The 72,089-nt window shown below is 45.6% G+C and overlaps 3 protein-coding genes and 1 long non-coding RNA gene across 5 annotated transcripts; 2 read left to right on the forward strand and 2 right to left on the reverse strand.

Moving 5' to 3' along the window:
- The first annotated feature begins 11,205 nt into the window (after positions 1–11,205).
- Positions 11,206–12,348, forward strand: LOC135829217 (uncharacterized). The gene has a single exon (XM_065341623.1). It carries the CDS (start codon positions 11,206–11,208, stop codon positions 12,346–12,348), a length of 1,143 nt encoding a protein of 380 aa, XP_065197695.1.
- Positions 12,349–14,446: 2,098 nt separating this feature from the next.
- LOC135829218 (uncharacterized) lies at positions 14,447–20,146 on the reverse strand. The gene has a single exon (XM_065341624.1). It carries the CDS (start codon positions 20,144–20,146, stop codon positions 14,447–14,449), a length of 5,700 nt encoding a protein of 1,899 aa, XP_065197696.1.
- An 8,154-nt stretch (positions 20,147–28,300) lies between these two features.
- On the forward strand, positions 28,301–34,792 carry LOC135830133 (uncharacterized). The gene is made up of 3 exons (XR_010555997.1): positions 28,301–28,358; positions 29,122–29,198; positions 34,710–34,792. It is a non-coding gene; the product is annotated as an uncharacterized LOC135830133 (long non-coding RNA).
- Positions 34,793–43,182: 8,390 nt separating this feature from the next.
- On the reverse strand, positions 43,183–66,716 carry LOC135830134 (uncharacterized). Of its 2 annotated transcripts, XR_010555998.1 has the most exons (15): positions 66,351–66,716; positions 64,389–64,557; positions 63,613–63,759; positions 63,015–63,118; positions 61,128–61,223; positions 60,480–60,517; positions 59,883–60,080; positions 51,808–51,869; positions 51,437–51,532; positions 50,330–50,451; positions 49,034–49,200; positions 47,560–47,640; positions 46,942–47,101; positions 46,186–46,355; positions 43,183–43,907 (listed from the first exon to the last, which is right to left on the reverse strand). XR_010555998.1 is itself a non-coding variant. In XM_065342526.1 (14 exons), exons 2-14 carry the CDS (start codon positions 64,513–64,515, stop codon positions 46,329–46,331), a joined length of 1,425 nt encoding a protein of 474 aa, XP_065198598.1. In that variant the 5' UTR covers positions 64,516–64,557; positions 66,351–66,716; the 3' UTR covers positions 45,516–46,328. The 2 variants fall into 2 exon arrangements, 1 of the variants encoding a protein (XP_065198598.1); XM_065342526.1 differs by lacking the exon at positions 43,183–43,907 and having other exon boundaries at positions 45,516–46,355.
- Between the last annotated feature and the right edge of the window lie 5,373 nt (positions 66,717–72,089).

The raw sequence follows: 72,089 nt of genomic DNA on the forward strand, positions 1-72,089 counted from the left end.
TAATATTTTCAAATTGGCCCGAAATTGTTATGGCTTTAAGTGTGAGAACTCTTCTGTGTTTTTCTATATTTTATTAATTTTTTACTAAACACCCTAGTAAAATAAAAGTTAATAATAATAATAATAAATAAGCACACAACCTACTCGTGTACCAGGTAGAGATGAAATGGCCCAAAAAAGGGGAATGGTCACTATCAATATTATTATCTGTTAGAGGTGAAACGAATATTCTATTTCACAAACGAATGAATACTCATCCATAACGAACGAATAACGAATATTCTCTCAAAATGCTGAATTATTTCTAAGGTGTGCAATTTGAAAATCGGATGCTGACCCAATAATAAATGTAGAAAGTAAAAGGAAATATCAACTCGTATCTATATTTCCTTTCACTTTCTATATTTCTAAGGTCGAAACAATTATTTAAATAGGAACTAAATCGAATTTTTTTGTAAATGAATCGAATTTTCTATACCAAAAGAATCTTAGAAAGAGTTTGGCTAGTCCCCAGTTTTTCTAGACCAAGTAGATATCTAGTGGTCATGTCAACTACTCTTGTGAGTCATAGTCCCCTTTCTCAACCCATAACACATGTACATATCACTCCATCCATTCAAGAATTACTACAAATAGATCGACAGGAGCAGAGTGTGCGCACGTGTCAAAACGAACGAATATTCTAAAGGGGAAAATATTCCTTTAATCGGGTTCCTAACGAATATCAATCGAATATTCGAACATTCCTTGCAGCCCAATTATCTTTATTCTCACGGTGGCCGTAGCCAATAAGAGAGAGACAGTACTATGTGTTATCAATCAGAGTGGGTGCAATAAACCGGGAGAAACAGTGGCTAGTGGCAGCCGTGGTTTGGGTGCTTCATTAAAAGCAAAGACGAGGAAGGAAGTATATGCATTGCGAGGGCAGGTAGGCGATGTACCTTGATTAAAATACTATACCTAGGCTGGGCTGCAGCGGGGGTTGGAGCATGTGCAAATAGATGATACTATGATCGGGGCAACTTCTCTTTTGAATGCATTTATTTCTTGGAGGGAGTAACAGTGTGGTGGCAGGTGGTTGTACTGAGTGCATGCTGAGTACAAGGGTGAACGTTGAAGGCGGATGGAGTGGGTGGTGGGGAGAGCAAAGACTCGATGACGCCTCAATTCTCGGCTTGGTGGCTCGGTGATGTAGCCTGAGGTCGCAAGCTGGATGTGTGGCGGGGATCGTTTGACAGCGATAGTGTGTGCAAAGAGTAGCTGCTTGAACTTCCTGCGGGATGAGAAGGTTGGCCAAGTGACGTGGTGGAGTAACGAACTGTGGTGGTAAGGACTGAAGAGGGGGAGTCGGAGGCAGAGTTTTGCTGACCGCCGTTGGAGACGTTCAAGGGCATCTTGTTGCTGAACATTCATAGCTGACATAGCCAGAGAACCAATTATTGCGCAGTATTACATGAGTATCCTAATTTTGGATATTCAGGTCCTCCCTCGTTAGTGGAGAAGAGAAATGATTCCTCGCGAAATATTTTCAGTTGCAAATATGGCATCTGGTGTGTTCTTTGTTGTCGCTTCTTTTCCTGACTTCTTCAGTCAGTTTTGAGTCTCACCAGTGTTCCTGCCCTCCCACCCTTCATTTCTGTGCCTATTATCATTGCTTTTATCACTGTTTGCCGTGATGTGCTTGCCATGCCTACATGATGCCTAATCGTCATTGGGGATATACACCCGTTTTTTTCCCTCCCAAATGCGTCCGTGGGCGCGAGGGTTTTTTCCCGACTGGCTCGGTCAAGGAAAATTAATCTGACGGTCCCAAGTGGTTCTGCATTATGGTCTATTTCTGCTATCCACTGGCACACCTATTCTATTTGAGACACTCCGTTCTCAGTCCTTGCTTCCATACCTCACTCGTTACGCGCTTCACATCTGGCTGCGCCAACTACCCTTCACTTTGTGTGTTGTCGCTATTGCTGTCTATGTCTCTGTGAATGCCAGTATATGTGGAGCGAGAATCTCTGGGCCATCAAAAAATGGTGTAACAAGATGTATCTTGTAACACGACTTGCAGCTAAAGGTGAAGTTGGCACTTATTCGTACTTACCTGGACTACACTACATATAACATAAATTATCGATGCTTGAACTCGTTATAAGATAATTGAAACTCTCCCTAATAGCTCTTCCTTGGATGCGAACGATCGTACATATCTACAAATACATGCATTGTACATGTAGATGTAATACGCAGTGCCTTTCTTCTTCATCCTATGTGTTTTGGCCTTGGTCCTGTATGGTCTGTATCATCTTATACTGAGAGTTTGGCACTCCAGAGACCTGGGCAACCGGGGTAGTTATAACGAATTGTATTTACTGACGAATTATGTTAAAAATTGGTTGTGAGCAACACTGGCTCACACTCAAATAACTGCTTTTCACCAGAAAAATACTATATTTATGTTGTTGATACTAATGGGGTTTATGTACTAACCGGACTCGTTACAATGAGGGAGGACCTGGTTTGGGCTTTTGCTCAATATCCCAGCTATTTATATAATCGATGAGGAGAAAATAGCTTCAGTGACGCAACCAGGAGGGCTAGCTTAAGTGACAATGAGTAACTGTAAAATGTCAAGAGATGGAAACGATGCAAATATATATATTCTGTCCGCAGATTGAGTATATTTTGCTCAATGTGAGCCATTATGAGAAACTGACCCAAACTATTTCACTTTAATAGTTAAGTTAAAAAATGGACTTTACCGATTTTATAGTCGACGAGGAGACAACAGTTTCAAAATCTCAATTTGTAAGACATAGTACGCTGTAATCCTATAATTCATGCATCAATGTTTAGAACAAGGAGTATGTCCATAGGGGTTATTCTTTTCGAGCTGGTTATGTGAACATAGTAAAAGAAAAAGAAAAAAAGGGGCCGTCCGGGGTTACCGATTGTTTTTGTGAAACGAAAATGTATAGTATTTTCACCCCCACCCACCCACCCACCCACCTTTTTGCCGGTAAAACGCAATCCAACAAAATATTGATGTCAATGTTCGGCACCCAGAAATAACTGGACATTTTCCATGTACATTCCAAAATTCTTTTCAGAACGAAACTCCTAAACCCACCCACCCACTAACGAAAACATTTCGTTTTTTAAATACTATTGATAACCTTGGACGGCCCCTCATGGCATCCAAAAGCGCGTTGCTAGAGCTAAGGCCTCCCACTTTCTTGTCGTCGAAAGGACATTAATTTTTTTCTCCAAAGCCCTGTTTCTTGATGTAGTGCGTAGATGCATGAATATTATAGGATGACAGCGCATTATATCTTAGAAACCGCCATTTTAAGAACTTTTTTTCCTCATCGGCTCTTCATAATATTATATGAACGGAGATTCCCCAGTAGCCAGATGGAATGTCTGAACGATGTGCTACCAGTGGGACAGGTCAGTCCAAGTTGTTGGATACAACGAAAAATCTTTGCATCAGTGTTTAGAACATGGAGTCTGTCTTAGCGCTAGACAATAGCGCGTTGCTAGAGCCAAATCTTACCAGTCGTTTGCCATCAACAGGAGAAGTATTATCTACTAATTGTTAGATACCTGTCAAATCATAGAGAGATGATAGAAACAGTGCAAGTCTGGTGCCCATTATTACTTGTCCTTGTTCATTTGATTTCTCATGTGTTTCACATGACAGTAAGGCGTGGAGCTGGTCTACTTACAGAAAAGCTGAATAATTTCGAGATGTTAGTCAACAAGAGGCCCAGAAGCGTCCTTATTCGCGTTATTATCACTTTATTGTTTCCAAGGCAACCGTTCAAAAATCGGAACTGCTTCTTTTGACATTTCTTTTATTCATACCAATCGTACTGATTGGAATGAGCCTCAACCGACAAGCTGCAGTGAAACTGGACATTTTCAGGAGTGTAATATCTTCGGTATTCCCCAAAACCAACGGTTTGGTTGCGCGGAAATTTCGGCAAAAAAGATTTTTTGCTGCAGTCGGCGTGCATGTCCGTATGTTTTTTTGTGGAGTTTATTTTCGGGAAAAACTACCTGTACCGAAATATACTCTAGAACACAGTCAAGTTCACATGCATCCACACAATCAACTAACTCATCCAGTCCAGAAGACACTTTATATCATAAGTCCAACGTTTCCGTTTCCTTTTCATCAGGATTATACAGGGAATGGCTGAAAAAATCGAACAGCAGATGGCGCAGAAGTATTTCGTAGGTATGCCAATCGGGCATGTTGGTTACTCACGTTCCACAGTAGGAATCACTGGGAATCCTTTTGTTCCTTGTATTTGGTCATGTCATTTTTACCCATTCCCATTTCAGAATGATTGCCACTTAAATTCGGAAATTCCGCAACCAAACGCAGCCTTAGTTCTTTACTGAGAATCTTCACATCAACATCATGTCTCTATGCTTATTGCACAGATCTATGTAGAATCCCTTAAGGACAACCTTAATGATATGGCGCACATGATTCGTGACCAGCTTACACAAATGGGATTCCCAATTGTACCAATCGATTTCCAGAAGAAAATTCCACGACCTTTTGTAAGTATTTCCTACACGTCATTAAATTTGTTGCTTCACAGAGCGATTTTCAAATTTTTTTGTCCACTCGAAGGCCGAAGAATTCAGTAAGAAATTGAGGTAGAGCTTGGTCGATGGAACAAGCTTTAGTTTGTGGCCTCCCGCTTCGCTGCGCTTGGGCCTAAGGTCGACGTCTTCATCAGAGTTTGAGGCAGAACCATTTCGTATTTTTTTACTATTAACACAGCCCTACTGGAAAACAGGTGGAGAACAGAAAGAAACGAGGAAAAGGACAAAACATAGGGGATGTATGGATGATGTGCCCATGTCCTGGGACTGGGAGCAACCCGCCTGACCGGAGGTCTCGACGTCAGCGTTGCAACTAGGCATCGAAGTATGTTTATGCTGACGCAACCTATCACCTATTCGGCGTCTATTCTTTAATTTCCTCCTCGTCTCCCTATTTCTTTCCAAATCTCCCTCTACATCAGGGAGTCGTATACATAATACGACGAATATTGGTACGGTACGGGACAGATACAGGAGCCCGCAAATATTGTAGACAGCTGTTATGTACAATCCTGTAGAGCCTGTGTAGTCACAGGTACGGGACAGATACGGGACAGATACGGGATAGCTCCAGCCGTGACACAAACAAACAAACAAACAAACAAACAAACACCAAATTAAAGCTGTGTGGACCCTGGCTAGCGCCAGACGTTACTGAAGTAATGTCTTCTGCATAGCTACGGGAATAAAATTTAATTGGACCTGCAGGCCTCGTTCGAACACAACCGGGATGTACCACGGGCAAGAAAAACACAGGTACGAAACTTCACTGCGCCATGTTATGTTCTCATGCTCACCACTACTAGTAGACAACAGGAACTAGTTTGGTGACAAGAGAATAGGGACCTTTAGCACCACGTTGTTTACGACGTAAGCCTGATGTAGGGCCTTGTCCGGGTTCGGGGTCACGTCGCGACGTAGGATGTACGTTCATCAGGCAACGTTTTCGGCGTAGAAAAGGCCTTTTGTACGTTGTGACAGGACGTAGGAATTTGCCTTTGCACTTGCACCAAGAGGGCAAGAGTTAAAAAAAACATCGATGTTTTGATGTTGTAGTTTTTGTTATTCAACCGACGAGGTACTAGGTACGATCGATCGAGAGGCGTAATTTTATCCTTTGCTATCTTTGTTTTGTGTTTCGGTATGGCTGCCGAGGACACGCAGACTAAGGCTGTGTGCCAGAAATTTCGAGCCAAGGAGGACAGTCATCAATTTGTTGAAAGAAGTAGTGGCTGCGTCCAGTGAAAAGCCCTTCTCTCGTGGCTCGCCGGCCTGGAATACTGTACTCCTGAATTTGGCAACTATATACCACGCCAAATGGAAGCCGGTAACCATCCGTACACTTCGAGATAGAACTCATTTGCTGGTGACTCGGACTAATTTTCCAAGTACAGTACAATCATGTAGTTTACTAAAAAAACAGTCTTTTCATCCACATTTCTCGCGAGGAACTTTGAAATCACGCGCGCCATTCTGCTCGAGCTCTGTTCCTGTGGCAACGACGTCGATCCATAATCACGTCTCGCTAAAGGCTAGCCAATTATGCAAAACACGTATCGCGCACCCCGATCGACATGATCAAGTACGTCAAAAGGCCTACGTAGTAACGTGGTGCTAAAGGTCCCTAATATATATAATTAGTTTCTATTATCTTGTCACCAAACTAGTTCCTGTTGTCTAGTAGTAGTGGTGTGCATGAGAACATAACAGGGGTGCCCCACCCCTCCCCTCCAGGGGGGGGGGGGTGCCCCACCCCTCCCCTCCAAGGGGGGGGGGGGGAGTGCCCCACCCCTCCACTCCAGGGCTTGTAACCAAGACTTAGTGCATGTGTAAGGTAGATGTTCTTTTGGTAATGCTATTGTCTATTTTTATGAACTCATGGTTTCATGGACAAAATTTCCAAAAAAAATTCTTGTTAACCTTTCTGTTGAAGCGTGATAATTTACAGTGCACGTGTTTATGCGAGATGACGTAAATGTACCAGCATTGGAAAGATATTGCCCTCCCTTGAATAGTGCTCTCACTTCAATGGTGCCCCATCTGTGATGGACATTGAAAAAATAGTGCCCTAATGGCACCAGTCAGATACCATGCTGTGCGGCAAATAGACTGTTTGCACAATAAGCTTGAGGGGTCGAGTCTGGCATGCTGTGTACGCACTGCACACTTGGCCGCATGTAACCAGCATGCACAGTGCGCTGCAGGACATGTTCAAGTTTCCTGTGTTTTCACGGTCCCGACGCGACCCAACTACAGTCATGTTGGTGTATGTGTTGCCTCCCAGTAGTCTTTTCCACTGGAAGTTTATCTAGTTCTGAGGGAAGAAGTTCCAAAAAATGCTAGTCTAAAAATGCCAGTCACTAGTCTAAATACCACGCAAGCACGAGCTGAAAGTCTCAGCTGTGAAGGACATCAGCGCATGTACATGCATGACAATGACGATACTGGCAAGATTATTGGACAGTACGGTCCAATGTTCTTGGTAGCGCTCACCTTCCTCTCCTACGTTGTCGTATCACTTAGAACCTTCCAAGTTTGAGGGCTGTTGGAGTGCGTATGCTAGATGTGCTAGAGCTGTTAGCCAGTTAGTTGTTGAACGTCAGCACCGTCGGTCAGTGTCGTGCAATGTTATATTATTCCATGTTGCATTCTTAGCCAGCGAAGTTAAAGGATGATATACATGTTAGCGATATAAGGGAGTGCCACAGCGTATGTATGTGTGGTTGTTGAAGGGGGTGGGGTGGGGTATTGTTTTATGTGGTTTTAAGAGGTCGTGGGGGGGGGGGGAGGAAGAAAGGGGGTGGTCTAGTGCCAGTGTGCGCGAGCAATTCATATGTGGAGTTTGTTGATATGCCCGAAAATAACACAACCACCCCCCCCCCCCTGCCAAAGAAAAACCATCAATCATTACCAAACCTTGTACATTATTAGCCGAGTCTTTCTTCTTGTATCTGCATGCTTGTGCTTACAGGTGATCTCCATTGCTGCAAGCCCACTGGAACATGCAGACTATGTAAAATTTAAACATGTTTTGCTGGATGACGACAACAACTGTCCCGGTATGTCCTCCGATGTCTTTTCCTGACTTTCTACTCGTTCTATTATCTAACATGGACTAAATGTTCTGATACAAGTGTGATTTCTGCACGCTCATGTTGCTTTTGGGCTCGAGTGGTGCGTGCATGGAATCTTCCTAAGGCAACTCGTGCCCATTCATGCCTATTATAGATCTTCTAGCGCTCAAAATGCCCGAAAGGCATTGGGAAATGGCACCAACTGCATGCTGTCCTGTTCCAAAAAATAATAAGAATAAGTTACAATTCAAAACCAAGAACAAATCGGAGAAAAAACAACTGCTCAGTCACTCCGCTGGCACTGGAGCTAGGGATCATGTAGTCGCATTCCCGCGTAACACACATCAGAAGAAGGCTAGACTCAGGGGCGTCGGAAGATATTGCAGTGCGGTACAGTCCAGGGAGTAGTACAATACATTTATTCCCGTAGCTATGCAGAAGACGTTACTTCAGTAACATCTGGCGCTAGCCAGGGTCCACACAGCTTTAATTTGGTATTTGTTTGTTTCTGTGTTTGTTTGTTTGTTTGTGTCACGCCTGGCGCTATCCCGTATCTGTCCCGTATCTGTCCCGTATCTGTGACTACAAAGGCTCTACAGGATTGTACATAACAGCTGTCCACAATATTTGCGGGCTCCTGTATCTGTCCCGTACCGTACCAATATTCGTCGTATTATGCATACGACTCCCTGATGTAGAGTGGGATTTGGAAAGAAATAGGGAGACGAGGAGGAAATTAAATTAGAATAGACGCCGATTAGGTGATAGGATGCGTCAGCATAAACATACTTTGGAAGAGAGATCCCGTCGTCTCCAAAATAAGCGTGAACGAGCGATTCAGTGCTGGTCACAGGAAACGTCGGAAGAGAGATCCCGTCGACTCCAGAACGTCCGTGATCGGTAGAGTCCGGCGGTACCAGGCAACGTCAGGACAGACATCCCGTTGAGTCCAGAACGCCCGTGATCGGCAGAGTCTAAGCCGGTCCCAGGAAACATCAGGACAGACATCCCGTCGAATCCAGAACGCCGTGATCGGCAGAGTCAGCGCCGGTCCCAGTAAACGTCAGGACAGACATCCCGTCGACGGGCAGAAAAAATAAATCTGCAGCCTCTTTTGCCGTCGAACAGGATACGTATTTATATACGAGACTGTAAAGTTATGTAATGTCCAAATTTCGACGTGAGCAGCAGGTCACTCGCGTTGATTTTTTCGACGTGCGAGCCAAATAACGCGAGCTGAACTTTCGCGTCGCAGACATCCCGTCGACGCGCAGAAAAACTAAATCTGCAGCCTCTTTTGCCGTCGGACAGGATACGTACGTATTTTAGGAGACTGTAAAGTTATGTAATGTGCTCCACAGGCAACCATGCATTCGGCGTCGTCATTGGCTCAACAGGTCAATGTAGATGTATTACTACAAAAGGCCAGAAAATTCGATTCCTGTATTAAAATCAACTAATGTTCGCTGGCGATTTAATTTCGCTGATTTCACCGCTTGGTACCAACCGGACAAAGTAAATCGCAGGCCAACATTTGTCATATAGGCAAATGATGCATGATTGAGCAATGGATGTATGTGAGAGCAAAAATACCGATCGAATTCAAATTTGACGTGAAACTGCGCGTCACGTCGGAAATAACGTGCATCTTAACCTCTCTAATCGAGAGGTTTCTATTTCTCATCGGCCAAAATTTGTTGATTTCCAATATAAGGAGATAAAAATTAAAGAAGGAGCAAAACAAAAGTAGATGATTATTAGAGAAACAACAATCCGCAATAAATTCTGCAAATACTTTTGCCTAACTCATAATATTCAAACCGATTGAAACGTTTTTGCAATACAGTGATGTGGCCAATGAACGGAAAAAGACAATTCCATCAGTTCTTATAACATGTACGATGAGCTAGGCAAAAAAGCATAAAAGCATAGCGTAGGGCCCTGAGCTTCCAAGCTCTCTTGTTCCCGTAGCTATGCAGAAGACGTTACTCCAGTAACATCTGGCGCTAGCCAGGGTCCACACAGCTTTAATTTGGTGTTTGTTTGTTTGTTTGTGTCACCCCTGGGGCTATCCTGTATCTCTCCCGTACTGTACCGTACCAGCAAAGACAGCTGGCCACAATATTTTTGTTTGTTTGTGCCATCGACATGCCTGGCGCTATCCCGTACCTGTCCCGTACCATCAAAAGTACGGTACCATCAAGAGAATGAGTATATATGTGAAGTATATCGGGGGAATGCATTCAGTGCAGTAACATTTTGTGTGGATTTGTGTGCGAGGCCGAGATCCCACTAGCAGGCTGGCTGGGCCGCCTGTCGACCAGCCCGGGAATTGCATGTAGGCCGATAGCATAATAATTATAACGTTTATACAGTCATGTAGATTTATAGCAGGGAGTCATATTATGTAAACGACTCCCTGCTGTATGGGGAGATTTTCTGAAAAAAATACGAAGTAGGGAGACGAGTAAATGCAATCAGAATGGATGTTAGTTGCCGTCAGTATAATAATAATAAGAAGAAGAACGCCCGTGATCGGCAGAGTCTAAGCCGGGGGCCAGGAAACGTCAGGACAGACATCCCGTCGACTCCAGAACGCCCGTGATCGGCAGAGTCAGCGCCGGTCCCCTAGCTATGCAGAAGACGTTACTTGTACTTCAGTATCTCATTGAAACGTTTTTGCAATACAATGATGTAGCTAATAAAAGGAAAAAGCATTTCCATCAGTTCTAACAACATGTACGATGAGCTAGGCAACAACGCATAGCGCAGGGCCCTGAGCTTCCAAGCTCTCTCGTTATGGTATTTTCCTACTCCCTGGTACGGTCAGCCATCTGAAAGACTATTTTACTGGTGTGGGAGGAGGGGTGGCTGAGCCGAAAATTTTGAAAATTTAGAGTCCAGATGAGTGTATTTCAGTAATTCACGGCGTACCTGGGGCAAAAAGTGGCACGGTCAATACCGTGATGGCCGTACTGTGTCCGACGCCCCTGCTAGTAGTTACAAATTCAGCACCAAATCGTGAATTCACTCCTAATGCCGTGGGGACCGCCTTGAAACTTGACTGAGTCACGACTGTGTCTGGAGCACCCAAGAAGTTCCTCGAAAGTTCCAGTTAGCAAACCGGCCAAACGCACCACTCGTTGCTCAAAATATAGTGCTTCAAGCAATTCCTCCTCGGGTGGAGCGTTCAATGGGCTTCTCGTGCGCTAAAAGATGCAGCCGTGAGCCAATCCAGTGTCACATCTAAGGCTATTGACCTCCTGGAGACCATGTACCTTCCGTGATAGCAAAACCTCAGTATACATCCATCTGGTCTCTAGTCTTGATTGTTGCAGTATTGATAAGGGCGGCTCATTACGTGTGCAAGGATAGACGCGTAACTTGTAGTTCCTGGTGTCACGACGTTGACATGATGTTCAACGTCATGAGATTATTTGCAGTACACGTCATAGTTTGTGTTCTCTATCCCGGGTTTCGGCACCACTTTGTGCACACGTCAGACAGTTTCGATATGGCCCCGCTTCCATCTGCCCGCGCAACAAGATCTATCCCGTTCACCCATGTGGGACTAGATTACTTCGGTCCTCTGCTCGTCAAGCACCAGCCAAGTACCAAGAAGGTATGGGTCCTCCTAGTGACATGTATGGCAACTAGAGCTGTCCATCTAGAACTGGTGGCAGACATGACCACAGAGGAATTCCTGCTAGCGTTCCGCAGGTTCGTGTCGTTGCGTGGTTGCCCTGAAGAGGTAGTGTCTGACAACGCGCCACAATTCATCCTAGCTAAGTCTGTTCTGGATGTGGCCTTTGAAGAAATGGCAACGAGTGATGATGTCCTGTCGTACATGTCGAGGACTGGTGTGAAGTGGCACTATAACCCACCGATCTCACCTTGGATGGGTGGTTTCTACGAGCGTCTCGTTGGAACAGTCAAACGAAGCCTGAAGAAGGTCGTTGGCCGCGCGCTCCTCACTGTGTCGCAACTGACTACCATTCTCATGGAAGTGTCAGCAGTCGTCAACTCGCGTCCACTGGTGTACGTGGACAATGACTTGCAGGAGATACTCACCCCAAGTCATTTTCTGTGCCTGTCCGCAACTACTGGTGGCGTGCAACCCACTGCTGATGACGGCGATCCGGACCACATCGAAGTTCCGACTGCAGCTCAGAATCTTCTCTCTGTCTGGAAGAAGGGTCAACGAACATTGGACCAGTTCTGGCGTGTCTGGCGAGACGACTACTTGGCTGATCTCCGCAACAGTCACACTCGGAAGCTCCGACAGGCACGCGTTACCGCTTCGGAACAGCCAGCCGTTGACGATGTTGTACTAATAAGGGATGACATGCCCCGTGGCTCATGGCGACTTGGTCGCATTGTCGCTCTCCATACAAGCAAGGACATGGAGATACGTTCCGCAACCGTCATCACTGCAGAGAAGACAGAGCTCAAACGACCCCTGTCTCTCCTGTACCCTATCTGTCCTGCTGCTAACTCCGAGGCTAACAACAACAGCACCGCTCCGGACACACACACCACTGGCCAAGCCGATCTGCCAGTTCCAGCAGCTGTTGCTCCACCCAGTCGTCCACAACGTGCTGCCGCTAAGAAGCAACGTCAGACGCTTCGCCAATTAATTGGCAGCGAACTTGTTTAGTTGAATCAGCTAGACAGTTGGTAGTTCACAGCTGAACTCTCTCTCTCTCTCTCTCTCTCTCTCTCTCTCTCTCTCTCTCTCTCTCTCTCTCTCTCTGTGTGTGACGGTCTACTCTCTTTCACCCTTGCGTATGTTATATGCACTTATTGTGTTTTGTTTCCACGTTACTTTGTTACGAATTATCTCCTTTTCTCTGCATCTCTTGCGGGGGAGTGTCACGACGTTGACATGATGTTCAACGTCATGAGATTATTTGCAGTACACGTCATAGTTTGTGTTCTCTACCCCGGTTTTGTTTCCGCGTTCCCACACCGAAGCTGGGCCGCGTGTTTATTATTTCTACTGACTCACTCACCTCTTGGCGACTTCCTCCATGTTTTTTCCTCCTTTTTTTCTCTGCGCAAGCGCCTTGCGCTTTAGTCGTCGTCTTCTTTCAGTTCACAGCAAGAACAAGAATTATTTACCTCTTGTGCAGTGTCAGTCAAATTCAGTCAAATCAAGCTCTCCCGATCCCAAGAAACTGTCTGACGTGTGCACACCTGGGTCCTTTTTCTTTTCTATGAACTTTATCAGTATCATGAAGTTGATTGTTCCAACTAGGAACACATGCTTCTTGCCGAACTTGTCAGCTGAGCTTGAGCTTGAGTAGGCTGAGGAAGATTGTGCCTGAAAAGCACCACTTATATACTGCTCTCTAGGCCAAACCATCACCAGGGATACAAACTTACCGAGACGCTTTGTTTCCAGTGCGACAAACACCTCGTGAAGCCCCAGGTAGCAGCGAGAGTCAGAGTCGCTCATGGAGTTGTGCTAAACAGATGTTGAGAGCTAGTATAGCTATTCACAACGCAGTCACCTCCTACAACTAGTCGCACGTCCGCGTGACAGACAACAATACGAACTTAGAAGTTGCGACTTCGGCGGTAATAGTCACGAAGTTGATTGTTCCAACTAGGAATACACCCTTCTTGCCGAACTTGACACTTGACTGACTCACGACTGCCATTCGGAGCACACGAGGAGCACGTCACACCTTCCACTCGGCAAACCTGAAAGAAAGCACCACTCCCTGCTCAATACACAGCCTCAGCCTCAGCCTACTCAAGCTCAACTGATGAGGGGTGAATTCCCTGAAACACTGTGTATTGAGCAGGGAGTGGTGCTTTCTTGCAGGTTTGCCGAGTGGAAGGTGCAACGTGCTCCTCGTGTACTCCGGATGGCAGTCGTGAGTCAGTCAAGTGTCAAGTTCGGCAAGAAGCGTGTGCTCCTAGTTGGAACAATCACCTTCATGACTATTACTGCCAAAGTCGCAACTTCTAAGTTCGTTTTTATCAGTATCATCAACAAAAATCTTCAGCTGCGTGGGAGCTATTGGAGCCGCCTTGAAGGAAATTGCCTGGATAAGTTAGTCCAAGACACTGAAACCTTCAACTGAAGGCATGATTATGGAAGCACAAAACAAATCCATTAAAAAACTAAAAATTAACAATACGCCATAATGAAGTCATTTGCTTGAATTGATGCCAATTACAGGCTGATAAAGAATGGACCATATTGTCAGTGCCTGCCCAGTTGTGCACACGTCAGACAGTTTCTTGGGATCGGGAGAGCTTGATTTGACTGAATTTGACTGACACTGCACAAGAGGTAAATAATTCTTGTTCTTGCTGTGAACTGAAAGAAGACGACGACTAAAGCGCAAGGCGCTTGCGCAGAGCAAAAAAGGAGGAAAAAACATGGAGGAAGTCGCCAAGAGGCGAGTGAGTCAGTAGAAATAATAAACACGCGGCCCCGCTTCGGTGTGGGAACGCGGAAACAAACCGGGGTAGAGAACACAAACTATGACGTGTACTGCAAATAATCTCATGACGTTGAACATCATGTCAACGTCGTGACACTCCCCCGCAAGAGATGCAGAGAAAAGGAGATAATTCGTAACAAAGTAACGTGGAAACAAAACACAATAAGTGCATATATTACGCAAGGGTGAAAGAGAGTAGACCGTCACACACAGAGAGAGAGAGAGAGAGAGAGAGAGAGAGAGAGAGAGAGAAAGAGAGAGTTCAGATGTGAACTACCAACTGTCTAGCTGATTCAACTAAACAAGTTCGCTGCCAATTAATTGGCGAAGCGTCTGACGTTGCTTCTTAGCGGCAGCACGTTGTGGACGACTGGGTGGAGCAACAGCTGCTGGAACTGGCAGATCGGCTTGGCCAGTGGTGGGTGTGTCCGGAGCGGTGCTGTTGTTATTAGCCTCGGAGTTAGCAGCAGGACAGATAGGGTACAGGAGAGACAGGGGTCGTTTGAGCTCTGTCTTCTCTGCAGTGATGACGGTTGCGGAACGTATCTCCATGTCCTTGCTTGTATGGAGAGCGACAATGCGACCAAGTCGCCATGAGCCACGGGGCATGTCATCCCTTATTAGTACAACATCGTCAACGGCTGGCTGTTCTGAAGCGGTAACGCGTGCCTGTCGGAGCTTCCGAGTGTGACTGTTGCGGAGATCAGCCAAGTAGTCGTCTCGCCAGACACGCCAGAACTGGTCCAATGTTCGTTGACCCTTCTTCCAGACAGAGAGAAGATTCTGAGCTGCAGTCGGAACTTCGATGTGGTCCGGATCGCCGTCATCAGCAGTGGGTTGCACGCCACCAGTAGTTGCGGACAGGCACAGAAAATGACTTGGGGTGAGTATCTCCTGCAAGTCATTGTCCACGTACACCAGTGGACGCGAGTTGACGACTGCTGACACTTCCATGAGAATGGTAGTCAGTTGCGACACAGTGAGGAGCGCGCGGCCAACGACCTTCTTCAGGCTTCGTTTGACTGTTCCAACGAGACGCTCGTAGAAACCACCCATCCAAGGTGAGATCGGTGGGTTATAGTGCCACTTCACACCAGTCCTCGACATGTACGACAGGACATCATCACTCGTTGCCATTTCTTCAAAGGCCACATCCAGAACAGACTTAGCTAGGATGAATTGTGGCGCGTTGTCAGACACTACCTCTTCAGGGCAACCACGCAACGACACGAACCTGCGGAACGCTAGCAGGAATTCCTCTGTGGTCATGTCTGCCACCAGTTCTAGATGGACAGCTCTAGTTGCCATACATGTCACTAGGAGGACCCATACCTTCTTGGTACTTGGCTGGTGCTTGACGAGCAGAGGACCGAAGTAATCTAGTCCCACATGGGTGAACGGGATAGATCTTGTTGCGCGGGCAGATGGAAGCGGGGCCATATCTGGGGTGCGGTATGGACCACCGTGGTGCTTCCGGCAAGTCAGGCACTTAGTGATGAATGACTTCACTGTTGCACGCCCTCGTGGTAACCAGTACTCGTAACGCAGTCTTGATAGCGTGTGTGCAACGCCGCCATGCATCGTCATCAGGTGACAATCGTTGATGATGAGCTGGGTGATGGGATGCGTTTGGGGAATCAGTACTGGATACTTTGCTTGATAGCAAAGTTCGGCGTTCTCCAAGCGTCCTCTGCATCTGATGAGGCGGTTCTCATCGAGGAAGAGCCGCAGCTTGTCCTTCGGGCTGTGCTTCTTACAATTTTCGACAGCACTGACGTCTGACAGATTCTGTTGTGCATGGTGTAGCCACATGATTTTGGCTACCTTGACCTCTGAGTTACAACTAGAATCCACCCCGAAGGACTTGCCGCCTTGTGGTCTCAACCTGGAGAGAAACCGCAAACACAGAGCAGAAACACGCACTAAGGCACTGAAAGACGAAAACCTGGCACAATCAATACCAAATGGTGGTTCATCACATGTTTTTTTTTGTTCGTGATGCGCATCAGGCTTTTTTTTCATTTCGTGTGCAAGCTCAGTGTCTGGACCGGTGGACTCTGTTGGGTGTGATACAGGTGCAGGTATCTCCGAAGTGCTTGAAGGACCCTCCCCAGCGGCAACGTTGACATGGTGATCAAGTGCTGGCTCGGCGTGATGGTCAGCAGTGGCAAGGAAGTGTGGACCGTGCCACCATAGCGAGCTGGCTTGAAGGGAAGGAACAGAGACACCGCGTGAAGGCAAGTCGGCGGGATTGTCGGCAGAGCGGACATAGCGATAGGCAACATCGGGAACCGCACGAATGGCATCAATACGGTTGTTGACGAAGACAGGTAGTTTGTCAGAAGAGGCCAGCCAATGGAGAACTGTGGTGGAGTCTGACCATAGAAAGGTAGAGGAGAAAGTGAGCGGAAGTTCCCGACGGACGAATTGGATCAGACGAACACCGAGAAGCGCGGCCATTAATTCCAGACGTGGAATGGTAGGTGAAGCAACAGGTGCAACACGGGACTTGCTGATTAGAAGGTTCGACGTGTGTTGATCGTCAAACGTAGTAGTAAGGTAAGCAACGGCACCGTAAGCCAGCCCAGATGCGTCGCTGAAGACGTGGAGAGAAAACCGAGCGTCGCTGGCACGTGGTGCACTGATGAATCGTGGACATTTCGTTGATGCAGCAAGTTCAAGTTGAGCCGCAATATCACACCATTTACAAATGATGTCTTGTGGAAGGTCGTCGTCCCAGCCGACGTTCAGCTTCCAAAGATCCTGAAGCAGAATCTTCGCACCAACAAGAACAGGAGACTGGAGACCAAGGGGGTCAAAGAATTGGGCAGTATGTCGAAGGATACTCCGCTTCGTTGTGGCCGACTTGGATACGGCACTGACAGGTGCAATATGTAGAGTATCATGTTCTGTATCCCACAGCATACCGAGGCACTTGTGGATAGTACCCTTGGCTCGGTCTGGTTCTGGAATGCTGCTAAGAAACTCTGCAGAATTACTAGACCACTCGCGAACATTCATAGACGCAACACTGAAGAGGCGCTTCGTGGCATCATAGATAGCAATCGCCTCCGTCCCAGAGTTGGCACCAAGGAACAGGTTGTCAACGTAAATATTGCGAGACACTAGGTCGGAATCTGTTGTATCAGCAGCGCTAAGATGATGCTGAATAGTGGCAGCCAAGAGATATGGACTGCTGACAACGCCAAACGGAACACGACAGAAACGAAGTTGTCGTATGTTGTCTGGAGTAGCTGAGCTGGATGCATCGTGCAGCCATAGGAAGCGGGTCACGTCACGATCATGTGAGTGCAGACCAATCTGCAGAAAGGCCTTTTCTACGTCTCCACTTATGGCTACCGGAGAAAGACGAAAACGAAGAAGAATACCGCAAAGGTCTGGAACAAGATTGGGGCCAGCGTGCAAGCAGTCGTTGAGACTGGCGAGTTTTTCGGAACATTTTGCGGACGCATCATACACCACCCTCAGCTTCGTGGTAGTAGCAGTAGGTTTGAGTACTGAATGGTGTGGAAGGTAGTGAATCTGGTTGGTTGTAAAACCACGAGGAACATCTTCTATCATGCCCCTGTCAAGCTGGTCTTGAATCACGGTATCGTACCGGTCAAGAAGTTCCGGATGGGCTTCGAGGCGACGCACTTGTGCCTTCAGGCGACCGAAAGCCAGACCGTAGTTTGTCGGAAGAGGAGGATGTGAGTCCCTCCAGGGCCAACTCACCGCGTACCGACCCTCGGCAAAGGAGATGGAGTTGGCGAAGCGCTCGCCCACAAGATCTTGCGACGATGTATCGTCAAAAGTACCCAAGCTCTCTGTCGACCAGAACTTACGGAGGTCGAATTCAGGGTCCGTGTCTGTTTGATGAGCAAGACATGACTGCGCCTCTGTGGTGGCAGGCACAGGCAGACTGCCGGTACAGATAAAACCAAGAACGGAGTCGAGCAGGACCAGACCACCGCTTAGTTCGGTGCGGTCCTTGCCGATAATATCATAGTAGTGATCGAGACCAATCAAGACGTCTACGACCATGGGCTCTGCGCTGCTCGAGAGCGGTTCTGCAAGTGGCAGAGACTGTAGAAGAGGAAAAGAAGAAGCAAGTGGACATCGCGCAATTGGAGCGGTTATGTTCGGAAGTACACTGGCCTGAATCGCACGAGTGGACCCATCCTTACACTGCATGGTCAAACTCACCTTGGCGTACACGGTACTTTTTCTTTTGTTGTTCCCAAATGTAGCCAAGGAGAGTGTTTCATTTCCGATTGTGGGCAAATCGAGCTGATCTCGATAAGCTTGCGTGATGTATGTCTTGGTGGAGCCGGTATCAAAGAGAATACGGCCATTGATCGGCTTCAGCTTGGAGGAGAGAAACGGTGCCACAGCAGTTTGCATCATGATCTGGTGATCGGCGTTTGCGACCGTGCTCGTGGCAGGCTTGGGTTTGAAGGACTGAGCATTCGGGCTCATAGTGGAAGCTTGCCTCTGAGTGGATGCGGCAGTGAATTTATCTGGACACAAGCTGCTGTGGTGTGCAGGATTGTGGCAATAGAAACACCGCCGTTTGCTAGAGCAATCGTGCACGGAGTGGCCTGATCGCAAACACTTGAAACACCTTTGTTTAGCTACGCTCTTCCTCGCTTCTACTGTAGTGTACTTATTGCATTCGTCAGAGAAATGTGCCTCCGAACTGCAAAAAACACACACTCTCTTGGGCTTCGCTTTTGAAGTAGCTGAAGCTGAGGCAACAAGAGATTGACCGGACGCACTGGCAGATGGTGATTCGTGCGATTTTTTCGGTGGCTGGCTGAGGCGATCTGCTGCTTCATTCGCTATTATGAAGTTGGCTACTGCAGCGCGCAAGTCCGAAACGGTCCAGGATTGTGGCCCCTTTTTTAATTCCAAAGCCGCTAGCGTGGTGCGTGGCAATTTGTTCGTAATCATTGACACAAACACCGCCTGATTAACATTCTCACCAAGCGCTGTGAGGCTTCGCAAGTGCACCTCCAACGCATCGTGCAACCTACGCAAAGATGGAGTAGCGTTGGACGCAGGCGGTAAGTCCATGATTGCCGTGTAGTGTGCATTGACGCGAAGCTGATCATTCCCGAAACGTTTGCGGAGAATGTCAAGCGCGGTTGTGTAGTTGGTATCTGATATGGGCAAGCCAGCTATGGCATCCCGAGCCAAACCCGTTACGTGATCTCTTAGGTACGACAGTTTCTGGACACCCGACAACCCTTGATTCGCATCAATAGACGCAACAAACATATCGTGAAACTCAGCCCATTTCAGGAAATCACCAGAAAATGTTGGTATTTCAAATTTGGGCAATTTGACTGAACTTGTGGGAGCTGGTTGTGGTTGAGGTGATGATGCTTGCATGTGTTGTACGACTAGTTGGTGTTGTTTGATTAGATCCTCTTGCGACTGTAATACTTGCTGGTGTTGACTATGTGTAATAGACTGCGTACGAACAAGATCTCCTATTGACTGTTGGATGCTGGACAAATCAACCATACTAGTTTCTTGTTTGATACCCGCACTGCCCGTACTCTTGGTGCTACTTGGTGAGCTAGTACTAGTAGTAGCAGCTTCTGGACGGCTCGTCTGGGCTCTGTACTGCGGAGATCGCTTGCATTCAACAATTGACCCTCTGATGCGTACCGAATACGCAACCACATCGCAGATCTCCGTTTGCAGAGCCTCATCTGAACCCTCCAGAGTCTCCGAGTCCAAAACACTGGCCAATGCATCACACGCCTCATCATATGCGTACAATTCTTCAACAATACAATCCACAAGTGTACTTAGCTTTTTTGGATCCGAGTCCACGTGTTCTGGCGACAACTCGTCGGCCCTTTGACCTCCTTCCTTCGATAAAAGGAGTTCGGCCTCTTTGACGAGTTCGTCGATGGATCCTTGCAGCTGCGCGATCTTGGCCCGGCGCATGATCTGCGTGCCGGTCGTCACTGCTCTCTTCGGCATGTTAGCTCGACGACCCAAATCGGGCAAGCTGCTTACAAATTATTTGAGTCGAGTCTATCTTTCTCAAGATTGGAATGGTACGCACGGCTCGTTTCGAGCTCCGGTGCGGTTCATATCCCGGGTTTCGGCACCACTTTGTGCACACGCCAGACAGTTTCTTGGGATCGGGAGAGCTTGATTTGACTGAATTTGACTGACACTGCACAAGAGGTAAAATTATTGTTCTTGCTGTGAACTGAAAGAAGACGACGACTAAAGCGCAAGGCGCTTGCGCAGAGCAAAAAAGGAGGAAAAAACATGGAGGAAGTCGCCAAGAGGCGAGTGAGTCAGTAGAAATAATAAACACGCGGCCCCGCTTCGGTGTGGGAACGCGGAAACAAACCGGGGTAGAGAACACAAACTATGACGTGTACTGCAAATAATCTCATGACGTTGAACATCATGTCAACGTCGTGACACCAGTTCTTACTCGGATGTTGTGGATCCCGAGCTGCAGAGAGTGCTCAATGTCAGAGACAGAGCTTAGTACATAGCAATCTCAGCGGAGGACGTTCAGGTTGGTTGTAACTCTGAGTTTCATGCCGCTAGGCAATCATCAGACAACTGATACTCGGATCTACCCAGCAGTATGCTTATTAACACATAGGACAACAAGCGTAAACAAATTTAGCGCTAAATATGGTATAAGGAATGGGGAGAAAGCTGGCGCGGAAAGCTGGCGTAGGCCAAGGCGCGACAGTAGAAGTGCCATGAGGGTGGCGGGCAACAGGCAGGGGTGAGCATGAAAGCTCGGACAAAGGCAATGGGGAGGTAGTGCACATCAGATGGGTGGGGGTGCCAGGAGGATGGCGGGCAATGGGCCAGTGAGATCACTGCCGGTATCCTGGATTTGGTGTGCAGCCCTGTGGAAATGGCTTGCTGTGAAGGTCCCAGCCCTGGATATTGTATCAAAGGTACGACATCGTTGCACGTGCTAAACCCTAAACAAATTCTAAAATTTACTTCCGTCTGTGGGAGTCTGTGAGAGAACGCCCACTCGTGCCGTTGTGACAGATTACAGGGCCACGTTGAGGGGCCCTGTTCCACCACCCATGGCAGTTTCTGCTTCTGGACATTTTTAGGTGTGGATCCCGCGCATGGACAGAATGGGCAAGAAGATGTGAAAAAAATTAATGATTTTTTGGCTCCTGGGTGGCTCGCACACCGTGGCACTACGCCGGAATATTTTTCCGGCCTGGAAAGCCTGTCAGTGGGGGCGCAAGAACTTTTAAATCATGTCCAGAGGGCCAGCATAGTGGCAGGAGTGTGTGGTGAAATTCTCACTCAAATCCATTGAGAGACACCAAAGTTATGGTCAATTGAATGCCGTATGAAATTTACGACCGGGCTGCCCCGTTAATCACACTCACTACCAACAAAGCAATGTCAAGCTTTTGTGTTCAATTCAAACTGAATGCTCTAGTTATTTCCGAATCTGGGTTGGGTTTTTTGCTTTGGGTCTTCCTCCGGGGGTTTATGGCGATTGGTGTTGTGAATAAACCTGCTCTCAAGCGTCGCAGATAGTTATGATAACGTTGCACACCTGGTGCGGATGCTGCTGCCAGTAAGCCATTGCTCATACTGTTCAAAGCCACTGGTCTCTTCTGGCCATTGCCCTTGACCTTATGTGTTTCACTTGTGTTTCTTGTGTCTCTTTTCTGCATCTGCTCTGTGCATTCTATACAGGGGGTTCCCAAATCATAACCAAAAACCTTCTCGATATAGTAGCCCAGAGGCCTCCTACCGTTGAAAACGGAAAAACGGAAATGATTGAAAACGGAAATGATTTGAAAATTTATACGGTAAACAACTTGGCAAATCAGATCCTGGCAAAGTTGGGTATTGCCCCCATGTGCCCATCACCGGCATACCTCGAAGAGTTTGCCTTCACACTTGTCGTGGGCTACGATGTTTCAGTCGTCACCAAGGAACAAGTCAGCTATCAAGCAATGGTCGGCATGTACTGTGTTGGTGGAGAGTATGTTTTTTCCTCGATTTTACAGTATTATGCCTCTACCGTATAGGGTTGCGTGCTGCTCCATGCGCATCGCTGGTTTTCTTCAGTAACTGTGCGGATGTTTATCTAACTAGGATGATGAAGCAGTATGAAATGTAAAATAGAAGAAGAAACCACATGAAAACGAGTTATGAATCAGTTGCGATCAACGAATGTAACAAGATAATATGCGGTCAGTACGTGCCATAACAGGGCATAAAACTGACAGGCTACTGAGACATTCAGCGACCTAAGACCTAGCTCTAACACGTTTCCAGTGCTCAAACCAACAACCTTCCAACTTGGAAGGTTCAAGGTTAGGTAGGACCAAAGAGGGGAAGGTGAGAGCAGCGGAAATGTGCACCAGCTAAGTCCCACAGCAACACACAATGCCGATTGTTGCATGATGACGATGTGTTCGAGCTACGGTGCTGGCAACTGAAATCCGATCCCCTGGGCGGTGCGCTCACATTGCAGAGAATGTGTACCCAGCGCTCAGGGGGTCGAATTTCTGTTGCCAGCACTGAAGGTATCAGCTTGCTGAAGGTCTCAGTACCCTGTCAGTTCTGTGCCCTGTTATCGCACGTACTGACCGCATATTTAACTTGTCACATTCATGGATTGCAACTGCTTCATAACTCTTCTCCATCTGTTTTCTTCTTCCATCTTACATGTCGAATTAACATGATGGTTTTGCCGAAGCTCCACAAAGGCTTCCACAAAGCTTGCCAAGGTTTTCTTAACCGGACTACACGTCTGCATGCATTCCATCATCTCTGTGAAGTAATCATGGTGAATAACAGAAACAAGCGTTAGTACCAGTGGCCTCTCAAAATTTACCTATGCATTTGTATGTAAACGTAGGTGTGTGAAGTATGAGAGTGTATGTGTATGTGTATGTGTATGTGTATGTGGACATTCGTGTGTAGTGTGGGACATGCCTGCACGAGTACAGCTGTGTTAATCTGTTTATGCATCATGGTGTGTGTTTGTGTGTATGTGTGTGTGTGTGTGTGTGTGTGTGTGTGTGTGTGTGTGTGTGTGTGTGTGTGTGTGTGTGTGTGTGTGTGTGTGTGAGAGAGTATGTGTGTGGGAGTGTGTGTGTGTGTGTGTGTGAGGGAGTGCGTGTGTGTGTGTGTGTGTGTGTGTGTGTGTGTGTGTGTGTGTGTGTGTGTGTGTGTGTGTGTGTGTGTGTGTGTGTGTGTGTGTGTGTGTGTGTGTGTGTGTGTGTGTGGGTGTGGGTGTGTGAGGGAGTGTGTGTGGGGGGGGGGGAGGTGTGTGTGTGTGTGTGAGAGTGTGTGTGTGGGAGTGTGTGTGTGTGTGTGTGTGTCTGAGGGGTGAAGGTGTCTGTGTGTTTGTGTATTTATTACAAGTATATGTATGTGTGCTTGTGTGGGTGTGTTAGTGCCCTTTGCATGTGTGAGGGTGTGCGTCCTCACATGTGTTTTACCACTTGTGATTAGCTCTTGGCGGACAAGGCTCGGAAAATTGCCAGATTCTGCTCGAGAAGCAGTGAAAATTGCAGCACAATACAAACCTTATGGCCGGCACTTACCAGAATACTGCTCTTTTGCTTAATCCACAAACCAAAATATTCATCGGAAATACCAGAAAAAGCATGGCCGAAGTGATGCAACCCATTAGTTAGTATTTAAAAAAGGCGACATGGAGACAATCATCTTAATAATGCAGTGAATAAGCTATATGTGCACTCATATCACAACCATAAGAACGAACAAAGTATTCCAGAGCGTTTTCTTTCCCATAATTTCTCTCCTTTATAGTTTGTATTGCCAGTGCAATTTTTTCCGAAGTGTGTGCTATTTTCTCTTACTATAAATTTTGTAGAAGAGAAAAGGACATATAGATACGAGTTAAGAGTAACTCTCCATCACTGTAACATGATACTATATACAGTCAGAAAGTGCAATAACTAGGCACAAAACTGACAGAGTACTGAGACATTCGAAGTCCTGACATCTAGCTTCAACACATCTCCGTAGGGCTAACCGACAGCCTTCCAACTTGGAAGGTTCAAGGTTATGGAAAGACCAAAGAGGGGAAGGCAAGCGCAACGAAAACGAGCAAAAGCTACAGTCCCAACGGAACAGAGAATGTCGATTGCTACTGGACGATGACGAGACCAGTAGGATATTTGACAAAGCGGTCTAACTACAATTCGAAGCAACAAAGCAGCACACCACCCAACTTGTCAAATATCCTACTGGTCTCGTCATCGTCCAGTAACAATCGACATTCTCTGTTCCGTTGGGACTGTAGCTTTTGCTCGTTTTCGTTGCGCTTGCCTTCCCCTCTTTGGTCTTTCCATAACCTTGAACCTTCCAAGTTGAAAGGCTGTCGGTTAGCGCTACGGAGATGTGTTGAAGCTAGGTGTCAGGACGTCGAATGTCTCAGTACTCTTTCAGTTTTGTGCCTAGTTATTGCACTTTCTGCCTGTATATAGTATCATGTTACAGTGATGGAGAGTTACTCTTAACTCGTATCCATATGTCCTTTTCTCTTCTACTTTTATTTATGGCTCAACATCCGAGTTTAAAATTATAAATTTTGTATCCTCGTTTTTTCACCCCAAGTCCTATTGTAATTCCAGGGTGCGGCAGAGCTCTCGGCCATTGAAGAAAAAGTTTACGGAAGTGTCCTCGCAATGGTGATGCTTGTGTGCAGAAGGGTCTAGTCGGCTAAAGAGCGCAGTGTCAAGTTGGAGGTGGCTCAACAAGTCCTATTGTACTTTCATCATTTTCTTTAGTCAACAATTCAGTTGATGATTGTGAAAAGAAAACGTTCTGGAATACTTTTTTCGTTACTCACGTTATGGTTGTGATATCAGTGTAATTAATTATTATAGTTATATTTATGTACTGAGATGGAGATCCAAGGTTTAATTTATACAAAAGAGAAAGACCAATGGACAGCATAGCGTAACTTAAGTTGTAGTTCCTTGGTCTTTCTCTTTTGTATAGTTATATTCATTGCATTATTATAATTAGAAAGGAAAAGGACATATGGAAACGAGTTAGGAGTAACTCTCCACTACTGTAACTAGGTACTATAGACAGTCAGCAACAACTAGGCACAAAACTGACAGAGGACTGAGACATTCGAAGTCTTGACACCTAGCTTCAACACATCTCCGTAGCGCTAACAGACAGCATGAGGTGTACTGAGGAGCACTGTAGGAGTTTGGCGTTCGGCTTGTACAATTCGTTCTCGCAAAGCTTCCCCCTTCTTTACTTATCTTTGATATTTATGACCCACCCAATTTGGGTGATGTGCTGCTTTGCCGCTTCGAATTGTAGTTAGACCGCTTTGTCAAATCGCCTACTGGTTTTGTCATCGTCCAGTAACAATCGACATTCTTTGTTCCGTTGGGACTGTAGCTTGTGCTCGTTTTCGTTGCGCTTGCCTTCCCCTCTTTGGTATTTCCATAACCTTGAACCTTCCAAGTTGGAAGGCTGTCGGTTAGCGCTACGGAGATGTGTTGAAGCTAGGTGTCCGGACGTAGAATGTCTCAGTACTCTGTCAGTTTTGTGCCTAGTTGTTGCACTTTCTGACTGCATATAGTATCTAGTTACAGTGGTGGAGAGTTACTCCTAACTCGTTTCCATATGTTCTTTTCCGTTCTACTTTTATTATTGGCTCAATATCCGAGTTTCAAATTATTAAAATTGCAATGAATAAACCTAAACGTGCACTCCTAACCTTGTAATGGAGTGCGCATCCAAGATGTGCTAGAGCTCTCACACACTAGAGCTGTTGGCCAGTTAGTCGCAGAACGTCAGTAGTCGGTCAGTGTCGTGCAATGTTATCGCGTGAGCTGATTGTTCAGTAACTGGTGGTGTTAGCGGACATTATAGCATAACTTGTAGTTTCTTGGTCCTTTTTCTTTATCATAACCATGTATAAAACAATTAAAATGAAACAATTCCGGAATGTTTTCTCGTGACTATCATCAGTGGAACATTGTCCCTAAAACAACCAGTTACGTAGCTAGAATAGTATGATAAGGAGTGTGAGAATGTAGCAGCTCGCGGTTATGCATGACGCGTGTAGTGTGAACTTATGCTGTGGATCTGAGAATGGAAACGAGAGAGCTTGGAAGCTGAGGGCCCTACGCTATGCTTTTTTTGCCTTGATGACCTAGAGAAAAGAAGCATAGGGATGTTATATATTCTTATAAATTTCTACTTTTGTTTTTAGACATAACCTGGGTTTCGAACCCGCACTATAGCCCTACATGCACCCCCGATACACTTCGTATACATACTAATTCTTCCAAGTTGCTTCACGTTATGATCTTGTATTTGAAAGCCCTATTTGAATATGCAGTGTGGCCAGCCGTCTTTGATTGTACGGTACGGTACGGGACAGGTACGGGGCAGGTATGGGACAGGTAAGGGACAGGTACGGGACAGGTACGGGACAGGTACGGTCGAGGGTAATACGACACAATCTACCGCCTTGATGACGGCAAAAAAAGAATAGGGATGTTATAAATTTTTCAATTTTCTTATTTTTTCAGGCATTACCTGGGATTCGAACCCGCACTATCGCTCTACATGCATTCCCCCATACACTTCGCATTCATACTCATTCTTCCAAGTAATTAGTTGCTTCACGTTATGATCTTGCGTTTGAAAGCCCTATTTGAATAGGGCAGCCAGCTGTATGTGGCCAGCTGTGTTTGATGGTACGGTACGGTACGGGACAGATACGGGATAGCGCCAGGCGTGACACAAACACACAAACACACAAACAAACACCAAATTAAAGCTGTGTGGACCCTGGCTAGCGCCAGACATTCCTGAAGTAACGTCTTCTGCATAGCTACGGGAATAATACGCACTCACAGCTGCCACATTCATCCACTCCTACCAGTGCCATTATCAGATCCACTGCATAAGTTCATGCATAACCGCGAGCTGCTGCATTCTCACGCTCCTTATCATTATTCTAGCTACGTAACTGGTTGTTTTAGGGACAATGTTCCACTGATGATAGTCACGAGAAAACATTCCGGACTTGTTTTATTTTAATTTTTTTCAATTGTTTTATGCATGGTTATGAGTACACAATTAGTTCTATTCGTTGCTATTTTACGACTGTTGTCTCCTCGTCGGTTATTTAAACTATTAAAATTACTCGGTAATTGATCCAGTATTCCATTTTTCATTTATTTAATCCAGTTTTTAAAGAAATTAAAATTAACAATTTTTATGTTATAGTATACTCTTGAGGGATTTTGAGTCTAAAAATTACTGAAAACCACCACTTTTTATGAAGTTTGAATCAGTTTCTGTTCGTAGAGAAGGAAATTGCATATTTTTTGTCATATTGTTCGTTCCGGCTGTTTGTCATTGACTGTTCTTCAGGGTTGTGTTGCAGGAGGTCGTGGCCGAGGCAGGCCCAGAGTGTCATGGCTTGATAATATTATGTCATGGACTGCACTTGACATGCAGTCCTTGCTAGCTGCTGCACGCGATCGATTTTTATGGCGCTCGCTTGTTCATACTTGCTCTGTGACGCCCCAACGGCCTTAGGGCTATGGGCTTGTGATGTGATGATGATGGATCAGTTTCCGCTATGAGCAAGAAGTTGTCAGGGGTATGGCTCATGGTCTGAGGTTCAACTGACTTCAAACCAGCTAGGTTTGGGCTGATTGTCCCCCAGTGCCGGTTTTTTTGTGGTATTATGAAGACAAAGCTAAGGAAACAGGGCATTTTGTAAAACAAATTAACCCGATTTGCGAATGATTATCATCGTTCATCTAAAAAGTAATCACTAGGTGTAAATCCACAAATCCCGTTCCTTTTTCTTCTCCTCCCTTCTCCCTTCCTTGCCGTGGTTGGCTAACACCCTCTCGATTTGCATTGGCCAGTGTTCTCACTGTGCTATGAGATGCTGTAATAGATAAATAAATAAATGAATAAATCGTTTCAGCCCAAACAAAAAGTACTGAAAAGTACTTATTTGTCCTGCCTGCATTATCTGCCAAGGGCCACGCACGAAAAAGTAGTTGCATGCCACTAAAGAAGCTGATTGTCCAATTTCTACATTTTATCGTGACTTGTTGTGTGTATCACAGGTTGCGTTTTCACACCAAATGCACAGATCACCCTGGAAAAAAAGAACTTCTACCGACAAAAGAAAGCTTTAAAGGTGAGCGCACATCTACTTAGGGGAGGTATTGTGTAGAATCAAAAAATAACGTGGATGCTTGAATTGCTATGATCTCGCCCGTCTTGTTCCGCATCATGACAGTGTACGTGGGCAAGTCTACTTGACCCTCAGCTGCTAGGCTAAATGACCACACCTGAGTTTTCTCGCTAGTGGAATGCCTTGGGACACATCATTGGTACTTCAAGTAACATGTTGCTGATGATGTCGGATCTTTAGCATACTGGACATGAACCTCCAGAATGAACACATTTTTCTAACGTGTTTCCATTGCAAAGTTGTGTCTATTGACTTTGAGCGCTTCGGTGTATCTGAACAGCCGACGATGAGACAACATTTTTCAAATGAAATCTGGAAAGTGATTACATGACATTGTATATGCGTGCAGTCAATCCATCTATTCTTGCATTTACACACGTCATCACGGAACAATTTGTCGTCTATAAGGATGTTTCCTTATGATGGTATTCAGTTAAAATACATCACTGAGTGGTGAGCAGAGATCCATTACAGCCAACAAATCGCTCCTTGATCATGAGAGTAGATGCATGATAGCATAGAATGAATGCACATTATAATTATTACGAAAATATTGGTTGAGACTTCGGCGATGAGTTTTTCAAGTGTCAAGTCAAGTCGGCGGAATATCGCGAGCTCCAGTGTGGGAGCAAACCCATTATAATTATTGATTGCAACTTCGTGTATCTACATGTGTCTTTTCTTTCTTTCTGTCCTTCTTTCCTAGAGATACTCCAGAGCTACTATAACGAGCTGAAATCCTTACCAGAAAGGATCATTGTTTATCGCGATGGCGTAAAAAAGGTACACTGGTGTTCATGCTGTGTCTTAAAGAAAACCCTAAACCCTGTCTCATCACTAGACGAGAGACGTCCTCGCCGAGGTCGATTGCACTAGCACAGAAGCAGAACACAGCCACCCTCAGACCGATAGGCAGCATGTTGGCGGTATAATGTTAGTTATCTGCGTCTGTCCCTTTCCTGTCTTACTGTTATCACAACTACGCTGAATTCTATGAAACCTTTGTTCTTGCTACTTGTCTGCGCAATTCTGTTAGAGAATCAGAAGGAATACTGTTTTCTTAAATTGCTACAAAGCACAAACAAACAACCTTCCAACTTGGTAGGCTCAGGTTAGAAAAGGTGCAAGACGGGGAGGTAAGGGCAATGAAGAAGAGCACGAGCTAAGCCCCTCGGCAACAAAGAATACCGACATTTACTGGATAATCCCAAAAATAGCAAGGCAATTGGACATACTTCTCTTCCTACAACTCAGATCCTGAGCAGTCAAATTGGAAGGACAACATGGTACTAGTTGTGACTAACCTACTTTTTGGTTCGTTACAATTGCAGGAACTTGGAGCTAGGTATCAGGTCGTTGAATGTCTCAGTACTCTCTGTCTGTGTTGTGCATTTTGTCACGCTCGCCGACCGTATACTTATGATAATGGTGAAGTAGTAGTAGTAGTACAAGTAGTAGTAGTAGTAGTAGTAGTAGTAGTAGTAGTAGTAGTAGTAGTAGTAGTAGTAGTAGTAGTAGTAGTAGTAGTAGTAGTAGTAGTAGTATTTATAATTTTACTAGGGTATACCCAACAGGCCTATGGCCTTCTTACAGGGTGGCCAAGAAGAAATTGTGAGAAGCTAGCGAGAAAAGCAGGCAAAGTACACTGGGATCGAATGGTAGCGGGTAGTGCATTAAAGCGGTCAGCACCAAGAAATGAGAGACTGTAATAGCCTGGCCGGGACTTGAATTGGGGGGGGGGGGGGGGGGGGGCGGGCGAAAGAGACTACTGAATGTTTGGCCTCTGGTTTGGGAGGTAGTGTGGGCAGCATCATTTCCGGTCGTGAAGATTTGGGAGGTGAGGGGACTGACAAGGGACCTGATGCACCGAAAAGTAAAAATGAAAAGCTTAAAAAAGTGAGGCGTAGGCTGAGTGAGGGAGGTTGTGACAACGCAAAATGGGCTCAACGTCAGCACGGGAAGGGTAGGCAAATACAATACGAACAGCTCGGCGGCTCCGTCCCAGAAGCTTATCGTATTCTGCAGCGTGTAGTAAATTAACATATGATGTGCTTGCGTACTCTAATCTGCTCTGTGTAACTCCGAGATAGAACGCTCGGCGAGCCTTACTGTCCAGGTTGTCTCTGCCTCGCCTAAAAGCATCTAGCTTCTTATTAATAGCCGTGATGCCGAAATAATTACAAGTAGAAAGGAAAAGGACATATGGAAACCAGTTAAAGGGGAAGTTAAGGTTGTAGTCTTTGGGGTGTTGAGTCGAATGGTCTTGGTCCGAGAAAGCTGAGACGCTCCCTTCCTACTTGAATCCCAATCGAACTCGCGCACTTCCACCGAAACTGGGTGACTGCGCTATACTAGATGGGGATTTGTATGCAAAATGTCACTAAAAGCGCCATTTCGGTCTTATAAAAGCACGGATGACCGCGATTGGCCCATATGTTGTACTCTTTTGAACGCTGAGTCGACTGGTTTTGGTCCGAAAAGGCTGCGATGCAGCGTTCCTCCTTTATTCCCAATCGAACACGGTTGAACAAGCGGTCACGTGCTCCTGGGTGCCCAAATCACCTGGTCACCACGCCAGCAGGCGACAACTTTCATACCAAGGTTCAACTCGAGTTCAACTCGAGTGACAGGACTGCACCCAAAAAAGGTCAAACAGGCTAGTAAGTTGTACCCTGCAGGCACGATGACCAGGTGACTGGTGTACGCAGGAGCACGTGACCGCTTGTTCAACCATGTTCGATTAGGAATAAAGGAGGAACGCTGCATCTCAGCCTTTTCGGACCAAAACCAATCGACTCAGCGTCCAAAAGACTACAACATATGGGCCAATCGCGGTCATCCATGCTTGTATAAGAACGAAATGGCGCTTTTAGTGACATTTTGCATACAAATCCCCATCTAGTAGGGCGCAGTCACACAGTTTCGGTGGAAGTGCGCGAGTTCGATTGGGATTCAATTAGGAAGGGAGCGTCTCGTCTTCCTCGGACCACGACCATTCGACTCAGCACCCCGAAGACCACAACCGGTGAAATTTTAATTTTTGCCTTAACTTCCCCTTTAAAGTAACTCTCCACCACTGTAACTAGATACTATATACAGTCAGAAAGTGCAACAACTAGGCATAAAACTGACAGAGTGCTAAGACATTCGCGGTCCTGACTCGTAGCTGCAACACATTTCCGTAGCGCTAACCGACAGCCTTCCGACTTGGAAGGTTCAAGGTTATGGAAAGACCATAGAGGGGAAGGCAAGCGCAACGAAAACGAGCACAAGCTACAGTCCCAACGGAACAAAGAGTGTCGATTGTTACTGGACGATGACGAGATCAGTAGGATATTTGACAAAGCGGTCTAACTACAATTCGAAGCAGCAAAGCAGCACACCACCCAACTTGGGAGGGTCATAAATATCAAAGATAACTCTTAACTCGTTTCCATATGTCCTTTTCCTTTCTACTTTCATTATTGGCTCATTACCCGAGTTTCAAAGGATAATACAAAAAAATATTATCTACGCATGCATCTACGCAAGAATCACCACCAGTCAATTAGAACATGTGTCAAAAAGTATGGAACGTTTTCGTTCCGTTCGTTCCATTCTTCTCAAAATACTACAGGGAATGATGGAATAATAATAATAATAACAATAACAATTCGAAGCAGCAAAGCAGCAAAGCAGCACACCACCCAAATTGGGTGGGTCATAAATATCAAATATAAGTAAAGAAAGGGGAAGGTTTGCGAAAACGAATTGTACAAGCCGAAAGCCAAACTCCTACAGTATTCCTCATGCATGACATTGTGATGGACTAGTTGACATCAAAACAAGTTGTTTCACACGATGTACGTTTCGCCGTATGGCTCATCAGGTGTGCAATTTGAAACTCGGGTATTGAGCCAATAATAAAAGTAGAAAGGAAAAGGACTTATGGAAACGAGTTCAGAGTAACTCTCCACCACCGTAACTAGATACAAGTGCTCCCTCATTATAACGAGTCCGGTTAGTACATAAACCCCGTTATAAATAGAAATCTGAAGTCCCCTGGCGAAACGTGGTCTATACAACTGTTTACAGGTCCGGTTACAACATGATCTGTTAGTACATAAAATTCGTTATAACGACCCTTTTCCCAGGTTCCTGGAGTGCCAAACCCTCAGTACAAGATAATACTGACCATGCAGGACTAAGGCCAAAACTCGTAGGATAAAGCAGAAAGACGAAACGTATTATATCTATGTGTTCGTGAACATGCACGATCCTTTGCATCCAAGGAAAAGTTAGGTTGGAGATTTTCAATTATCTGATGCTTCAACTTAGAGTTGAAGCATCGATAATTTATATTGTATCGAGGGTAGCCCCGGTAAGTACGAAGGAGTGCCTACTTCACTTTTAGCTGCAAGTCCTGCTACAAGATAAGTCTCGTTATAAGATACCTTTTTCGATGGCCCAGAGAGTATCTACTAACAAGGGAGGACCTGTACTATTTACAGTCAGAAAGTGCAATAACTAGGCAAAAAACTGACAGAGTACTGAGACATTCGACGTCCTGACACCTAGCTTCAACACATCTGCATAGCGCTAACCAACAGCCTTCCAACTTGGAAGGTTCAAGGTTATGGACAGACCAAAGAGGGGAAAGCAAGCGCAACGAAAACGAGCAAAAGCTACAGTCCCAACAGAAGAAAGCGCTGCCTTCCCCTCTTTGGGCTTTCCATAACCTTATAATAATAATAATAATAATTGTAGATAGGAAAAGGACAATGTCCTTTTCCTATCTACAATAATAATAATAATAATAATAATAATAACAATGTTGGTGTCACTATTATTATTTTCCTTCGAGTTTTGTGTCGTGCTAAACTTGATAATTTTCCACCTTGTCACGAGTGTTGTTATCTAATTATCTTTACGCTATATAAGTTTTAGTCTTTCCAGCTTGAGCCATTCCCTGTATAATCCTTGATGAGAAGGGACCGAAAACGTTCGGATACTTATGACAAGTGCCTTATTATGACTGGATGTGTGTTTGCGTGGATATTTGCGACCCATAACTTACCTTCGTTTTAAAATAATAATAATAATAATAATAATAATCGAATAATAATAATAATAATGCCCGTTAGTGCAAGCGTGTTCTTACTTGATTGGTATCAAGAGTACATAAAGAAGAGTGTGCAACTCCGGATCTCTCCTGCACACCCCGCAGATACACCGGCCCATGGCGGAATGTTTTGTTGGCGTCACCTTTTTTCTTCTTCTTCAGAACACGCCCATTTTTGCCTGACAGCAGTGTGAGAAGACATGCTGGCCACTGACTTTGTAATGTAAAGTCCGCCCAAGTGCACGAGGCAAAACTTTCCAAAAGACTCACGGCGCGTGCGTCGTACAAAATATTACTTCTACAGAAAATTCCGCCGTATGCGAACCCATCAAGGAGTTGCACACTCTTGTTTATCTCCTCTTGCTGGGATGTGCTAGGAGGGGATGATTAACAAGACACTCCTGATGCTCGGTATCCAGGCTACTCTGACACTTGGGGGGGGGGGGGGGGCGTTCGTTTTGATCCACAGGTTTGGGTGGAAACTACTTCTTCTTAAAAGGGTATATTCTACTTTCGTCTACCGGCTCTATCAAGAAAAAATTGGTAGCAGCCGGTAGAAGTTGGTAGAGCTACGGGATTTCCAGCAACTCCATACAGACGAGTTCATGTACATAAAGTTTAAACTACTAAATCCGGTAGAATAGCGTCCGTGCGCTTATCTCTACCATCCACAGTGCTGACAACAGAAATCCGACCCCCCCCCCCCGCGTCTCGCACGAATCGCGAACGCGGCTAGCGCACGGCTAGGGAGGTCGGATTTCAGTTGCCAGCACTGTACCTCTAGCGGTTGAGTGACATTACTCTACTCTTCCAGGTAGATGAAAAAGAACGCAACCTAAGTGATCCGTGACACGTACATTGTCATTGCGTATCTACGGACAAATCAACCCTATAGTATTCTCGACCCCAAACACGAGGTGGCTTTTATCCCAACTAACTTGTGTGTAAATTTGAACTCGCACTCGCACTCGCTGACTGTATAAGATCTGGTTACGTTGGTGGACAGTTTATCATAACTCGTAAAATTTTGTCCTTTTCCTTTCTTCAACATAACTTGTGTGTACTTGGTTGTAGATTCACGCATTATTCAATTTATGAGACTGCGGAATGTGTGTACGTGACGCCATGCTTGCTACTTGACCTTTTCTTGTCGATTGAGGACATGTTCTCCAACAAAACCTTGTATTTTTCAGGAAGAAGATGCTATTCGGGTGGAGATTATCAACTTGGACAACGGTATTTTCGGTGCTCTCTCGGAAGTCTCACAGTTCCAGGGCCTGAATTCGGATATCAGTCACTGCGGTGTTGAGCTTCTCTTCATCGTTGTTGCAAAGAGAAACGCCCAACGATTTTATCACACGTCGGGCGAAACAGGAGCATGTAATCCTGCTCCAGGTACAAGCATAAGCACGGCAGTTAACTATTATGGGTAAGCTGGGGGCCTTGCCAGGCCAAGTTTGTTTCCACAGAAGACAAGTGAATGATTTGAGAATCTAATGGACATGGCCCAAACCTACACTTTCTTGCTACTGCTTCTGCCAGAAGCAACAAAATCTGTATGACCTTAACCTGTATCCTGCCATTATTCCCATATAGGAACAAGAATTAGGGAAAGGATTCCAGTGGCCAAACAAGTTGTCAGAGCAATCTATTTTCTTTTTTTATGGTTCATCGTCCCTATATGAACCCAGAACAATATTTGGAGGTACAAACCGTCTCCTATGTGCAGTGGACTTCCAATACTGAACCAAGTTAGCGTATATCGGAAGCAATTTATGTAATATATAAATGGTTGAATGACCACATGTCATCATTTTCTCAATGCACTATGTTTTTAGCCTTGGACTATGATGTGGGGTTGTGCCTGTCAAATGCCTACTGTAGTAATGTGGACATTCATACCGAAGTTATAGGCTTTTGAAATCTGATGTTCCCATACGGCAACCACAAGAACACGTACACCAAAATATAGAAACAAAACAATAGGAGGACAGAGAAAGTGTTTTACTCCGAGTTTCACGCACTAAGTGATCGTCAGAAAACAGCTTTTCTGATGATCGCTTAGTGCGTGAAACTCGGAGTAAAGACACTTTCTCTGTCCACCTATTGTCCGCCTCCGGCAGTGAAAAAAAAAAAAAAAAAAAAAACCCTATTGTTTGAACCAGCTCTACCACTCGGTATTGAGCATTCTCTTGGACAGCCCGGTACCTCTCTGTTCTTATACCAAAATATACCCTGTTTCGGAAGGTTTGCAGGTTAGTTTTTATCAATTCAGCTTGGGAGGGGGGAGGGGCAGATCTAGCACCAGTGACTGGGTGTGAGATTCACCGTAGGTTGCAACTCCTTTTGAACATACACATCGCTTTCTCTCTCTCTCTCTCTCTCTCTCTCTCTCTCTCTCTCTCTCTCTCTCTCTCTCTCTCTCTCTCTCTCTCTCTCTCTCTCTCTCTCTCTCTCTCTCTCTCTCTCTCTCTCTCTCTCTCTCTCTCTCTCTGTATGTTGAAAACAGTAACAGGGTCCTCAGCGAGAAAATATGTTGTTTCTTTCATTATTTAAACTCGGATACTGAGCCAGTAATAAAATGTAAAAAAGGAGAAGAAATACATGAGAACGAGTTATGCAGCAACTATCCAGGACTGTAACAAGATGATCAACGGTCAGAAAGTGCGATAATAGGGCACAGAACTGACAGGCTACTGAGGCATTCAGCGACCTGAGACCTAGCTCTAACACATCTCCAGTGCGCAAACCAACAGCCTTCCAACTTGAAAGGCTCATGGTTGAGACGGTTGTATTGTCCAGGATAACTCTGCCTTCATCAGCAATCAGAAGCCCTCTAAATACCAGTACAGCAATACAGGTGCTAATGCATATAGTGTAAAGTATGATGATGATTGTGTCAAGTGTCACGTAGGAGGTGTGTATAGCACACCGCTCACATGGTTACGTAGGACCGAAGAGGGGAAGTCAGTCCTACGTAACCATGAACCTTCCAAGTTGGAAGGCTGTTGGTTTGCGCACTGGAGATGTGTTAGAGCTAGGTCTCGGGTCGCTGAATGTCTCAGTAGCCTGTCAGTTCTGTGCCCTATTATCGCCATTTCTGACCGTTTATCATCTTGTTACAGTCGTGGATAGTTCCTGCATAACTCGTTCTCATGTATTTCTTCTCTTTTTTACCTATTATTATTATTTTATTATTATAACTTGCATGTACGCATTGGAGTCCACCATACAAGCATGATTCACAACTTCACTTATGCCGAACATGATAAACAGGTCTATGACAGGGGAAAAATTGAGCTAGAACGATGATGCAATGAATATAACTAAATGCGCACTCATATCACAACCATGGGGACGAATCATGTACATGTATTCCAGAACGTTTTCTTGTCACAATTATCAATGGAATTCGTGACTAAAGAGGATGATGAAACTACAATAGGATTTATACACTTGGAGTGGAACAGCGAGGATACAAGCATAGTAAGAAAAATAGCACAAACCTAGGAACAATGTGCACAGGTAATAAACTATAGGTGAGGTGAGAAATGATAGGAAATTCAGCAAGTGCAGTGTGACAATGGACATGCATGTGCAAGTGTGTGTAAGACACAGTGTCGAATTCATTTTCGTTGCATCTTTCCAGTCACCTCTGCAAACCGAGCTGCCAGCCGTTTGCTCCTTCTCAGCTTTGGTGAGTTGCGGTTGTCTGCGTCCGGCGTACCGGTACTCGCTGATAATGAAGATAAGACACAGTGTCGAATTCATTATCAGCGAGTACCGGTACGCCGGACGCAGACAACCGCAACTCACCAAAGCTGAGAAGGAGCAAACGGCTGGCAGCTCGGTTTGCAGAGGTGACTGGAAAGATGCAACGAAACTCTGCGGATATGGATGATGCCAGCGGAAGGGTTGACGACTGTGAGGTGTTTGGCAATGGCAAGGGAAGACCGGTCAGGAAGAGAACGCGACGGCAGCTGGAGGAGGAGTGTGGAAGCGACATGTGCAGTGACGATGATGAACCCGGTGGTCAGTTGCTGGGAGAGCTGACGACAGGTGAAGGTGGCAGCGATGATGAAGAGGACGATGACGATGATGACGATGATGGTGCAGATGGTGTGAAGGACGGTGGTGGTCAGAAACCAAGTGAAGGCAGAGGCGGTGAGAAGAAGAAGAATACATCGGCAATTAAATTGCATTTGTTGTCTAGCCCCGTGTGTCGTGAAAGTTATGATGATTCTTGGTTCAGTGTTGTTCGTTCTGCAAGTAGTTTCAAGCAGTTGAAAGTTCTAGAAGCAGTCTACATTCGCATTCGTGATCCAAATCTTTGTAAACAAAAAGAAAATGTCACCGCACTTACGCTATTCCAGTAAATTCGCACTCACACACACTTGCACATGCATGTCCATTGTCACGCTGCACTTGCTGAATTTCCTATCATTTCTCACCTCACCTATAGTTTATTACCTGTGCACATTGTTCCTAGGTTTGTGCTATTTTCTTACTATGCTTGTATCCTCGCTGTTCCACTCCAAGTGTATAAATCCTATTGTAGTTTCATCATTCTCTTTAGTCACGAACAAATAAAAAACAGAACCAAAAAAAACACAAGACAAAACGAGCCGCGAGGGGGGGGGGGGGCAAACCACTTGACTGACAAGCTGAGCTTAGCTAACCGAGCCACAAGGCTGAAGGCGGCACAGGTACTGGATAAGCATAGCTGCAGGAGTTCATAGAGCGCAACACTCTCGTTTAGCATGTGTGTGCTCTTTTGCTGATACATGTCCTCACCATCACTCCTGCCCAGTGCAACCCCTACTCAGTAGCTGTTTGTTTTTGTCCACATAATTATGTATTTTACGAGTTGTGTTAATCAATAAATTAATTATGATAAAGAAAGGTAAAGGACAAAATGTTACGAGTTACGACAGACTGTCCACCAACGTAACCAGATCATATACAGTCAGCAAGTGCGACAAAATGGCACAAAACTGACAAGGAGTACTGAGACATTCGGCCACCTGACACCTAGCTCCAACACTTCTCCAAGGCGCAAACCAACAACCTTCGCACTTGCTGACTGTATAAGATCTGGTTACGTTGGTGGACAGTCTGTCATAACTCGTAGCATTTTGTCCTTTACCGTTCTTTATCATAACTATATTGGCTCACCATCTGAGTTCAATAAATTAATAATAGTAAAAAAATTCAAATTAAAAAAGAATGTATTTGCTATATGGGTGTTCAATGTGTAACACGGTTATAAACTATTTTTTGTCTCTTTCCTAACCTAAAGGGATGCTCCTGCGGATGATGGTCAAGCGATGGCAATGGAGCTCCCAAATAATGGAAATATGCTTAGCTGCCTGGCGCCTTATCAACTTAAAACATATGAAGTGCCATCGCCTCTGTACAGCTACTTGATAAATACAAGTAATAACATCATACCTGGGAAAGAGGAACATGCGAAGACCTCGTCTGCGCCACATTGCCACACTGTTGTAATGCACCGTTATCTCCCTTACGGTGAACAGCTGACGGCCTATATCGAAGGCAGGCTCAACGCAGACATGATGTATGCAATCCCATGGCGTCTGAGAAGTCTAGTAAAAGAGTTTCGGAAAGGAAAGGTCACCCGTCAAAATTTCGATGAACAGGTGCTAGTGCTACAAGGTGCTGGCATTGGCAAATTGACTTATCAGAAGATCCTCAACCACGTAATGCAAACTTCCCGATTCCAATTCAAAACTCAGGTGAGAGTTTTTTGCTTTGTTTTCCTAGCTTACTATTGCCGTGGATGGCTCAACGCCCTTGTCTCAGGGGATTCTGTCCCTGCATTAGCTATGCTTGTCACACGCTATGAGATTGTGTCTAATAATAATAATAATAATAATAATAATAGTTATCACTGAATAGTGTTGGCCCTCTGAGTTATTCAGGGAATAATTTTAACCCTTTGCCGGCAAGTTACTTTTGTATGTGAAATCCATAACATTTAGAAAGATGCCAATAACTCACAACGAGGCCACATTTTGTACGTGCAAGTTATGTTTTCTCGGAAGTCTAGTACTACTTCTTGACCATGGAAAAATTTATTTTCTGATACCACACACATATGCTGCTAAATTGGCACCTCTACGTCTAAACACGGAAATTGTACACATGCAAATCGTCAGAGTTCCGACATTGACATGATATTGCCAAAACAAGTCGACTTCGGAGCGGAAACAAACGCCATAGCCATCACAAACTTCAGTGGCCATGCTTCGCTCGCAAATGAGAGCAGCATCGCCCCAGAATTGCTGTCGGAAAGCTCCGTACGGTCGCACGCACGCCGCGCTGCGCTGCCGTCACTCAGGCACATAGAAAGTCGATGGCCTAAATTCCGTCTCTGGGAGACTGTCGACACGGGGATCGCTCTCCATGGCTTCCCCAACATAAGCACCATCAGCTTCGTCCAGGTACATCACGACGACATCGTCTTCAGCGGCTGGCGCTCCCCATATTTGCGTGAGAATTTACTTGGCGTGCGCCCCGCTCCGTAATTTGAAATTCGCTTGCATCGGCGGCTGGAACGAAGTATTTATCTATCTGTCGTCGGTCCCAGAGCGAATGACTGCTAGGTCCTCGTCGGAGAAGTCATCCGAGGACGAAAGGAACTCACTGCGCAAGAGAAAATGCATCTGACGATGTTTTGACGGAGGCGGACGGCATTGTCGGCGCGCGTGTATTTCCGTAAGTTTTCGATCGCGCAGTTCTCAATGAAATCAAATGGGACACGCGTGAATCTCTTCAGCTACCGATAGGATCATACCTTGGCTGTGTGAGGGCCACGGGAAATCCCCGTGGGCTGATGCTTCCCGTCATGCCAGGCATGGTTTTGTATGCATGTCGAATGCGTCAACGTTGACGCATTCAAGTATGGGGCTGCCGGTAAAGGGTTAAAAACCGGTATCGCATCGGAGTTTGCTGAGCAATTCTTCGGAGGTGCAAAGCAAATCAGAAATTTGGAGCAGAAACCTGCGATGCATGTAGTGCGTTCCCTGTAACCTATGATGCACAGTGTGCATGCCAGGTGTGTCTTATAGGGATGAAATCGAGTGGTCTGAGCTTGCACTCTGACTATCTCTGCAGAAAGACAATATTGTCAAGTGTCGAAGAAAGTTGCTACGCAACATTTTTGAATTGCTATTCAAGTTTGATTTTGTGTAGCAAAATTGCAATACCAAAAAAATCATATTTAAAAACTTTATTCCTGGTGATATGTATTAAGAACTCAGATGGTGAGCCAAGGAAAAAATTTTAACATGGAAACTTTGGGCAAAGGTACAGCATTTCTGTGATTGGCTTCTGTGGCAGTGGTGCTTGACTGGGGCAGACCTTTATCGTCTTAATTAACGGAAGGGGCCCACGAGAAATGTGATTACAAAACACGAATATGGAAACAACTTTGAAAGAAAATTGAAAGCTGTCTTGCCAGTACATGGAATGTTATGTACTATGAACGTTTGTCCGTGACTACAATTATTCCTACATTGAATGTTCGAAAGAGACACTCTGGCCGAGATTTTATGTCCATCAGCAATCGACTCCACTTATAGCGAATTTCGAGATAATTATAGAGAATCGTTGTAGATGTCCCAATTTGAATGCACAGTTTAAGTGCATTTCTGCCATAACAAACTTCTGCTTTAAAGACGGAATTCTCCTGAACAATTAAACCCAACACGAATGAAAAATGAGAAATAGAATAAAAGATTTGCAAAAAATTCAATATCGAACACGAATAAAAAATAATAATAAGAATGTAAAAAAATATAGAAAAGAAAAAGGACATTATGGTAACGAGTCAAGAGTAACTCTTCACCACAGTAACTAGATACTATATACAGTCAGAAAGTGCAATAACTAGGCACAAAACTGACAGAGTACTGAGACATTCGACGTCCTGACACCCCTGAGTTACTCTTGACTCGTTACCCTAATATATCCTTTTTCTTTTCTACATTTATTATTGGCTCAATACCCGAGTAAAAAATTAAAAAATTAAAAATATTTTTAAAAACAAACGGCGAGGAGACAATAATTTGATAACCGCAATGAATAAAACTAGCTGAACCGACATTTGCCGGATACCGCCAGCCATGCATCGACCAGGCACCAGGCGCGAACTGATGGTGGTGGTGGTGGTGAGAAGGAGGGATCTGTGCCAGAACATTGCAGCCTGGAGAGCGTGTGTGGGCAGGCGTGTGTTTACCGCCATATTGCCAGGTGTGTCTTTACCACCATATTTATCAACCATAAGTACAGCTGCAGTTGTGTCTTCAACTTCATTCTCCTGAACCGACATTTGTGTACTTTATTCATGCAATGTATAAACGGTGGAGACGATGTGCAATATGGATTCAAACAAGTTTTCGTACAACACTCATCAGGAATCGTCGTTGTACTAAAGGACGCTGAAACCAAAATTGAACTATTTAATATAGAAAATCTAAGTTAAGAAGACGGGTCATATAGCAGTCGTGAGCAGCTCGGTGCTGTACTGCAATACATGGAAGGGCTGAAAAATGACAAATGACAAGCAATTTTTTTACTGGGAACACAGCCTTACAGCGAGACATGTGGAGACAAGCTATGTAAACAAAGATGGCGTATGTCATCAGTGAATGGCACAAGTTCATTCAAACTTCTCGCCCTTTCACGCAAAGTGTAGCGAATATAGACTAGTAGGTACTTGGCTTGGCTGTAACATAACTCTGGTGTAAGCATTGACGGATAATGCTCGAAAAGGTGGCAGATTCTGCTCGAAAAGCAGTGAAATTGCCAGAACCATACAAACCTTATGGCGGGCAATTCCTCGAATTCTGCTCCATTTCTTTATCCACATACCAAACATGGTATGAAACTTACCAGAAAAAGTACCGAATTCTGCCAACTTTTCTGCCAGCACTATCCGCAAAGGCCTACTCCGGTGTAAAGAGGGAATCACAGAAGCTTTTTTTGTGATACGATGGGCGATGCGACGCGATCTGCAAGGGATGCGAACTCGTGAAAATACTATCCACAGAAGAAGTCAGCAATGCCACGACGTCTTGCTGATTTTGCACGAAATTCAATGCAGATGAGTATGTCACCATGGCATTCGCGTGACTTGGTACACCTTGTACAAATTTGCAAGCAACTCTTGAACCTTTGTGCAACTTTGATGCAGAAAAGGTCAAATTGTACGCCAAATCACTTGTCGCATTGCGAAATTTGAGGCAAGCTCCACTTCTGCGATGGCCCAGGTGCAGCGGTCGCGTGGGCTGCCAGATGGCTACAAATTGGGGATTTCCTGGTTTCTTGGTTGTCGCATCGCTCATCGCACCGCAAAAAAAGCTTCTTTGAATCCCGCTTAACGGTCCGGCTGTTCTCTATGTTCCTTCCCTTGGCGGAGCCGAAGCATTTCGAAGAGCTATGCAACCCAGACGTTTGCGCATATTTCTTCTGTTTCAATTCTTTGCAGTGCATTGCCCACGATCCTGCTCCCGTTTTCTACGCAGACTTGGCTGCCCGATTCCACGCGAGCGCACGGCGTTCTGAATGTCCTGAAATGCTACGATCAATGTTATATTATCTGTGAGCATTGCCTTCAGGCGATATTCGACTTTTCTATCCCTGGCTGCGGACGTTTCAAAGCAAGCTGTGCAGATTAACATGCAAGGGAAGCACACCGTTGCAAGCTAGCCCAGTGAATAGAGATACGTTCTAGTAGACATTCAGCTGCTGCACGCCATGTAACGTTACAAAGTGACAACACGCTGTACAAAGCAAGCATGTGTATTGGCCACTGGCGCAGTTCATTCGCTTAGCAAAGCTGTTTGCCGTGCACAGGCTCCTATTTTTCGTTGGTTTTGCTCCATTGCGATTGTGAGAGTGAGACGCACGCTTCTGATGTTTGATTTGAGCATGGTGATGTCCACCAGCCGCTTTGTGCATGAATAGTAACTGTTAGTGATCTTGCATGCAATCTATGACCAAAAATTAATGTTGCACACTATCATTTTGATTGTCTTGCGTGACAGCAGCTATGTGTGAGCGACACAAAGTAAAATTCACTCTTGCGCATTGCCTTTATCTCTTACGATGACTATCCTGAAATCGAAACATTAAAGTATTCGTATTCTGCTGTATGCATTTGGTTGAAGAAGTTGCTATGGGAACGTCCAGAGACACAAATATCATCACAGAAGGAAACACACATACACACACACACACACACACACACACACACATGCCCAAAAATACCATGTATCCTGAATACACCTGTCGCAAGAGAGGTACGCAAATCTGCAAATCCACTCGATGTGCCCCCGACACATTTTCTCAACGATAGCGAACAAGATCTGAATGAGACAGATCAAGACACACACACACAAACACACACACACACACACACATGCGCCCACCCACACATGCGTTTGGATATCTTCAGGGATGATACTGTGCAATGACAGAGGAAAGCCTGCTACACATTCGACCAGTTTGGCTAATAATGATGAAAATACAGCACGCACAAAGCTCGCATGAAAAATCAAATGGGATACATGCATCTGTCGACAATGTCGAGCCATTGTGTTCTATCTGTGGCAAGTTTTTCCGCTTCCAAAAGAGACATGTTGGGCAACCCCTGGGCTTCTTTCCATCTATTAGATAGACTAGACAAGAAAGCTTGCGCCCATGCATGGTCAACGCTAGGGATGAAGTAAGTAAGGGACTAGGGATGAAGTAAGTAGTCGGTTCGCTGACGACAGTTGGTTGCCGAGAGCCAGTCCTATGCCAACTACCCGGTACACCTGCTCACCTACCGTTTATGGCATTTGAGCCTCTAGATCCGAAAAGGGGGCTTGTCTCGTTTCGCGTGAGTAAATTAAATTATCGTATCCGTTCCCGAAGGGAACACACGACGGCCGCTAACACCCGATAAACCCTAGCGGCAGATGCAGCGCCTTGTCGTTTCGCGTAGTATTGAGAAAATGCATTTGAAATTTGAGTTTTCCGCATAAAGCGATGTATAATTCACTTATTGAAACACCCATAGCTCTGTGAAATATTTTGGACCTAGGTTTTTACACAGTGATCTGATAGGATACAGTAATGCCATGGTAAAGATAACTCAAAAGGCTTAAAAATGACATAAGCCCCCTTTTTGGATATAGAGGCTCATTTAATCATGTGCTAGTGCGCACACCCGTACGCCCCCCCCCCCCCCCCAAACACACATGCCCTTTTGAAACAGGCATGAGCACGTACATGCAAGAGACCACGCTAGCTGCAGTGGTCATCCAGCGTACATGCTTATCTCCCACCTACATGTATGCACTAGTACTACGCACACAACCCCCCCCCCCCCCTCCCTCCATACCCATATACAGGCATGAGCACATACATGTACATGCAAGAGATCACACTAGATGCAGGGGGGGGTCCCCCGGAGTACTGATCCGTGCAATGGTATGACATACCGTATTTCCCCCAATATAACTCGCACCTTTTACACTAAACTTCAAGGGCGAAGAAGGGGATGCGACTTTCAATCGAGAGTGACATCCTAGTTACATGCATGTGTTGAAACAATGTGGTTCAAACCTCAAAATGGGGGCGCAACTTATGATCAAGTTCGCCTTACAATCGGGGAAGAACGGTAATCAAAGCGAGTGCTGTACAGTCGTGGGTCTCTATTACAAATCCATGAACTGGTGCACCGCACGTACTTCTTCAGTCGTCTCTAGTTCATTGCAGAGGGCCTGGGGCGGAGCTGGTCCCCTTTCAGGGGGGGGGGGGGGGGGGGACACGGCCGCATGTTGGTGTAGGATGGCTTGATCATGTCACTCATGGTCAATATGTGCATTCTGAACCTAGGTAGAAATTCTTTTTTTGGGCGGTGGGAGAGCACGTGTCCTCTTCAGCCATGCATCGACGTTGCCATGCAACCATCCAGCCATACTGCCATGCAGTCGTCCAGTCATTTTGCCATTCAGTCATACTGCCACATAGCCACACAGCAATCCATCAATACAGCCAACCAGCAATCCAGCCACGCAATCACCCATCTCGTCCGTCCAGTCAGCCAGTCAACGAGTTATCCAGCAATGTAGAGCCGCACAGCCATACAGCCATCAAGCCATGCAGCCGCACACCTATCTTGCCATGCTTCCATCCAGCAATGACGGATCTGCATTGCAAGCACAGGCTGTTCGCGAAATTTCCAGCGAATGTACCACTCTAGAATACCATACACCCAATAAAACAGAAATGTTCCATGTTCCAGTCTGTCCAAAAGAGCGATTTTTCAGCACTCTTTCGTACAGACTGGAACATCACTGTTTTAAATGTCCGAGGGCAGAACCACTTACGACAAGGAAAAAGTAGAGGTGGATGAGCAATTCGTCGTAAGTCAAACTTTCACGAAAGAGGCGATTATCAGAAAACAGACAACTGTTGCCTGATGATCGTGTCGTGCGTGAAACGTTGTATTACAATGAACTATTCAATCTCCTCTACTTGACTTGTTACAATGCACCCATTAGAAAGAAACAAAATTTGTCGGTAAAAGAGAAGAAGATCAATATCGAGTTCAGTCCAGGGTTATCATAGAGGAAGACACACTTCATTGCGAATTACCCTTGCAATCAAGCGCAGCAACACCACTGCGAGGCCAGATGTGATGATGATGACGAGAGAGTGAGAGATTGTGCCGTTCGAGCAGCAAGAACGCTCTGGACGGCCATTCAGGTAACTGTCGACGAACGCCTAAAGGATGCGAGTTACAGCGCGTCCGTCTCAGTGACATCCTGCAAGAGCAAAACAGAACCCATGATAATAATTATCGACGTATTTTCCGGAGCATAAGGTGCACTGGAGTATGAGCCGCAGCCAGATTTCTTGTTCCAAAATACACAAAGGCACACAATGAAAACCTTGGGCAAAATCTGTTGTGACTCAGAGTTTCATGGCTGAACCAATCATCAGACAACGAAAATTTCCCCCAATATACAGATGTCTAACAGTTACCACGTATTTCACGGTTCATTCAACCATGCATGGTAGTAAAAGCCACACCGTTTTTGGGTAAACTGCGAATGTTTAAAGCGTGGTTCCAACTTTCTAAAATAATGTAGGTCATGCAAACCAGGCAGTGAAGTCTTTCAGCAAGGTTTGAAATTGTTTACTGTCGGAGAAGAATGGAAGCGCCATGGATACACTTGTGAAGTTGCCGTGAGCGGATAGGTATTATCTGTGAGTATGTGCATGTGTGAGTGTATGTGTGTGTGTGGGGGGGGGGCATGCATAAGTTTATGCACATACTCATACACACACATGTGGGTGAGTGGAAGGAGCATGGATGGGGGTGGGGGGTGTAATAATATAGTATCTCACCGAATTACTCTCCATAGCTTTCAGGAGTGGTTTCTTCATACTTCGACGGCGAGTGACTCCAGGACGCGTCTGTGTTTCCGAATCGTTAGATCCAGTGCAACTACTGCCAGCATTCCCATTAGCACCATTACGGTGAGATCTGTGAAGCCAGGACTGAAGTCTGAAGGACAGAAAGCAATTGGCAACGAATACCAGCTACTATGAGCATCTCTAATTCCAGCTACTATGAGCATCTCTTTAGTCTGAACAGGTCATGATAAACAATTGAACAATGTATCGTCACACCAAAGGAATTTTGAATTTGATCGGGTTTGTTGATCAATATTCGTGGCAATAGTCCTCCTTTCGGTTCGAAATCAGGCAAATGGACGATGACTTAACAATCATGTGCAATAAAAAAAGTCCCCAAATCCGTATGCGCCCAATCCGGGAACCTTTCTGACCCATCTAGAGTAGCAGAAATCAGCTTTTCAACAAACAAAACAAGTTGATTGCTTTCATCCAGGAAGTATGTATCGCGATGTCGAGTATTAAACCCAGGCATATTCCTTTAGAAGCCGATGCTGTTCAACAAAACATTGGCCCGGCCATGGTCTGACCAAGCTGAATAGTTCTTACCTCTTCTGCGTGTACTCCTGAATGAGCAACAACAGTAGTGAGAGAAAAACCCCTAGCACCACTACCAGAACCCACAGCCACCTGCAGTGCAGCACAGAACAGACATAGCACAATAATAATTGCAGTATTAGCCACGTTGGTGGACTGTTTTTTAAACTGGTTGCTCTCTCTCTGTCTCTCTCTCTGTCTCTCTCTCTCTCTCTCTCTCTCTGTCTCTCTGTCTCTCTGTCTCTCTGTCTCTCTGTCTCTCTGTCTCTCTGTCTCTCTGTCTCTCTGTCTCTGTCTCTGTCTCTGTCTCTCTCTGTGTCTCTCTCTCTCTGTCTCTCTCTCTCTCTCTCTCTCTCTCTCTGTCTCTCTCTCTGTCTCTCTCTCTGTCTCTCTCTGTCTCTCTCTCTCTCTCTCTCTCTCTCTCTCTCTCTCTCTCTCTCTCTCTCTCTCTCTCTCTCTCTCTCTCTCTCTCTCTCTCTCTCTCTCTCTCTCTCTCTCTCGGAGCTCTCGCTTTTCCGTCGTCATTGGTAAAGACGGAAAAGTGCAAGTTCCGGTGAGAGAAGCAAGCAACATTTATACAAGAGACCAGCCAGTCAGCTCAGTGCCTTCGCTAAGCTTAGTTTTTTCGCAGGTCATCATCGAACTTAGTGTTTTCAATACAAGGACATGTTTCTATCAACTGGAACATCACTGATGATGACATGGATAAAAACTAAGCACCCTGAGGTAATTGGCAGCTCTCTCGTTCCTTTTTTGGGTTTTTTACCACCCATACCTAGGGGCTTGAACCCGCTTTCCATGGTTCTTTTACTTAGTGTTTTTACGCGGTGGTCGGCGATGAGGGTTTAGCTTGGGATCCTTACAAACAGCGCTGATCAATGAAATTCCATCAAGCCAGTGAGTGCCACGCTGGGCGTTGTGCTGCTCTAGACATACAAACATTGGGATCCCGCCCACCAAAAAGGATTAAAGGATCAGTCGGGGAAGTGAATTGGCTGAAAGAGGAACTGGCTGAAAAGAAGAAAAATCGCCACAGAAAAATCGCCAGACCCATCAGAATTTGAAGTTCTCCCAATCCTTTCAAAATTTAATCACTTCCTTTCACTTCTGGAAGGATCCAGAAACTGACTGTGGTTGGTCCCCTGGGAGAGGGAAAAAGACCCAAGTGCCATCAGTATGTGTGGCACGTGTTGTGATCTGCCTTTGGATTGAAAAACTTGTCAGCGCCTTCTAGGTTCAGCCTGGTCCCATAGCTCAGTAGTTAGAGCATTGCTCATGACGAGCAAGGTCCCGGATTCGAGTCCTGGTGGGTCTGGCAATTTTTTAAATTTATTAACTTATTTATTTCACTCAACTCGTGGTCCATGACCACTTGGCACGCAAAGTGCGAGAGAGGGGTGATAGCCATCCACAGCAAGAAAAGGGAATGAAAAGAAAGTTAATGGTGTGGCGATAGTGAACACCCAAACGCCCCACTAGTTCTTACCAGTCTTGTGTGTCGGAAAAGAAAGTGATGATGAAGGACGGGATGCTGAGGATAGGCCCGAGGATGCGCGTGAACAGGTAGACTCGGTTGGTGAACTTGTCACTGATCTCGTCGGCGTTCTGACAGAGCATGATGATAAGGGTGACGACCCACGCAAACAGATTCACCTGAGACACATTCCGGAGGACATAAGGTGGAAAAGAAGCACAACAAAGAAACGTCCTACACTGCAATACCTGGGCAAGCAAAGCAGTATCATACAAAACCAGAAAAGGTACACTAAAATTCGAACCTTTGCAACTGCATTTTTCTGCCACACACTGAAAAAACTGGTCTGGATTCTCAAAGCAAATACAGCATAGTCATGCAAAACCAGACGACAGTAAATAAAAAGAGTGATATAGCCAAAGATGTGAGCACTTTCAGCGTTGCTTTCTCCGCTATGGCAAAATGGACTGGATATACAGGGTGAAGAAACATCATCTTCCGTACATGCAGGTTGAAGTGGATACGAGATAACCTCCTCAAGTATTTGCAGTGCTGCTCAATGAAAGCCAATCAAGCGGGTAAAAGCCACACTGGGCACTGTGGAGCCCTAGACCTGAGAACAGTGGGATTTGAAGTGGTGAAAGGTGTAAACTTGATGCACGTGATCAGATTTCATTCAGCAGCAACGTATACATGTACATGCAAGATACACAACTCCTGTGATGTTGGGTATAACAGCAGGACACACATAGAAGCATGAATGGAACAGAAGCCGATTTTTCAAATCCCACCGTGACACAGATGCGAGATTTGAGTAGAAGCCTTGCACAGTACATGCGTGACAGTAGGCACTGTACAGAATACATGCGTTGTAACCGTTGCACTTTCTTCTGCCTTCCTATCACTGCACACCTTGCACGCGCCTATCACTGCACACCTATGTACGCGCCTATCACTGCACAGCTTGTGGCGCCTATCAGTTGCACAGCTTGTGCAGCTTCTAGCACTTACTGTTAACGGCTAACCTTGGCACCTGTTATTCTACTTACTGTATAAAACTGCTTCTTACTAATGAAGAGACGATTATTCCTCAGCCGACTAAGTGAGACGTTTACAATGGTGACAGTACGCACTGCACAGTGTACAAGTAGACTCTAGTCCACGTTGCAGAAATGCATGCATTGAAACGCAGCACACCGTAAGTAGAAGCATGCTTTGAACCCCGGCATGTACGGCTGTAAGCACCTGCTTCCACACACACGACATCGTACGGTACCCGCACATCGGTGGGAGAACGATATCACTTACAATGTACAGGTTGATCATGAGCGTGTCTGCATCTGTCAGCGTGGACGTCGGAGGCAGCTGGTTGTGCAGGTTGACGTGGAAGAAGATGCCGGCGAGAAGTGTTGCAGCACACATCGAGAATCCTGAATTGTACAGATAACAATACAAAAATACACACAAACAGGAGTTGGAGAAGCTGAAAAAACACACAAACAAACTGGCCAAGACGGCAAGAAACAGAAAGACAAAGGGCTGCATAGCGCAAAACAGTAACATAAGAGACCATAGGTTGAATAGATAGACCGATGCGACGCACTTCTATGATATGACATTATCCGATATCTCCTAAAATTGTCTGGTGCAAATGTAACTGAGCCATTCATCATCCAGTTGAAATCACTTTTAGATGCGCACTCCCAGTCACATGATCACACAATACCACCTTGTGACTGCTCTAATCATTCCACCAGCCAGCAACCACTCTAAGTAATGTATCCCACGCAAGAATACCATCACGTACACCCCCCCCCCCCCCCCTCTCCTCTATGGATGTTTGTACTCCGGAACCTCTCTTATACATGAAAGAATAGTTTTATTTCTCGCCAGCCGAGCGCAGCGAGATAGGCGAGAAATGTTTTCTCGCGAAATGTTTTCAGTTGCAAATATGGCATCTGGTGTATTCTTTATTGTCGCTTCTTTTCCTGACTTCTTCAGTCAGTTTTGAGTCTCCCCAGTGTGATAGTCACATCTGGCTGCGGCCAACTACCCTTCACTTTGTGTTTTGTCGCTATTGCTGTCTATGTCTCTGTGTGTGCCAGTATATGTGGAGCGAGAAAGGTGCATGTATGACCAGACGAATAGAAAATCGAATCCTCCGGTCCTTAGCACGCATGGACGCCTGCACAAAAACCAGCAAGCGCACATACACAAACACAGACACCCTCGCACACTCATAAAAACACATGCACTGGAGTGCACACACACACACGTACACACACACACGTACACACACACACACACGTACACACACACACACACGTACACACACACACACGTACACACACACACACGTACACACACACACATACACACACAAGCAAACCCACGCACACATGATGTCTTACTTACTGGTTTCGTCCTTCTTGGGTGGCAGCCAGTATGTGAGTATGATGACAAGGAGAATGAACATAGGTGCCATGAAGACCTTGATGAATGCACTCCTCTCTGGCAAACACAATACATAAAGTCATAGAACACAACACAGTAAGAACGGAATGCAGAACACAGGGCACAGCATAATGTCAAAGTTGCGATACGGATCAAGAAAAGATGGAGCGTGCATGATGGGAAGATTGAGAGCAAGAGCAACCTACAAACCCCTGAAATGTCTCAGAACCACAGTTCGTCTTCTCTTTGAAAACAGCACTTCAATACATGAAGCACCTGTAATGCTCTGTGGACGAGATCAAAAACCACATGGTAACAGGAGGGTGTCTTACCGGGACGATCAAAGTTGATCATTCCGTAATATCGGGTCGATATCTTCTCTCCTCCCTGGCACCTGCAGAAAAACAAGAAAACTTAGTTACGTTCATACATGTGCACAGGACTGAACCTCAGACTAGAACTCTTGCAAAACCAAGAATGAAATCTGTGTCACAAGTGGAACAGTTAGAGAGGAATCAGTGGAGTTGCCGATCACATTTCACTCAATCTCCACGTATTTCCCACTCAACTCTCAATACATTCACACTCGATTCCAGCGGGATTCCCATCGATTGCCCCACAACGCCATGGAGAATATACAACGCTTACACAGGAGAGCTTTCAGTCTTAGACCCTCACTCTATAAACTGTGTTCACGTACGACAAACAACATTATGCGATGTGCGTGATTGCACATAGGATACAGGGAACATCAAAGCATGTCACTGCATGCATACGCCTTCTGCTAACCGATGACCATTTGCATGTGTTGCACCGACACTCCGTTACAATCAAGGGAACAGCACCCCCCCCCCCCCCCCCCAGCACACACACGCACGCACACACACGCACGCACACACACCGTGCCATGGACAGGCCCGTCGCAAGAGAATGATGCAGATCTGCAAATGCACTGGATGTGCACCCACAGATTTTCTCTTATAGCAACAATAGCAAACAAGATCTGAATGAGACAGATCAAGACTTGCGCCAGATAACTGTCTAATCCAGACAACTGGCGAAGCCATATGAATCGACCACCAATGCACACCTGGTCTACACCACACAGAGTACATCGGCATAAAACGACCAAGACAGTTACCTATGCACACCCTACACTTGCTGGGGTAACCAATATAGACAGCACGATGCTTTGATAGAAGCAGACACTAGATGCAATGGTAATTGATGTGAAATTGGACACACACAAATTCCCCCCCCCCCCCACGCACACACACACTTGCACACACGTCCATCGTCCAACCTTTATGCAGAACCATGACCAGAGTGCCCAGTCCAATGGCCTAGCAAGTGGTTCGTTCTATGATAAATATAATAGTGATGTTTGAAACTCGGATGTTGAGCCATAAATAAATGTGGAAGAGAAAAGGACATATGGATACGAGTTAAGAGTAACTCTCCATCACTGTAACATGATACCAAGAGTACATAACCCCCCAAGAGTGTGCAACTCCCACATACCCTGTTGTCCCGTCAGAATTTCAAGTTGACGTCATTTTTTATGATGTAATGGGAGTTGCTCGCGTCTTTTGAGACGTAGACCAGGTAGACACTGGAGCTCAACGCGTTCGCGGAGTTAGTTGTACAAGATCTAGAATGACCTTCGTGGTAGTTGTACGATAGATTGTAGAGGCCCCTATACGATCCTGGGCGAGAGCCGGCCCGCGCCGCATGCGGACTACGAGTCGTAAAAATAGCTTCTCTTTTTTATTTTGTTTGTTTGAAGTTTTATTTTGCATCACATTGCAAACCGAACAGCTTGTTCAGTCCATCTTGGTTGTCTTCTTTGTGCGACTTTGTGCTTTGAAAGTTTTCCGGGGTCCGCGATTCCTTGTGTTGACATGTTACGATTTGATCTCTTTGTGTAGCCAGCTGTCCGCGACTGCGTGAGTTTGCGATATTGCACTGGTTTCTGGCCATGGATGGTCACCTCTTAGACGTCGTCGAGGAGTCTTTGGTGGCCGAGGGTGAAACGGAACCAGTGGCACCAGGTTCAAGCGGAGCACCGGATGCATCAGCTTCTGTTGGATCGAGTTCCCATCCCCCGTCAAGGAAATCAAAGCTGCTATCAGCCACAGAACGACGACGCGTTGCCCAGTCCCTTGCTAGTATAAAAGCAGTGGACGTTGCGGGCAGCATACTAGCATCCGCTGCTGAAGAAAAGCACATGTCCTATTTCCCTGCCAGGAAAGAGTCGCTGGCCAATGATACTGCTGCTTGGCATTCTATAGTTGAGTATCTGCTTGCCACATATGCCAATATTTACAAGCAATGCTCAACGCAAGCAGAGAAGTACATAAAGCTTCAAGTGATGTGGACAAAAGCCGTTAGTCAACTTCATCCAGATGACAAGGTTCGCCAACTGAAACTGTCTGAGCTTGACAGGTGCAGCACACTGCATGCTGTTGCAGCAGCTGTTTGGAACCACTGCTGTTATGCAGTTAAGAAAACGATAGAGTGTAGCAATCAAACTGAGGATCACGTGTTGAAACCCGCTATTACCGAAGATCATATAACACGATTCTTTGGAGCTGCACTTCACCGAAGTATCCGCGCTTTGGTAGATAAGGAGAAGAGGAGAGGGAAGGCAAACACAGAAGACGAGGAGAAGCTGAAGCTCTTACGAACATTGAGGCTCCTAAAGGAAGAAAAGGAGCTATCCAATCTTCCAATGTCCCTACGTATTCGCGATCGTGGGTGGATGGCATTCCTCAGAGAAGAGTACATGGAGTATGCCAAACACGCAATGGAATCTGTGGTTGAAGTCATCAACCAAACCAATTTCAAGCGATATGGCTCCGACTTCGTTAAGGTGTCCACCACAACCATTCAGTGTGACAAATCAATCATGGAACAATTTGACCAAGCTGTCACTAAACATCAGCCTGGCATACACAACAGCAGCATAGTTGAAGCCTGTGGGCAAATGATACTGCTTAAGGTTGTGAATGCAATGTGTCAGGAGGTGATTGATGCATGCGAGCAGGTGCAAGTGGTATCGTCTGGAGCATCATCCACTAGTGGTCAGAATTTGCGCCCTAGTTTGCACATTGCCAATGTTTAATGTCAACATATGCCCAGGAACTGTATTCTTTCTTCGGACTCTGCTGCTGCTGATGTTTGTTGTCGTTTATTATTATTCTTAATTCTCAGGATGGCGACTCGCGCCAATATGAGACGTTGTTTTAAATCTTTATTCTCAAGTTCTTGTTGTTGTTGTTGTTGTTAATGAATTAGAAGACTGCAGCTGTATTTATGGGTGAACCCAATGTGTCGTCACCACCTTAACGTATCATTCAACCAGGTTCTTTTTGGTTCTTACATGTATTTTGCTATTTATTCTAACGTTGCTGCTTGTATTGCTGTTGACATCAACATAATCTCCCCGCGAGCGGAGGGTGTTTAGTACTTCTTGCTTTTTGTTGGGTTTTATGTTGCTTCAGGTTCTATTTTTTATAAAACAAGAATGCCTCTTTTACGGGCAAACAAAATACAATTCTATCTGCCATCACAATTTACGCTATAATGTCCACTACCACTACCAGTTACTTGACAATCAGCTCATTCGATAACATTGCACAACACTGACAAAACAATGTTATGCGTTCCTTCAGGTTCTGGTGCTGCTGATACTTAGTAATAAATTGTATTGTCACAATATCACGTCACGGCATGGGTCACTAACATTGATAATTGCAAAGTGTGAGTTGGTTAAACCGAGAGGTCATGTAAATAACAAAGATCTAAATTCAGTGTAGATCAAATTTCAATTTAATTCGACACAGGCAGCGCCTATTGACGGGTGTATGACAATGAAAATGTTTAAATAAGAAATTATGCGAATATATACATCTCTGTATCGCAAACTAACACGGTATGTCGGAAGAAGAATAACTTGATAACAGCAATAACAGCCTTCATCATCATGTGAGAAAGTGGAAACTGTGAATACTTCACAGCTATTAAAACTGAACTATAACCGAGAACTCATTACCCTGATGATGCCCAATGGGCGAAATATTGCTACTAATTTAAATTATTTTTGTCGTGAAGCTGAGAGCCTGTTCGGCGATGGAGGTGTTCATAAGTGTAAAACTGAGAACATCAAATCAAATTTTCACTTTCTTCTGCGCAAGTTGACTCGAGGCAAGTCTAGTGCAGCGTCGCGGTAATCCTTTCCACTGCTGTGGACTGTGTGGATACTCCTCTGTGTGAGCAGAGCTGCCCGGGCAGAGGAGTAGTTGCTTGCTGACAACTGGCCACCTGCAGCATGCTTCATTTGCGAGAAGACAGTCTCGATCGCACTGCCAGAGACTCTGACTGGGATTATGTAGGACTCTGGATGACGGTGGAGAAAGTCTTCGCAGAAAGACAGGAATCCATATGTCATTACTCGTAACAAGTCCCATGTCTGCCAGGAGATGAATTGAGTTTGATATGGGCTCACAGCTGGGTAGTTGGGCTCCTTGCTCAAGATGCTGTCTATCCAGGAGACAAAGTAGGAGTAGCCTTTCCTGATGTCGTCAAGAGGCTGGGATGACGATGTTTTCACATGAGCGTGTGACAGGGTTCCCGATTCAAACAAACTGTTGCACGCAAGAAGATACTGACGAGTTGCTTCCACTGCGTCCAGCTCGGCATCACTAGTAAGAGACAAGCAATGAGTGGCAAGCTCTGTGAGAACTTTATCTTGTTGCATGATCTTCGCCGGGAAAACATTCAACTTAGTCCATGGGTCACGCCAGATGTAGTTCTTCCTCAATTTTGGGATATCTCTGGGAACACCTCCACGCTGCCGCTGACATTCCCGTTCGTACATTTCAATGATCGGTTTCCATCCTATGGGGATGGAGTCACGTACAAAGGCCTTCGTGCCACCGGGACGAGATGAATACAGCGCGTTGATCAAGTTTTTCAACATATGCGATGGGCATATGACGAAATACAGTGTGTGCCCTGGCCAGAAGGGATGATCTGTTGACGCTGGTACCGCATATCGGTCACTGCTGTTTGTGGATGAGTTGCCAAAGGCTCCACGCATTCCGACCATGGCTTTGAGCAGGGTCAGGTTGGTCGATGCACCGTCACAAACTAGCGCACTCACCATCAAACCATAGGAATGGAAGAGCCGGAGGCTGTCCAGAACGCAAGCATAGATGAATTTGGCATCCATCGACTTTGGAGACGTATAGTAAGGGCCAAAGATGTCGGTGCTTGACATCATGTCTCTCCAAAGGAACTGCAGAACATATTCCGTACGCTGCATATCCGCATCATTCCTCAGCTCTTGAAATACATCCTGCAATGAGGTAAACTGGTCAGGGGTCATTGAAAGTCCATAGACTTCTTGACTGCTTGAATTCCACAGAACTCTGCTCACAACTTTCACCTCGTCAAATATCATGATGCCGTCTGACTTTGGCTGGGCCTTCCCTTGTAGCAAGCATTCCTTCTTCAGGTTGGTATACTGCTGCAGCATTTCAATAATGTGCTCTTCGCACCATCCTGGGGGATCATTGTGCCCCGAAGTGTAGTGCTGTAAGGAGCGGACACTTGGCAGCTTCAGGATACCGAAGGACTTTAGGGCTTGGTAAGCCGAGGAGCTCCTGGTATAAACGGCCAGAGCCATCCGGTATGTAATCATGGACCAGCGGTTCCCATGGCTACCATCAACATTTCGATCCTGGTCCTGCAAAAACTCGGTGTGGTTGTAGTTGTCTTGCTCCCATGCCTCTCGGAGCACATGGGAGTTGGTACCCGCCTCTGCCACGACGTCTTCGAACAACTCCAGCTGATCTTGCTGGAGTGCTTTACAGGCACTGTGCAGCTCATCACTTTGATCCTCACTAAGATGTAGGTCCAAATTTTCGTGGCGAGCTAGGGACCGCTTGAGGACTCGCCGATCTTGCCGCACATTTGCCAAGCGTTCCGTTTGACTGGCTGGCGACAAGTGCATCCATTTGACCTTGGAGGATGATGCGGTCCTCAGCTGCTTCTCCTCGCCCTTCCTCTGCTCAGCATTGGCCTTCAGAACGGTGCACTGGCGTTGCAGCAGCTTGCAATCACGGCACTGCACCATGGCAGCAGCTCTTTCTTCCATGGTTGCGTTCTTACTCAACTCATGGAGAATTTTGCACTTGGTCGAGTCCGTCCTGGTGACAGGAAAACTCCATGTCCTTACATTCCTGGAGTCAAACCGAACGGCTGCTTGAATGTCATTATAGTTAAAAAGGCCCGGGCAGAACTTGTAGGCCGATGACGGCACCATCATGTCCATCAGATGGCCAAGCTCTGCAAGTGTACTTGCCACTACACCTTCGGCTACGACAACACTATGGAATGCATCCAGCATATAAATTCCCGAACCATCGAGGGCGACGACCAGCCTGATGGCGGTGAACGGTGCTCCTTGCCTTGTTTGCATTGATGTGTGGTTTGGCGACACTTCTATCCACACCGTGCCATCCACAGAGGCCAATGTTCTTATTTGCAGCGATGAAGAATAAGTATCGTTTTGTGCTATCATCGTTGACATGAGTTTTACCGAGATGTCAGGAAAGTGAAATGCCTTAGGGACTTTTGAGGGCAATACTACTTGGTCCAGGACATTAGCGGCTTGACCATCACTGTCGCTAGAAACACTGCATGCACTTGCCAGCAGACGCTTTGAGCCAGTCGAAGCAACGCATCTTCTGGGAGTTTCCATCGTGAGAGCAGGCCCAAGGGCCGCTCTAGAAAATACTACAGCAGAACTAACGGCGTGAAATTTGAAAATACTACAACAGAGCTAACGGCTTGAAATTTGAAAATACTAGAACAGAACTAACGGCGCGACATTGCTACACTGTACCTCTCTACCTCCTACTCTGCTTGGAAACTCTAATTATACCACGACGCTTCTGCTACAGACGCTGCCACTACCACGACTTTCAAATTGCAGAATAAAAATAGACAGCTAGCGGCTGAACCAGCAGCCTGCTAGCAGGACAAGAAGTAAAAACTGCACAAAGGAACCACGGACCACAGAAAACTGTTACTTTCAAAGCACAAAGAAGACAACAATCCGTTTGGTTTGAGATGAAAAATAAAACTTCGAACAAACGAAAGAGAAGCTACCCTATCCCATGGCCATGGCCCACGGCACGGTGCCAGTGAACCGAAGGAAGTGACCGCCATACGGACTACGGTGCTTTCGAAAGTATACTGTATAATCGTACTATAATCGTATGCCGGCTCTCACGATCTATCGTACAACTACCACAAAGGTCATTCTAGATCTTGTACAACTAACTCCGCGAACGCGTTGAGCTCCAGTGTCTACGTCTCAAAAGACGCGAGCAACTCCCATTACATCATAAAAATGACGTCAACTTGAAATTCTGACGGGACAACACCCATAGTCGAGTTGCACACTCTGGGGGGGGGTTATGTACTCTTGATGATACTATATACAGTCAGAAAGTGCAATAACTAGGCACAAAACTGACAGAGTACTGAAACATTCGACGTCCTGACACCTAGCTTCAACACATCTCCGTAGCGCTAACCGACAGCCTTCCAACTTGGAAGGTTCAAGGTTATGGAAAAGACCAAAGAGGGGAAGGCAAGCGCAACGAAAACGAGCAAAAGCTACAGTCCCAACGGAACAAAGAATGTCGATTGTTACTGGACAATGACGAGACCAGTACGATATTTGACAAAGCGGTCTAACTACAATTCGAAGCAGCAAAGCAGCACACCACCCAACTTGGGTGGGTCATAAATATCAAAGATAAGTAAAGAAAGGGAAGCTTTGCGAAAACGAATTGTACAAGCCGAAAGCCAAACTCCTACAGTACTCCTCATGCATGACATTGTGATGGACTAGTTGACTACAAAACAAGTTGTTTCACACGACGTACGTTTCGCCGTATGGTTCGTGACGGCTCATCAGGTGTGCAATTTGAAACTCGCTTTGTCAAATATCGTACTGGTCTCGTCATTGTCCAGTAACAATCGACATTCTTTGTTCCGTTGGGACTGTAGCTTTTGCTCGTTTTCGTTGCGCTTGCCTTCCCCTCTTTGGTCTTTTCCATAACCTTGAACCTTCCAAGTTGGAAGGCTGTCGGTTAGCGCTACGGAGATGTGTTGAAGCTAGGTGTCAGGACGTCGAATGTTTCAGTACTCTGTCAGTTTTGTGCCTAGTTATTGCACTTTCTGACTGTATATAGTATCATGTTACAGTGATGGAGAGTTACTCTTAACTCGTATCCATATGTCCTTTTCTCTTCCACATAATAGTGATGCCCAATATTTAAAGAGCTAAGCAATACAGTTAGTTGAAACAAAGTTCATTGCTGAAGATTACCTGCAAGAAAAGTGACTGGTGATGTTATGGTACACCTTGGGCGGCTTGGCACAATCGCAGTCTGGTGTGATGGAAGACGCGTCGAGACACGTGGCATCCGGCGCTGAGAACGGTGGCCAGCATCTCTCCACCACACTGTGCGTGGTCGTGAGGGTCAGGGACTCCTCGCCAGGGAAACGAATGGAGCTCGACAGTCCACTGGATAGTGCAGACATGAAACAATACAGCAAATACACAGTAAGTTTAATATGGCAATCAAGAGTACTAACTGTGCGGTAACCAATATATACACAGTGGTCATGAATGTTACAAGGTTCAAATCTAGTGAACTGAATGGTCAGATTGCATGGCCCTCACTACATAAAAAAAGTAATTTAGTCGACAGATGGTAGCAAAACGTTGTACATCCGATTAGTTGACTGAGGTGATGGCTTAGTTACGGCAAAGGTGCAGCCAAGCTCTAATTGCACACACACATATAATATATTATACTGTCACACGCACACAAAAACACTTGCTCGTACAATTACACGGACACGCGCAAGAACACACACACAAACACGCATATAGACACACACACACACACACACACCTTACCTGTACTGGTTGATGTGACAGAACACAATATCAAATCCCTGACGGTAACACAGCAAGAACAAGAAATCAGATGGCAAAGTCATAAAAAGCATACTAATGTACTAAAATGGGGTTTAAAACACAGCTTTCAGTGTGGCTGTAGTCTTGAATGTGATATTGCCGACCCAAGAGATATGGAAATACAGTGTTATTTAAAAGATGGATGGCGTTGTAGCGTGATGTGTGTGTGTGTGTGTGTGTGTGTGTGTGTGAGAGAGAGAGAGAGAGAGAGAGAGAGAGAGAGAGAGAGAGAGAGAGAGAGAGAGAGAGAGAGAGAGAGAGAGAGAGAGAGTATGTGTGTGTGTGCAGGGGGCGGGGGAGGGTGGAGGAGAGGGTGTACATGTATGTACGTATGCACGTGTCTTTTCCCTTGGTGGGTTTTTTTGCGCATACACCAACGGATGCACTAGTAATACTCGTACCAGGTTTGCCTTTTAGTCATTGTTGAGTGTACTACCTGTAAGGCTTCAGTGAGCATTTACACAACACTTGGATTATACCAAAGCAGCTCTTTGAAAGTCTGACTGCAAAGCTTGTCAAGCCAGCTCCATCAGTAACATTTCAAAATCCACCATCTGAACTGAGCAATACACAAAACCTGGCACCCACGTCTGACTGAAGCTGCTCGTTGAACTCAATGATGAGCTCCAGCGTCTGCGTCTCAAACGGCCAATCAGCCAGCCTTGTGCGAAAGTAGTGATCACCCTGAGAGGACACAAAAAGACCATGAAAGACTCTTACACTCCTTAAAAAAGCATACGAAGGCTGCGAACATGTTCACAATACTGTTCCCCGTGAATTCCGCGGCAGAATATCAGAAGTTCTGTGCAGAATTCTGCGGCTGAAAACAGTAAATTCTGCACTAATTCTTCAAATCCTGCCAAATTCTGTGGCAAATCTGCAAGAGAAATGAGCGTAAAAACACAGATTAAATTTCCGCAACACCACCGAAGTTTGTTGTCCCTACAAATTGTGAACCGAAATTATGCGAAATCCTGGTCTAAAAAATTGAAAGCTACAAAATGTACCCTGCAAGTTGATTTCTTGAAAGTCACAAGCGGGTTCGCTTGGCTGTGAATACATCAAAAATCTCCAGAAAAAGCAGTTTTTCTCTTTTTTTCTGCAATATTCCGCGTGATTTTCTAAATTCTGCGGACACTACTGGTTCTGCGGAAAGTCTGCAATCCGTGGAATCGCGGAATTCACGGGGGACAGAAAGATTGTGAGTGGACTAAGACAGGTAAGATATATACACTTTTCATATATCACAATCCATGCTGTTTTGTTGAGAACTAGTGGCGTGCATGGGTAGTTGGGTTCCCATGCTACCCGACCGGACCTCGGGTAGTCGGGTGCAGAATAGCACCCGAAAACCCGAAGTTGCAGATGACATCATGTTCAGTGCACTTGTACAAATTCATGTGATACTCCGCATGTCTACCCAGTATGTAAGTCAAGGGGTGCATTGCGGTGTGACCATGGAAACATTTCCGGATCGGGTACCCGTGCTACTCGTGGAAAACTACCCGAACCCGTCATCCGAAGAAAATGCTACCCGACTCAGCCCTATTTAGAACCATGCCACAAACACACCTTTTCGCCGGAGTTAATGATAACAAATGCTAGAGCGGAAGCCATAGCAACTTGTGCAGGGACTGCACCATTTAGCAGCTTTCAAGGCTGAAGACTTCACTGGCACTGTCCAGCCTGGTCTACACCACAGAGCTATTTGAAGTGGCTTTCTGGCTAGTGAATCCCTACTTTTTGGGTTTTTTTATATTTCATTCATGCACTGGCTGTTGGTAACCACCCAGGAGAATGAAAGAAAAGTCAGGAGGAGTCTGAGAAAGAGAAGAAAGACGTTTGCAACCATAAACATCGGGAAACGAATCCGCAACTTGTCGATTTTGAAATCGAATGCACATACGACTGCACAATATGGGCCACACACACACACACGCACACACACGCACGCACACACACACACACGCACACACAGACCTACAGTGGAACCTGTCTAAGACGACCGCTCATGGGACCTTAAAAACCTGGTCCCTGTTACCAGGTGGTCTCCTTATCCAGGGTCATTCGACTGGAAATCGCATCCCTTGGTGCTGGTTCCAATGGTCTTCTAGGACAGGTGGTCATCTTATCCGAGTGGTCGCCTTGACAGGTTTTACCAAGAGTACATAACCCCTCAGAGTGTGCAATGCCGATCGAGCTCTGCATAGGGTCTTGGTCGAGCGGAATCGGATCTTCTGATGTCATGCGTACACTCCACACCAGCGCAAGGCCGGTCTCGAGGCAGGGCACCATTGTTTTTGATCCGAGAGTACGCGCGACTCCCCGGGTTCCCTTCAGATGTGTCCGGTATTATGACGCAAAGATCCGATTGCGCTCGACCAAGACCCTACGCAGAGCTTGATCAGGCGTTGCACACTCTGGGGGGTTATGTACTCTTGGTTTTACTGTAATCACATGACAGTCAGTACTTACAAGCACACGAAACTGGCCGCTGTACTCCAGTGGCCTCACTTCCCCCGTCCGCTTCAAGTTGACAACGGCAATGTCCTTGGCCGTGCCATTCCACTCCATCCAATCTGCAGTGCACAGTTGACAGGGGCATGACAGCTAAGAAACAACCAAGTATGAAAAGTGCAAGCTACCGAGAACCAACAGAAACTCATCGGTTTAGCAAAGCTCCTGGACACAGTGTGAACCTCTGGACTGTCATCACCCTAACTGGCATGTGTGCATCGGATTATACTGTATGTTATGCTCATTGTCAAACATGCTTGATCTCTCAAGTTGATGATGCGACCACTGATTAAAATACTCATTCGACATGATCTCAAACGAGAGTGTACTACAAGTAGAAATATATCACTCCACATGTTTTCATTGCTATACTTTCCCTTTGCACAACAAAGCTATGTTCACCCTTTTCTAACACTTGGCTGCACGTCATCATAACATTGGGCATGATCGTCTGCTTGGTGCACGATGTAATTAATAGAAGTATATGTACAATATACAAATACTGTTGTACAGGCAATGATCCCAAAACTAACGATAACAGGGCACATGCACTTACCAGCGTTGTCGGTGTCGCTACAGATGCGGTCCTTCACATTCGCCAGACCCTTGGACACCGCCTGTTCGTACGTAGGAAACACCGTCTTCAGCTGATGTATGGTCAGCAGATAATCAAGGTAGCAAGATCCGCCAGCGATATCCACCTCTGTAGACACACAAAAAAAGTTTACTGTCTTCTCAGATAGACTGAATTCTCCGCATCCGTAGGAACGCCACCACCCTCAAAGGTAAAAGGTACAGACGCTACATATGAAAGAGAGATAATTATGTAATAAAGATTTGTGTGAAACATGTAAAACATAACTGGAAAGTGTTGCATTCAAATGCAGATATGCGTTATTCCGGCCGAACATTTATCGCAATCACTGGACCGAATCTTATCCAATGTACATTGTATAGGCAACTGCCTGAGGATGGAAAGCCATTATACTCATTTACTGTATGCATATATTTAGTGGTGTGCATGGGTAGTCGGGTACCCGTGCTACCCGTGACGACCTCGGGTAGACAGGTACAGAATAGTACCCCGAAAACCAAAGTCGCAGATGACATCATGTACAGTGCACGTGTACAAATTCATGTAATACTCCGCATGTCTATCCAGTGTGTAGGGGAAGGGTGAATCGTGGTGTTACCCTGGAAACATTTCCCGAACGGGTACCCTTGCTACCCGTGGAAATCTATCCGGACCCGATACCCGAAGAAAATGCTACCCGAGTCAGCCCTACATCTGTCATAGGATGCAACTTGCGACGTGTCGGGATTGTAACTCACCACCGACATTGAGCACATACACGCCGATTCCAACACGCGTGAAGTCCGCATGCACTGTTGACAGCCATAGCAGGACACAGGCCAGGGACAAGGCAACACCTGTCGGCCTAACCCTGGCACGATCCATGAGCACGGAACCTGCTCTGGTTGGTTACAGGTAATCTAGGATCTATGAAGTACCAAGACAACAATAAGAACATTCAATGATGTTTCAGTTCACAGGACAACAGCGATTTAAAAACGCAATGCCGTCAGAAGTCGATGAAAAAAGACTTTTGGACCGCATCCACCGGTAGTGACTGGACTAAGCCCTCCTGGTCAGAGACCCAATCCTGACGCACAAAACAATCACACCTACCGCATTTCCCCGATTATAAGTCGCACCCAATTATAAGTCGCACCTACACTTTCAGGTTTGAGCAATATTGCCATGATTTGATATATTGACTTCATTAGTAAGTCACGCTCGAATGTAAGTTACACCCACTATTTTACCCTTGAATTTTAGTGTAAAAAGGTGTGACTTATATTCGGGGAAATACGGTACACGCGACCCGATGGGTCCACCCATCCACTACATCCCATACTTTACCATGGGTAGAGTGTATCCAAAAATCGGTGTCTGTCGTTAGATTTTGACTTCCGATGACTTCTGCCGCCATTGCTTTCAAGCCCAACAACACACCCGTTTCTCTTTTGGTGTTCCCAGCTGGCTTTGCCTGGTCTTCTGTGCTTCTGAGCAGATCGTCTATACTTCTGAGCTGACACGCATGTCTTGATGCACCATCATTGGTCGTTGCACCTTCCTTATCGTAGCATGCCATCGGGGAATAGAAATAATGATGAAGGTAATAATGTCAGATGATCCACTGGAAAAAAATATACCCTGAGCATGCATGCTAGGATAAGTTTGCGAGGACGTTATGTAGGCCTGTTCCATCCATCAGCGTTCCATCTGTTCCACCTCTCCTTTGTGCCATGGTTGCGGTTGTGAATTGGAGTGGGAACGATTGCAAAACGCTGCCATGTATCCAGGCATATTTCTGAACACACACACACCCCTTCCGTAAGTCAACACATTTTTGTTCTGTACATAGTTGGCCTGAAATTTGTTGCGGTCGAAATTTTGTTATGCAAAGGTTCAATGTGACAGTTTGTACAGCAGCTCAGGGTGAAACTTCAATGCGACCGAAATGCGTTTCAGCCCAGGGAGACCGAAAAAAAATAGGCGTTTGGAATATCTTTCAGTTCAGTCCAACACAAACTGTAGCTGCCTGCCTTTCAAATAAATAAGCCATTAAAATGTCATGTAGGCATTACTAGTACCAAGAGTACATAACACAGAGTGTGCAACTGTGCATATCAGATCTGAAACAGTGCAGTTCGTGCACTACGTCACCCTGATGAGGTCAGCCAAGCCGCGACTTGCGTACAGCTCAAATTTTCATGTTTCATAGCCCGGAAATCAGCCAAGTTTGCTTGATTTTAGACGTCCAGTTTCAGGATTTCGGTGTTTTGTGTGACTGTGTACGCTGCGTACATTCACCGACAAGTAAAGTCACCTGGCTATCCGTATCAAAAAAACGAAATCAGGACAAACTCAGTGACCCGCACCACCGCGACTGGTTACGCAACTTTTCACCGTACCTGTGGCTTACCATGCCGGCAGAAATGACGTACTGCACGAATTACACTCCCACAGGAACCATCCCGAGTTGCACACTCTGGTTTATGTACTCTTGCTAGTACTCCTTAGAAGAACGCGACTCAATGACCGATAGTACCGCTGCACTAGTTGTATGTGTGGTGGGGGTGTGCCACTAGTCAAGTGCAGGTGACTGTTTTCCTGTGTGTGTGTGTTTTTAGTTCCTTCAGACAAATATTTGTACTTCTTTCTCGGCAACGCACACACATGTGCATGATGGATACCTTGGATAGCGACCAAAGATAGAGGGTGCTTACCGTTACTGTACCTCTGATCGAACGCTCCGCACTTAGCAAGACTACACTGGTTATTAGTACTGAGGACCCAACTGCCGTGGTCCGGTAACTACAAAAACACAACTGAGTTCTTCAAAATGGGTATTTTGCCAATGCACACCACCCGTAGTCACTTGTGACCAGATTCACAAAATTCCATGCACTGGAAGCTGGCAATAAAGCAAAAACACTCGCTAACTTTCTGGAATCTTTGAAATGAGCGAGCTACATGACTGTGACTCGGTAAGGGTTAGTTACTCTGACTCCTACAACAGCGAATAGAAGAAAATAAGTGGAAAGTAGCATGCCTTGATGTCCTGGATTTTTAGTGAAAAGCAGAAAACTGTCACCTGGTCACCCTTGACCGGGTTGACACTTTCACCGATTCTGATATGAGGCCGCGGCGCGCGCAACATTTCGGAAAACATCAAAAGTTTATGCAGCCGCTAGTACAGACTCAGTAGCCACGCAGTGCAGGATTTACCACTACGGCACTAGTAATGTACTCACTACCACTCTTGACTTGGGCCTAGCCTAGGACTAGTAGTAGGAGTAGGAGTAGATCTACGAGGAAATCAGCGGCTTGGAAAACCTAAATCTGAGTGTCAGTTTAGATCTATACACGACATGACCGACAGTCACCTTTGCGTATTACTATTACATGTATGTACATGACACGACACTCGGCCAGGGCATCAGGAAACTGGAAAGAGTCCTTATTCGCGAAGTGTCATGTACATGACTGTATTACAGTTGGATGGGACTTTGCTCTGGGCATGGAAATTCTGTCGTTATTCGCGAATTGTCGTTATGTGACTTATATGTCCGCAGTCGTTATTGGCGAAGTTATAAATTTTCGTGAAGGGGCACGAAATAACTAAAGTTTGTACCAAACTAAATTGTTATTCTGAACGTTCGGGGTGACAGACCGCGACGAAAAACGAAATTTAGTACGTAACAAGCCTGCTGGTGGAGTGATTTAAAGGAACGGATCCAGTTCCATAACCTTCGACCAGGCAGGACCGCGCTTTCCAGCCCGCGCAGTTTGATCTGTCATTGTATGGTTCTGGCAATTTCACTGCTTTTCGAGCAGAATCTGCCACCTTTTCGAGCATTATCCGCACACCCCAAGCACGAGGTCAATAGAAAATAAAATCCGAGAGTAAAAGGCCGAGGTGAAGCCGAGGCCTTTTACGTGGTTTTTATTTCCTCTACTGACCAAATACGAAGTCAATATTAGATTTATCACGACTAGCCAAAGCCTGTGTTCAATCCCTGAAAAGGAGTATAATAATTATAAGCAGTCAATATAGCCGTAATAGCTATAGAGAGTGAAATATGCAGGATTATCTCTCTTCTATATCACCCTCCATTAATTCTTGTGATCCTTGACTGGTCTTATATGCATATTACCCATATCGCCGTAATATCGACCACTTAGCATTGTAATATGTCGACTTTGGAGCGCCTTAGTCATTTTTTCTCCACTTCAAAAAGAGAAAAAAGACCTCGGCGGACCTCGGTCTTTTACTCGGCCTATATTACCCATAATAATAGACCTCGTCGGTCAATATACTATGCATAGTTGACTGCTTAGGCATATCAAAAATCTATGGGAGTCAATGCTAAGGGAGTGATAAAAAAATATTATTACCAGTATTACAACTATCATCATAATTATAGGCTGAAACTCAGACGTAGAGCTGCGTCTCGATCTGACAACATTTCGAAACACTGGCACTGGCTACTTTTTTACACATCTATACAGTACAATAACTTAAAGTACGTTTGTGAAAGTGTTCATGTTTGTTGTGTTGCGTATGTGTGTTGTGTATGTGTGTGTGTGTGTGTGTGTGTGTGTGTGTGTGTGTGTGTGTGTGTGTGTGTGTGTGTGTGTGTGTGTGTGTGTGTGTGTGTGTGTGTGTGTGTGTGTGTGTGTGTGTGTGTGTGTGTGTGTGTGTGTGTGTGTGTGTGTGTGTGTGTGTGTGTGTGTGTGTGTGTGTGTGTGTGTGTGTGTGTGTGTGTGTGTGTGTGTGTGTGTGTGTGTGTGTGTGTGTGTGTGTGTGTGTGTGTGTGTGTGTGTGTGTGTGTGTGTGTGTGTGTGTGTGTGTGTGTGTGTGTGTGTGTGTGTGTGTGTGTGTGTGTGTGTGTGTGTGTGTGTGTGTGTGTGTGTGTGTGTGTGTGTGTGTGTGTGTGTGTGTGTGTGTGTGTGTGTGTGTGTGTGTGTGTGTGTGTGTGTGTGTGTGTGTGTGTGTGTGTGTGTGTGTGTGTGTGTGTGTGTGTGTGTGTGTGTGTGTGTGTGTGTGTGTGTGTGTGTGTGTGTGTGTGTGTGTGTGTGTGTGTGTGTGTGTGTGTGTGTGTGTGTGTGTGTGTGTGTGTGTGTGTGTGTGTGTGTGTGTGTGTGTGTGTGTGTGTGTGTGTGTGTGTGTGTGTGTGTGTGTGTGTGTGTGTGTGTGTGTGTGTGTGTGTGTGTGTGTGTGTGTGTGTGTGTGTGTGTGTGTGTGTGTGTGTGTGTGTGTGTGTGTGTGTGTGTGTGTGTGTGTGTGTGTGTGTGTGTGTGTGTGTGTGTGTGTGTGTGTGTGTGTGTGTGTGTGTGTGTGTGTGTGTGTGTGTGTGTGTGTGTGTGTGTGTGTGTGTGTGTGTGTGTGTGTGTGTGTGTGTGTGTGTGTGTGTGTGTGTGTGTGTGTGTGTGTGTGTGTGTGTGTGTGTGTGTGTGTGTGTGTGTGTGTGTGTGTGTGTGTGTGTGTGTGTGTGTGTGTGTGTGTGTGTGTGTGTGTGTGTGTGTGTGTGTGTGTGTGTGTGTGTGTGTGTGTGTGTGTGTGTGTGTGTGTGTGTGTGTGTGTGTGTGTGTGTGTGTGTGTGTGTGTGTGTGTGTGTGTGTGTGTGTGTGTGTGTGTGTGTGTGTGTGTGTGTGTGTGTGTGTGTGTGTGTGTGTGTGTGTGTGTGTGTGTGTGCATGCCGGAGTACGTGGTGTGATGTGTGCGCGGCAATAATATGAAAAAGACCAAAAAGTAGGGATTCACTGGCCAGAAAAAGCCACTTCATAGCTGTGTGGTGTAGACCAGGATGAATAGTGGCGGTCAATTCTTCAGCCTTGCAAGCTGTTGAATGGTGCAATCCCAGCACAAGTTGCTATGGCTTCTGCTGTAGCATCGCTATCATCGCCTCCGGCGATGGGCGTCCAATGGTCCAATGGTGTGTGTGTGTATGTGAATCTGTGGGTGCACATCCAGTGCATTTGCAGATTTGGGTGCTTCTCTTGCGACGGGCGTATACATGGTACATGTTACATGGTGTGTGTATGTTCGCGCGAAGGGGTGGGAGTAGGAGTAGAAGTGTGAAGGAAAGGGACAATGCCAAACAAAGACGCGTTACTTTTTTTTCTTTTTTTTTTAATGTTTATTTGGATTCGGATAGCTCAACAGTACAGAAGTACAACTACAAAGAGTACCGAATAGAAGGCCCCGAGAACGGGAAACCAAAAAAAACAAAAACAGCAACATCAAGTTACTGATTATGCACATTGCTTGAAAGCAAATCACAACAATGATTAAGAGTTAAGCTGTCTTTTAGCCAAATAGCCAATTTGACGCGGAAATCTGCGATAGTAGTGCAGGACTTCAGGTCGTCTGGTAAATAATTCCAAACAAGAGCCGATTTACTTGAAAAGGACAGAAAGCCAGACATAGATCTATAGCGATTGATACTCATGTTATGAGTTGTAGAGCCGCGAGTAGTTCGGGTAGACGTACAGATGGGAAAGAGGGACTGCAAGCAAACAGCCGGCTTAATACAGTAACAGTGGAAAATGTTACTCACCTGAAACCACAGAAATATATAACTCTGGCTCAAGTGTTCCAGTCAGGCCGGTGTAGGAAGAGCATTCATATGGTGGTGATGTGCGACACGCCACTGTCTCGGGTGATGGCACGCGAATCCGACGGTTCAACTGTGGGTAGAGGGAAGTAAAAGGGCTTTTTTCTAACGTACAATGAAATAATTATTATGGCCCTAGAAAGCTCGAATGAAGAAAACGAGGAAAATGTCCAAAATTCAGAAATCAACCCAAACTCAGAAAGTAGGAAAGGGCAACCTGGGTTTTATAGTGGTGAGAGCAGAACATGAAGTGATATCGCAGCAGCTACGCCGTACTACTTGCGATCTCTAAGTCAGTAAAGGTGAGAATGGAAGCCACGCATCAGATCGAATCTACATCGAAATTCAGAAATCAACCAAAACTCAGAAAGTAGGAGAGGGCAAGCTGGGTTTTATAGTGGTGAGAGCAGAACATGAAGTGATGGCTGAGCAGCTACGCCGTACTGCTTGCGATCTCTAAGTCAGTAAAGGTGAGAATGGAAGCCACGCATCAGATCGAATCTACATAGAAATGCATCTACAAATATTACACAGCAGTGAATCAAACAAGTCTCATTCCGCTGTTACTCCGAGTTTCGTGTCAGAACACTTCATCAGACAGCATATGACCAAGACTAACAATCACTAGAGTAAAACGGAGAAGGGGAGAAGGCATCTACATGTACATTATACGTGTATAGTAACTATGGAGGAATTATTCATGACTGTGCTTGAAGTGTACACTACATGTATCTTTCCTCCGACATGCCTGCAAGAATCCAGATAACTGGGAATTGGGCGCTGATAGGACCCATGCCTGCAAGAATCCAGATAACTGGGAATTGGGCTCTGATAGGACCCATGCCTGCAAGAATCCAGATAACTGGGAATTGGGCGCTGATAGGGTCACCCATGCTTTGTGGGGAAATGTGGCCAACGTGTCAGTATGTACTTACCAGGAAACAATACGTAATCATACGGAATATCTTTGTGATGCAAACATTATCCGGCAAGTCGTAACGAAGAGCAGATGATTGCATAATTAAAGGCACTGCCTCGATAGACAAACATCGCATTAATATTATTACTCAGAATTCTCCTCACAATTGATGTAATTATACTGCATTACCCTTTTCGCGTGCGTAATACGGTTGGTGCACTTGCCCTCTCTCTGATCTCTCGGCTCTCAATCCACCACGACTCTCTCCTATGAGATGCAAAACTAGAGAACTATATAGAATCTAACAAGGCCGTTGGCAAGGGCCTAGGGGGCCAGCTAGGAAGCTTCAGCTGGTGTCTATTGCGGGAAACAAGCAGCAGGCAGCAAAACAGCTAAAGAATGTATGTGATAGTGTAGCAAGCAACCTGGAAATGCCATTGATTACTCGCAGCACGCTTAAGTGCTACAAAGGAAGCATTGGAGCATGAAACTGATATCGCAGTGAAGATAAGTCCATACAACAGCACAAGGACCTCTCGCAAATGAAGCATAGCGGCACAAGTATTGTATTTTGGAAACAATGAAGACTACTGATAATTAGTGTTGGTCTAGCTACTCTCCAGTGTGTAGTGGCGCCATGCAAGGATCATGGAAGAACAATCGTAAACGTAGGAAGTACTGTATGCAGTTCTAAACAATAAGAGTCATGCAAAATACATGTACTACTAGTCATGTGTAAACTGTAAAGCAGGGATACTACACATAATCACGCGTTTCCGATATACCATGTCACGTGGCTCACCGGAACCCAAAGCCAAATCCTTCCGAAAGTAAAGGAACACCGCTTGCAGTCTGGATTACAGAAGCCCCGTTAGCGACAGCCACATACATGTACATGATTGTACATCTTCGCAAGTTCCGCGAAC

The sequence above is a fragment of the Sycon ciliatum genome, chromosome 13 (assembly GCF_964019385.1).
Source record: "Sycon ciliatum chromosome 13, ocSycCili1.1, whole genome shotgun sequence".
Lineage (NCBI taxonomy): Eukaryota > Metazoa > Porifera > Calcarea > Leucosolenida > Sycettidae > Sycon > Sycon ciliatum.

What these genes read in the sequence shown, in the direction of transcription:
- LOC135829217 (XM_065341623.1), top strand. Translation starts at nt 11,206, where the DNA reads ATGGCCCCGCTTCCATCTGCCCGCGCAACAAGATCTATCCCGTTCACC.
- LOC135829218 (XM_065341624.1), bottom strand. Translation starts at nt 20,146, where the DNA reads ATGCCGAAGAGAGCAGTGACGACCGGCACGCAGATCATGCGCCGGGCC.
- LOC135830134 (XM_065342526.1), bottom strand. Translation starts at nt 64,515, where the DNA reads ATGGATCGTGCCAGGGTTAGGCCGACAGGTGTTGCCTTGTCCCTGGCC. An exon ending in ACCAGTCACTTTTCTTGCAG is followed by an intron (nt 51,870 to 59,882) that starts GTAATCTTCAGC and finishes GTTTTTCTGCAG; the next exon opens with GTGCCAGGGAGGAGAGAAGA. An exon ending in AAGCTATGGAGAGTAATTCG is followed by an intron (nt 46,356 to 46,941) that starts GTGAGATACTAT and finishes TTGCTCTTGCAG; the next exon opens with GATGTCACTGAGACGGACGC.